Source organism: Lathamus discolor, chromosome 1 (genome assembly GCF_037157495.1).
Source record: "Lathamus discolor isolate bLatDis1 chromosome 1, bLatDis1.hap1, whole genome shotgun sequence".
NCBI classification, from domain to species: Eukaryota; Metazoa; Chordata; class Aves; order Psittaciformes; family Psittacidae; genus Lathamus; species Lathamus discolor.
This window is the reverse complement of record NC_088884.1, coordinates 77,039,052-77,111,140: the sequence shown is the minus strand read 5'-3', so window position 1 is coordinate 77,111,140 and position 72,089 is coordinate 77,039,052. Positions and strand designations below refer to the sequence as shown.

Genomic DNA, 72,089 nt, shown 5'->3' with positions numbered 1-72,089 from the left:
CAGCTGAGGCAGACAGTACCACTGGGAATACATTACTGCTGGAGAGACAAGGAATTGGCACCAGCATCCTGCAAGCACTTCTGTGAGGAAGGCCAGGGTCAGCTGGTGACAGGTTTCACCTGGTGACTTGACTGGAGATAGAGAACACCACACACAGCGTGAAAGCAGTGGAGCAAAGCCAGGAAGCTGTGAGGTGTGCTCTTGCCAAAGCCCCCTTCATGTGCTCAGCTGTAGCTCTCTGAGGGCTGCCTTCCCTTTTCTGGCCTTGCTGCATTTCTGTCCTCCTTTTGCGCACAAAAAAAGGCAGCAGGAGTATAGTGAGGAAGAAGCAGTTATCCCTGGAGAACTTAATCAAATACAGAGATATAAAGAACAGGCCTGAAAAAAAGGAGAAGAAAGAATGAACAGAGAAGGTTAAGAGTCTGGAGTGGAGGAAGAAATAAAACCACTTCAAAATCAAAAGTATCTGTTAAAGTGTACATCATAGTCTATCTATCTGTACATACCCAGCTCTCTCCCAGGAGGTACAAGGATATAATTCCTACTGCTGTCCTTGACAAATCACTTTATTTTGCTGTGTCTCTGTTTCCTATCTGGAGATGGCCACTGGCTTCTTTCATCATGTGATTTGATTTGCCGAGTCAAGCTGTAAAATTTTAGGTGCAGGGATATGGACATGTCGAGACAGGACAAGGGGGAATAGCTTTAAACTGAAAGAGGGGAGGCTGAGATGAGGTATGAGAGTGGTGAGGTGCTGGCACAGGTTCCCCTGAGAAGTGGCTGTCCCATCCCTGGCAGTGTTCAAAGCAAGGTTGGATGGGGCTTGATCAACCTGGTCTAGTGGAAGGGGTCCCTGCCTGTTGCAGGGGGATTGGAACTTCTTCCACTGTTTCTTTCAGGTCCCTTCCAACCCAAACCAGTCTGTGATTCTGCTCATGAACCATGTCTAGCAGTCAGGGCTTGTCTGGTTGCCTCCATGAGAACCCCCAGGAACTACTGTAACTAAGTCAGTGCATATGTTGTCCCCTTAGCAGCAGCAGCAAGTCCAGCATCTGTGGCAGTGTCATGTTGCTGAGGATTCTCTGGAGCTAGTAATATCAGAATAGAGGAGAAAAATATTTAGGGATAAATGAACTTTCGCCTTCACATGTTCTTAGCACAGAAGGAAGGAAGAAGAATGAACAAGCAGATCGACAGCAACTGAAGCGAATGGGGTAGTAAGATTGTCCAAGGACATGCAGATCTAGGCCCAGAAAAACATCTGGGGTACCAAAAAGTAACTTTGTGCTGTTCCCAGAGCAGACTTACTTCTGAACTAGGTGCCCAGATTTCTTGTACAGCCTCTGGGAGCTCAGTAGCTCTCTGTAATTCTTTTCTTTAACGCGCTATAAAGAGAAGATTATTGCCAGCTTACAGATGAAGAAACTGAGGCACAAGGAGGGATGTCCGGGTCAAATATGCAACTTGATCCAGCTACAAGCTTGTGCAAGCTGTTTCTATTCTTGTGTGCAAAGAAAGGAGAAAACAGTGCTGTTCAGGGCTAGACACACACAACCCAAACTCCCTTTAGTTGGTTCAGCAACAACAAAACCTGTAATGTCATCAGTACCACTAATCTTTTTGGAAAGATATTTTTATTTTGATGGAATGGGTAAAATGTTTTTTAAAATCAACTGAATGCATTAAGAAAGGAGATTAAAAAAAAAAAAAAACCGCAACAAAAACAAACAAAAAAACCAAACCTGGGACACAGAAATTTCCAACCAGGTCAGAGACAGGCAACTACTGCTTCTGCGTCATCTGAGAATGGGCAGAGAACAATCTTGAGATGAGATAGTCTTGCTACAATATTTAACAATTCCAAAAAGAAGTGAAACATAAGGAGTTTTCATTTTGTCCACATCAGCAATACTATGAACTTAGAAAGTCCCAAGCTTGTCCTATCTCCCCAAAGAGTTGTGACTTAGGCATAGAGAGTTTAGAGACAGGACTGCTTGGTGCAAACTGTTCTTTCACCAGACTCTGGGTGTTGCTGGTCTCTATAGTACTGGTTAGTTGGTTTCACCTGCCTCTCATCAGAAGGGCGTTACCTACTCTGGCAGTATATGCAGATGTATAAACAGGATTAGACCTTTTGAAAACAGTGTTGGCTTTTTTTCCCCCCTGTATGCAAGCTGAAAAATACAGACAGATTTCTGACTTCTAGTGCAAGTCAGCTGAATCAGAACTGGAGACAGGCTTTTGTTAGAACATTAACCTTCAAAAACACCATCATATCAATGTTTTACCATTACCCTAAGATATTTTACAGAATTACATTTGGTTTTGAAGTTATATGTGTGTGTGTGTATAGGTATATATATATACACACACAAGCACACACACTTTTTTTTCTTAGAAGGGGTTCACTGTCTATACACTGTATACATGCCAGGAAAAATGTTCATTGGTGAAGATGCAAATGCTGAAAAAATGAGTAGAAAATGGGGATGTGCTCCACTGCTTAAAGACAAGCTGGAATATCAGTATCCAGTTAATGCTAATGATGCAGAAGACCATTAGCATGGTGCAGAAGACCATTAGCATGGTGCAAAAGACCATGGTGAAAGGACTCCGGGGAGCAGCAGCAGTGAGTAGGGTAAAGGAGAGGCAGTGAGGTTGCCTCTTCTGAAACCTCTCAATCTAAATCACAATTGTTTTAATGCCTGTAACATATTCTGCCATCAGGACAGGAATGAATAACCTACTCACTCTTTACATCCCCTCAATGTACTAGTGCAAACAACTCATTTTAATGTGGTTTCGCCTGTAAATGCATAACCTTAGACCAGGATGTTACATACACAACATTACTCCCACAGAGAGGTGTTGTGATATTGACATGCTAATTCTGGTGCTAATGTCAATTAGCATTGACATGCTAATCTGGGAGATGCTGAATCCATTTTTTTGGAAAACAAAGGGAGAGGTAATTGCACAATATGCAAAGGCATTTGTAATTATCTTTAAAGGCTGAAGAATCCCCAGGGTTTTATTTAAGCAGGGAGACGATGGGCAAAGCCACTTGAAATGCCCAGAAGTATCGGTGCAGAACGGGAAATGAACTAACAGCAGCTATAGGTCAGTGAAGGTTGCAACAGAACTACAACAACAACAAAAAAAGCAAAGCCAGATAATTATCCTTTCTTTCCTAATTAACCCTTGATTTCAGTGTCTGCCCAGCTTTCCAGCCCTGAGGGAGAGCGTGTTTGTAAGATAGATGCCAGGTGACCCAGTTCAAGATGTCCCATTGCTCTTGAAGCACAAGCAAATTGCTTGAACTTGAGAATAAGCCGGCAACTACAGTGAAATCTGCTGTCACCTTGTTATTTTTAGATCATGGAACAAGATATGTGACCACAAAGGAAACCCCACCTGCACACTTCAGTTCTAAGGCTGAGGACACTTTTTTCTCTTTAAAAGGCGCCACTCCCTTATGTCAGATAATTTTGACAGGCTTTCAGAAAGTCAAGCTGCCCTCTGCAAGCCTGCACAAACTCTCTGAGTAATACTGAAACATAAATTTAGAAGCTAGTTCTTGCCAGTCTTCCTAAAAGACAACTTGTGGCACTGTGCTTTTCTAAGCTTTTTGACTTGCCTCTAATTTGATCTTTCCTTTAAATGGTCCTATCTAGCTGAATCACTGAGGTTTTTACCTACATGGAAGAGAAACTCTTGTCTGGCATTCTCCAAAAAACATCAGAACTTTCTGCAGAAAGAATAACAGGCGAATGTGACTCACAATTTACCAAATCTATGTTAGGGAGGAACGAGCTATCCTGCAGGAAAATAAGCAGTCATATGTTGATCTAATCCCCACTAATTCCAGTCAGTGCATAAAATCTTCCAGCGCCACCAGAGGCAGGTTCTGAATCAGGAGAAAAAATGGGTTTCATGTTGCACCCAGCCCCTGACTTCATAACAATGAAGTGATTCTTACATGTCACAGAACATCAGAAAGAACAGTTTGATTAGGACACGAAGCAGTTAATGCTATGTGCTCTTTATAGCGGTCTCCTTCTCAATCATTCCTCCGAAAGCTTCCTGGAAAAATTTAAACTTCTTTGCCATAGCTCAGACACGTATTTTACAGAGCAGAAAGAAGGATGGGAAAATTAAATCCACACATTAGACTAAAGTGTTTCCCTGCTCGAGAAAGATGTGTTATATCCACAGCAGAAGAAAAAGCAATTGATTACTGTGCGTCACAGGACAGGATGGAGCTGCTGAATTAGTATTGAGCTGGAGTGTTCCTTCTCCTGCTAGGAAGCAAAGCTGCATTTCACGGATGTCTTTTATAATGAAAGAAAAGATTTGTATTCATCTGCAGGTTAGGTCTTTAGTAAGATTCACTTTCCTGGTCTGTAAGTCACAATGAAAGGACTAGAGCTCTCCAGCAGCCAGAATATTAGGTACCCAGCCACATATCTTCCAAACATCGAATGCCAAGCGTCCAGCAAAGAACACTTTTGCTTTCCTTTATCATCACTGATTCACTTGGGATATGGCACATACTGCCACCCTCAGAGGCATGAAAAGTGTGGAAATCGTGACCAAAAAAGAGCTGCTGCAGAGCTGGGAGGCTGCCAGAGGGTCTGTGTCTGTAAAAAGTTCTCCATTTGCTCAAAATCTTCACTACAGAAATAAATGGTGTTAAAATGCTGTCCAAGGGAAAACCTTTCCTAACACTAAGTCCCATTTTGCAAGTAAGAGTGTGTTGCAAAAAAAAAGAAAAAAAAAAAAAGCTAAGAAGCATAAAAAGCAAAAAAAAAAAAAAAAAAAAAAAAAAAAGGAAAAAAAAAAGAAAAAAGCAAAAAAAAAAAAAAAAAAGAAACCCAACCCTAAACTAGATTATGTTGCTGTGGTTGTATGATCTAGTACAGGACTTTGTGTTGGTGAGCTGTTTTCCTAGTGCTCCAGACTCATTGTTTTAAGCAAAACTACAAAATAAAGCAATAGGGAGCTGATGTTGTGTTTAGGGGCTCTGAATGCACATCTAAATGTCACAACTGTTTGCTGAATCCAAGTATTGTCTCTAATCCATTCTTAGCCTGCAACCACTCTAAATAATAGCACTTAAATAATTAATTGCCCGCCTGCGCGGAGGTTTGACATGATCCATTTTGGAGGTGTCACCCAGAGCCACACAGTCCAACCTATTCCCTTGCAACAGCCCTGGTTTCTGGGCCATCAAGAGCCAACAGCATTGCCTGGCATCCTCCCCAAAATGTCAAGTGTTTTCACAGGCTCTGACACTCAGCAGCTACATAGTCCTCACCTCAATCTGTCACACCAGCACCAATGTCTGACCAGAGAAAAGAGCAGAACTGGACAACGTGGGGCAGGAAAAGGAGCAGATATAGTGGAGCCTTAAACAAGACTATTTAAATGTTTTTACCTTAGAAAGTTCTGCCTCTTTACATTTCAGCCTTTCATGGTGTATCCTGACGCTTCTAGTGGGACAAACCTAATACTGTATTGTAACTGATGACAATGGCTGCACTCATTTATTCACTATTACCTTTACCCACTATTTCAAAAAGCAAAGCAAGGAGACAGCAAACTGAAGCTGGTTAATTTTTAAATAACTCTTTTTCTTTTTTTTTTTTCCATAGCTCTTTGCTCCTCTGCTGTTTATTTCTAGCGTTGGCTGAAATAAGTGCTGAAATACATATGAAATAAGCTATGCTATTTCTAGCCAAGCCAAAAATACCTGGAAACCAAAGCTTACCAAGCAACACTGTTCTCAGTAAGTTCAGATGAAGATTAAAATGAGATTCAGCTTTCTGGATCCTTACTCAAATGAAATCTTCAAACCTGACAAAGTTTGCTTATTGTCAGGTATTCTACTCAAAACCACGGCAATGGTGAAACTTAATGAAAAGACAACCCACCTGACATAATATATGAATAATACCTGACGCTGCAAATATAGAGATTCGCCTCCAGATCAAAATCCCAGTTACTTTAAATGTAAGTTATTAATAGATCCCATATGGTTTTTCACATAGATAACAGAGTTGTAGTAATAAAGTAAAATCTTACAGTCAGTTTTTGTTTTCCTTACTTTGGTAACCATAGGTATGAAATCTCATGGACACTTTGGGAAGTAATCCAGACTTCTTTCACCTACAGGTATAGGAGCACCTGGAGAAATACTATTTTTAATAATAATAATAATAATGATAATGCCTTCAGTATTGTATCTTTTTAAAAGCAAGAAATCCTAAAGCTTTGAGGTATCTTAGGTTTCCTCTTGCCTTCTCCACCTCCCCTTACTTTATCAAAAATGTCCATTTCAGCAGGTAGGACAGTTTATCTTCCCCTAAAGCCCTTCAACCAAGTGAGCTTTCTGCCCTTTAAGGCATAAAAGGTCCCTTCTTCGGTTTCAGCCTTATTTGACATCTCTTAATACCCCCACAGAGGCCCTCTGCAAAAGCAAATTAAATGTGTCTTAGCCAACAGGAAGCAAAAAAAGCGTGTGATAAATGAGGTACAAATGGTACCTTTGAGATTTTCTTGTGTGTTTTTAAGAGGGCTCTCTAAAAAAGAAAAGGGCATATGTCATAACAGCTGAATCAGAACTTCCATTTGGAGCCATTTTAGACATTTAATATCACAGCATTAACTATGGAACAGTTCAACAAATAATTAAATAACTTCTCAAAGATATCAAACCCAGAAAAGAAACACTGTCTTACACAGGTTCACCACTGATTTACAAGTCTGCTCCTGATGGCCAAAATGCTCTCAGCTCACTGAAGACTGTATGTGTATATCTAGGCTTTCATAACACTTTTTCCCAGGGTATAAGAAACGGATTTCACTTTTTTCTCCAACCCCCCCCCCCCCCCATCTTTCCATTGATCCTCATCCCCTTTGTCAGCCTCAGACAGAAGAAGTCTGTAATAAACAGGACACTGAGAGCTAGGTGATTCAGATTATTTGCCGACAACTCAGATCATATCATGTGTGGCATGGAACATGTACACTAAAAAGCTGTGTTTTATCACATCAAGAGATACGGTTGTCACAGGCAAGTACAGCACAGAAGATGATTATTCTGGGAAGGAATATGTTACAGCAGTTACAAAGTTAAGTGTTAAAATAAGTGTCAACTGATAACACAGAAAACAAGTAAGTTGCGAAGATGCGTAAAATTAAGTACAGTTAAAAGCCTTGCAGAGTCAAAGCTATATCATGTTTCCAGGCATTCTTTAAAGCTATAATTATCTGTATTTCTCTTTTGTTACTTAAGAAGTATGGAAGAAAAAGCATGGATTTGTTCACAGCACAATAAATTTAAGAATTAACTGGTATTTTGTTGCAAGTACAGGATAAATAACCTTTCTGATTATTCACAGCTCACCTTTTTCTCCCTACTAATGTAGGAGTAGCTTAAGGAAGCCAACTTCATGGTTGATGTGCATATTCACAGAATCACAGAATCACAGAATCCCAAGGGTTGGAAGGGACCTAAAAAGATCATCTAGTCCAACCCCCCTGCAAGAGCAGGGTAACCTACAGTACATCACACAGGAACTTGTCCAGGCGGGCCTTGAATATCTCCAGTGTAGGAGACTCCACAACCCCCCTGGGCAGCCTGTTCCAGTGCTCTGTCACTCTTACAGTAAAGAAGTTCTTCCTGATGTTAACGTGGAACTTCCTATGTTCCAGTTTACACCCAATGCCCCTTGTCCTATCACTGGATATCACTGAAAAAAGCCTAGCTCCATCATCCTGACACCTACCCTTCACATATTTGTAAACATTGATGAGGTCACCCCTCAGTCTCCTCTTCTCCAAGCTAAAGAGACCCAGCTCCCTCAGGCTCTCCTCATAAGGGAGATGTTCCACTCCCTTAATCATCTTTGTGGCTCTGCGCTGGACTCCTTCAAGCAATTCCCTGTCCTTCTTGAACAGAGGGGCCCAGAACTGGACGCAATATTCCAGATGCGGCCTCACCAAGGCTGAGTAGAGGGGGAGGAGAACCTCTCTTGACCTACTAACCACTCCCTTTCTAATGCACCCTAAGATGCCATTTGCCTTCTTGGCCACAAGAGCACATTGCTGGCTCATGGTCATCCTCCTATCCACCAGGACCCCCAGGTCCCTTTCCCCTTCACTACTTTCCAGCAGGTCAACCCCCAACCTGTACTGGTACATGGGGTTGTTCTTCCCCAGATGCAAGACTCTACACTTGCCCTTGTTAAATTTCATCAAGTTTCTCCCCGCCCAACTCTCCAGCCTGTCCAGGTCTCGCTGAATGGCAGCACAGTCCTCTGGTGTGTCAGCCACTCCTCCCAGTTTTGTGTCATCAGCAAACTTGCTGAGGGTGCACTCAGTTCCCTCATCCAGGTCATTGATGAAAATATTAAACAGCACCGGTCCCAGCACCGACCATAATGTGCATATTCATATTGAAGCCCCTTAAGGGTATGATACTTATTTGTAACCTCTGCAAACAATTAGCAGCCCCAGTCTCTGAAGTGTGTGCACTGTATGTTGGATCTTCTCCAGGGAGTACCTGGACAACTAACACTAAAATAGAGTGGCCACATGCACCTTCCCATGCACCAGTGCAATGGTCTTGCAGTTACAGAAGTAGTCGTTGCACGTTATTGCACGCCTGTCCCAACTGAACTGTGTTTTCCTGAAGAAGTTTCAATAGATGATTCTGCAAGCCTCTTCTGCCTCTGTCTTTTCACCTCCTTTTGCATTTTTATGTGGGTCTTGGAATATAATCCTTTATAAGAAATCATATAACCCCCTAGACAAATCTCTGCTCACTCTACTGAATTAGGCAACTGACTTCAGCCAGTCAAAGCACTGTGGTTTGCAAAGCCCTGTTCAAGAGCTGAGCTATAGAAACAGACTACGGTCAGGGTCCTGGCCACTTGCAGTTGCCAAGTGCTGTTTAAAGTCATTGTAAAACAGACAACCTAGATTAAAACTAGAAGCACATGTCTGACTGACTCACTGAGCATGATTTGCAGCACTGTAGCCCATTCACAAAGGGCTGCTTTCTGAGCAGTAACAGTAGGATTGTTCACTAATCATCTGATTCCACTTGAAGACCTGAGAGGAAAGCATACCATCCTACAACACAGGAAGAAAAAACTAGCACAATCAGGAAGAATCTTAGGAATTATTTCTTTTCTGTGTGCATGAATTCAACCTACAAGCAGATGAAATGGTAGCATGCCCTCAAAATGCAACATATAAACTGAATTACCCTATGGGTAAAAGGGAGCTCAGGTGGTCTAGTTCAGTCTCCATGAGAAACTTCAAACTACAAGCTGATGCAGATGCAGCTTTACAACCAGGAGGGATGTGATGGGTGTACTGATACAAAGGATAGCTTTCTTATTGTAGCTGTATTCACACCTGCAGCATTTTTCTGGTATAGCACATTAGTAGTCCTGGTAATGTAGACATGTCCTGCAGATGAAATTATCACCTGATGTCACATCTGAAAAATGTAAAGTTTACATGCAGATTATGTTGGTTTTTCTTTTATTTGCTTATCATTTGTTATAAATAAAAAGACAGGAATATTGGATTTGGACCTTAAGCACAAACAGATAATAGAAGATAAATTATTCTGAAATTACATTTTGTGGAAGTGAAGGAACAATAGCCTCATAGCAGAGAGGTAAAATCTATTACAACCCAAATGCATTTGAGAGTAGTGTAGTCAATACCCCAAGCTATGTTATTTCAAATTAATGGGGCCTGTAAACACACTTTTCTTGACACATCTTATTTGTATCTGCTGAAGTCATATACAGCTGCAAAGCATCACCAGAAGTGGCACTTTGTAGAGAAATCTGATTAAGAAGATGAAGAATTTTCATAATTTCAATTAACTAAAATGAATGGGGGAAATCTCTAAATCCAGTTGACAAGCAGTTTGTTTTGTATAAATCCCACTTTCCTGGGAACAAAAATCCAATAATCAGAAATGCTACATCATGAAGAAAAATCTAAACTAAAATCAATAGTAATAATAAAAAAAGAGTAGCCCTATCTAGACTTGTACAATTACAGTAGCATACCCTTAGTACTGTGGATGCAGTTAAACGAAACTAGTGCAAAGGGGCTAGTGATAGCAGACATCATTTCTAAGTGGGAATAGAAATAAGCTGTACTACTATAAGCTATTTTCACACTAGAGTACTAATACAGCTAGTGTGAACACAACTACAAAAGAAGTATTACACCTCTAACTGAATTAATTACACCAGCCTGTAGCCTGTGCCTATGTAAGGCATCAGAATGGACTTTGATCAATTGAACAGCTTAGTGATTTTGACACTGTCCAACATGGCTCCCAGAGCCATTCTTTTTCTATTTTTCAGGCTGTTTGCAATCTCTTTTTCATATACTGAGCTGTCACAGCATCTCAGTAGGATTCTGCAAGGTAGTCAGTATTAGGATTAATACATAGAATTGCAAGGGATATGTCCTTGAAGAAAAGCAAAACAGAAAAAAACCCAAGATTTTTTATAATTATCTTTTTAGAATTTCAAGCCTTTTTTATTTTTCTTACCAAAGTCCATTATTTTTTCGTTTGTACAGAGTTGTACAGAGTTGTACAGAGAAGATGTCTTCAATGAGCACAATATCTGATGAAAACACCTCTGATGTACGCTGAATGGCTGCTGTGGAGGACACCAAATCCAAATTCATCCTTTAAAGCACCTGGAAAGACAGCCTAATCATTCTCAATATGATTAGACATTTTTAAATTCATGTAAATTACATAAGTATGTATTCTGTGTCTGCATTGTTCACTAGACATGTACTTTAATGTTTTGGGGTGGGGTTTTTTTTTAGGTATACCTATCTGTATTAAACATATATACCCCTCAAGTAGATGAGACTTCACAAAATTGCAGGCCTGGGAGCAGTTTTGAAAAAGTGATCTAGTCCTCACCTTGTCCCAGAGGTTTTCATGGGTAATTTCTAACAAAATAATTTTTCTTTACATCTGTTTTTAAAAGCATTTTGTGATGGAGACTCCATAGACTCTCTCGGAAATCAGTTTCAGAACCTCACTATATCTTGATCTCAGACTCCTCTCCACAGTTTACGCCCATTTTACCTTGCCCACTACAGTCACAGAAGAAGACAGCTTCCCTTCTTCTCTGCATGAGTGTTTTAGATATTGGAAGCTTTGTTACTGTGCCTGGTTTTTCAACCTTTGATCATTCTTGCTGCTCTCACCTGTGTGAAGAATGTTCAGTTTATCTTACTGAAATTCAGGACTTTTGATCTCTCAGAGCTATATGAAGTAGCAGTAGATGTAAAACATCAACTTGCTATAGTGCTTTTACCCGATTGCGTTATATCAGAGAAGATTATGCCAGTCTTTAACCAAGGTTTCTGGCTTTGCCATAATGCATTAAATAGGTTTGGTATCAGCAAGTTCCAGGACAGCTTCAGACTAAGAATTTGGAGACATGAATTTTTCTTCTATTTCTGACCTTGACCACCATGCTTTTGCCTCAAAGTGCCTGCTTCCTCTGTAAAAAAACCTCCCACTCGCAAAATGGTGCATAAATCCCATGCATTACTAATTACATTTTTAAGCTGCTTGCCCACGCTATCCTTGTATTGGAAACTCTGGAATAGATTGTACATTATTCAAAGTATTTGTTCAAATTCACAGAATGATGGTAGGTAATTGACATACAAGACAGGCTGATGGCTTGTCATAGGCTGTTTGAACTGTCAGGCTGCTGGCAAACCTTGGATTTTCAGTTGCAAAGGATTTCTGAACAACATTGCAGAGACACAAGTTCACTCCATTCCTGGGCCTCCATTATTAATGATCTGCCCAAACTCAGTTTAGATGGAGATGCTTTGAAGTTGCTTTAACGGTAGCTGGTAATTTGTTGTTTCTTACGAGAGGCAAGGTCAGGGAATTGATTAATTCATTCAGAAAAGGAATTGATTACCCCCCTAAGCATATGTTTACCCTTGTAAAGAAGGGTTTATAGAGTAGGGTGCTTCACAAGGACTTTGGGTTAAAATAGAACTTCTGGCTGGATTTTAATTGCCTGTCTATTCAGGTGTTTAGGTTGCTTGCAGACTCTGTTTCCTTTGAAGTTAAGAGTCCAGAGCCCCAAAGGACTAAAACTACAAAGTAATTACTGATTGTTAAGGGGCTATACTTTAAAAAAAAAATTGCCCAGATTGTATCCTCTCTATTCCCCCCACCACACACCCCCCAATATCCAACAGGTAGCAAATGTCTAAACTTCCCAGAGACTTTTTAAACCTCCTTCATGAGAAGCTATTGAAGAAAGCTAGCAAACAGCACAGGGAAAAGTCATGGCACAGTTTAAAGCCTGAGTGAGAATTAGACATAAGTAGCTATTTCTCACTGTTGACAGAGGTTAATACTAGAGTGACCTAGGGAGCAGCCTTAGCACTGGACATTCAACGCACGTATTAATGAACTGGAAGGGAAGGTGAGCAGCAAGGTGACTGTATCTCCTTGATTATTTTAGATTCTTGTAGCCAGTGAGTATTACAAGAAACTCTGGAAGGATTTAGCAAGCCAGGGATATGCGTCAGTTGCAGTGAATTCACAGATTGCTATATACAATTTTTCTCACTGCTGTAAATTAAGAAAGAAAAATTTGCTTGTCCCTAAAAACAGCTAATATATTGTCTCAGGGTTATCATTTTTGTTACTGCTGTTAGGCTGCGCTTTTTGCTGCTTCAGCTCTATTCAGAAAGAGGTGAGCATTAGTGATAATGCAGGAAAAGAGGCTGGGGGGTGAGACCGGGGGAATCTGCCTTTTCAGCATCCTTTGGTATCTTAACTCTTTCATCAAACTGCAGCATAAATTATTTGTCCAAAGACCAAAAAACACCTGTCACATTAGGAAATCAGCTCTCCTGAATCTGGAGACAGCCACTGAATCACTTGGAATGTCCTTCTCAGCACAGGAAAGCAATGAACACCAATATCCTCACTGGTTGTCCACTGTGTCTTTCTGTACTGTATCTGTAATTCTCCCACTACTGCTGCAATGACAGCAACACACTTGTAAAAACCATGACAGCTTACACCGCTGTTTCTCATATCAATTGCATAAGGATCCTTTACACCAGACCCCAAAACATTCCCTTTGAACAGAGATTTTCTTCCTCCTCCACTGCAGTTCATGGAAGCTCATCAACCCAAGCCTGCAAGATTATATACTAAAAAGATGTTTAACAGTGCTTAAAGCAAACCTAGAGGTGACAGCTGTGAAAAATGAAGTCATCTGCAGCCAACCTACACAGGCACTCCTGCCACTGCTAGCTAGAAGACCGGGAGCTGCCTCAAGGACAGGACCCTTGCAGACACTCCCAAAGCTTTGTCACACCAGATTACCTAACCTTCAGACAAATAGATTTGTACTTCACGTCTGTTGTGATTGCTTATTGCAAAGTGGGAAGAGTTTAGTACTTGTTTATTTTTGTTGAAATGTACATTTATCTTTGTTACTTCTGTATTAAGGATTACTGGATTGGGTGACTGGTTCTCAAATGTTTCTGTATAAGGACTCTAGATCAAAACAGAAGAAAGTTTCACAACTTTCAACCAGCTGTAAATAAATAAATGGAACTTAGTCATTCCCAATAAGATGAGAAATAGAACCTTGAAGTGTAGAAAGCCTGTGGAAAGTAGTGCTTAGTAACTGTCGTTCCTTTATAAACTGCCAATTTTAAACACCCTTTTGCATTTTAGTAGGGCTGATGTGTATGTCTATTTCAGGAATAAACATTACAACTGCTTTCCTGTGCTTTTTGCAACACTGTATTTCACAATGCCATTTCAACCCTGCAGAATAAACTGGTTTTACAGTTCAAGATTAAACAATAGCACTATTTAGAAAGTAAATATTAAGCCAAAGAACTTCAAAGCTGCAACATTTTGGCTTTCATGTATTTAAAAACATAACTAAAACAAAATCCACTAAATTAAATAGAATAATTCATTCATTTGAAAAGAGGTTCTAATTAATATCCTTAAGGCCAGACTTAAAAGTTTTGCTCTCTCCCAAATTACAGAATAAAAAGAAGCCCTCAAACCTTTTTCAACTCTCATCTTACTATACTGAACTAACGCTTTCCTGAGCAGAAACTACTGGGCTGTGCAAGCCTGAAGTTTATTAGCAAAAGCATTGCTACAGGCACTCACTGCTTTCCCTTCCTATAGACTAAAACTCTTACTGCTGCCCACGCCATCAAGAACGCTCTGCTGTAGGAATCATGGATATGAATGCTGGCCATATTTTGCCACTCTGTTTTTTTTTTCCCCACCTAAATGCTATTGCAGTATGTGCTTTGCATTATTTTTGCCCTTTATGTTGCCTGATAATTTCCTACATTCTCTTAATAACACAATTTCCTTCTTTGCCCCTCATGTAGTACCTTTAGAGATCTTCTCTGCAGCTGCCACTTTCCAATGTTATTTCCTCAAATCGTCAATTCATAATCAAGGAGAAATAAATGGTTTGGACCCTTTCCCCAAGACAGGATGACTATGATTATTTCTGTGTTCCCAGTTCTCATTGGTATGAGTTTCATTCAGATTCATTCAATCCTATATTTTCCTTCCTTGATTAGCATGTACAATGAATACAGCTGAATGACTGCAGTCCCGCTACAACCCTTAGTTCTGGAAGGACATTTACTCCCAGTGATGAAGAGTCACAAGTCATGAAAAAGTGGTATTCAGTCTAACCACCACCTACAAAGTGCATCTGCTTTGATGATACAGTCACACACACTGCATGCGATTCTGCATGCTTCTTCAGCTTCTTGGCTTGTGTTTGTTGAAAATTTCTCTCTGCCACTGGTTCCACTGTTTAACATTTCTTGGCATGCAAGCAGGAGAAATTCAGGATTCTCCAGTTTGGTAGCAATATCCTGGGCAGCTGTACTACACAGGTTAACACTCTTAAATGCATGAGTATTTCCTACTTTTGATCTTCTCTTTCCAGAGGGAAATCATAATGTTCCCAATGAGTAATTTGCTAAATAACCACGAAAATGAAGGAAGCACAAATTTGCTGGGAACTTATTGATATGTTGGAGAAGAAAAAAGATACAGAAAATTCTTCTTATTCCCTTATATACTTAGCTATGTTGTATCAACCAGAGTTCCTTTACTGCAAAAATAACTTCTTGTGGGAACAACACTCAAAGCTCAACTTCACTTTTACAAATAGGAACACCTCAGGTGAAAACAGTGGAACTATTCAACACTCACCCTAATATTTTCCCCTAATATTTCTGAATAAGGGGAAGCACTACATCTCACAGAAACGGAAAAGCTCAATGTCTCTGAGCAGACCCAGCCTTCTGGAGACACACGGCCTGGCTATCAGTTGAAACAAATGCCATATAGAAACATTTGCCTGAAGACACTGCAAAATGTTAGCAGATTTGCTAACATCTTTGAGGCTCAATATTTCATGTTTCTGTGGTGTAGTCATATAACTTTGGGGAAACTGGTTTTCAGATCCTGCCAGTACTGGCGCAGGTCTGGAGACGAGACCTTATGTATACTACTGTATCAAAACACAGATAAGAGGTTGACTAAATTGCAATTCTCAGCTTGGTGGACAAGACATTAATCTCCCAAATGCCTTAGGCAGGAACACAGACCTCATTTTTGCTGCTGGTTTTTGTTTTGTTTTGCTTTACTTGGAGAGCGATGTTATCTGTAGTTCTGTTTGTGGATTTCTGTTTTACCTTTGCAATGGAAGTGGAAGATTCCTATGGCTGTTTCCATACCTCTTCATCACCTGCCACTCAAAGCCAAAGTACATTCATTTAACTCCTCATTATAAAGAAAGTATTCGGATCAAATTGCACTGAATTCTTTAATTTTCAAGAGGAAATTCTTATATATTAGTATCAAAGTCCAGAAATCAGAGAAATTCTTACCACTTATTACCTGGTGATTACAGATCCACAAGTAAAATAAGTTACCCTCTTTCTTTATCTCTCTCTGAAATAAAGCAAAGTAACTGACAAAAAAAAAAAAAAATTCAACTTTATGCTAGCTGTTACTGTGCCTATTTACACACAGAAGTTTCCCCCAGGCTACAAGGGATTATTCTATTTTAATTTAAGAACATACAAAGCATACATCCCAACTTTAAAACAGAATAGGGAGAATAATCAATTAATCTATAATTACAGGCATATATGGATTTGTGAACACAGGGAAAAAGTTGACTGAATTTCTCATGATGACAAAAGAAATCCTGAAAGAAAAACAAAAAAAACCACCACCACCAACTGCCAACAACTTCATAAAATGACAATGTTCAACAAAATTGTAGAATGGTTTGGGTTGAAAGGGACTTTAGAGATCATCCAGTTCCAACCCCCTGCATGGGCAGGGACACCTTCCACTTAGACCAGGTTACTCAAAGACCCTTCCAGCCTAGCCTTGAACACTGCCAGGGATGGGGTAGTGACAGCTCCTCTGGGCAACCCGTGCCAGTGTCTCAGCACCCTTATAGGGAAGAATTTTTTCCTAATACCTAATCTAAATCTCCCCTCTTTTGACTTAAAGTGATTCCCACTTCTATCACTGCATGCCCTTGTAAAAAGTCCCTCTCTGTATTTCTTGTAGCCCCCTTTAGGTACTGGAAGGCTGCTCTAAAGTCTCACCAGAGCCTTCTCTTCTCCAGGCTGAAGAAGTCAAACTCTCTCAGCCTGTCTTCATAGGAAAGTCCAGCCCACTGAGCATCTTTGTGGCCTCCTCTGGCCTTGCCAATAGTTCCATGTCCCCCTTGTGCTGGGGGCCCCAGAGCAGAACACAGGACTGGAGATGGGGTCTCACAAGAGCAGAGCAGAGGGGGAGAATCACCTCTGGTCACCTGCTGGTCATGCATCTTTTGAAGCAGCCCAGTATATGGCTGGATTTCTGGGCTGCAAGCGCACGTTGCTGTGTCATGTTGACCTTCTTTTCAAACAACACCCCCAAGTCCTTCAAACTCAGGACTACTCTCAATCCAGTTTCCACCCAGCCTGTATTTGTTTATTACTCTTCATCTGTCAAAAAACAAGTTTAGTGCAATTTCAAAGCCTCTGTAAGACAAGCTTTATGCTTTTATTTAGTCAAATACTTTAATAGGTCAACTCCCTAATAAAGCTAATAGCCTTTATCACTGCTGTTTACACTAAATAAAACTTAAAAAGAAACTTGCTACCCTCTCAGTATGCATCCAGAGTCTAAATCATCAGTAAATGAGACGACTGACTGGTGGTGCATCCTAGCACACATACTTGCTACCTGGCAATTGTTTGAACATCATCTTGGGACAGGATCCAGTAGAATACAATGTTTTTCTGTAGAAGGTTGACACTAAACAAGTCAAACTCATGTTATCTCTTTCCAAATCTTCATCACTTCATCACTCTGGTAAGTTGTCACTACAGAAGAACAATAATCTTGCTGAAACCTGTTTTGATAGGTGACAGTTTTCTGCCTTAGGTGGCCATGAAATTGACACATTTTCACAGCCAGCAGTGGGAAAAATGCACTTGGATGTCCACAATGTATCACAGCTGCTCTCTGCAGCAAAAATGCTTGTGTTTGCAGCAGGCAGCTCTGCACCGAGATGGGCCTCCACTTCGTAGCAAAACTCCAGTTCAATACAGCAGCATTCATGAATACAGAAAAGTATTAACATTGTAAGTCAAAATATTGATAAGAAAAGCAAACAGGATTCAGTCAGTGGGATTATAAATTATATCTCAGAAACATGTACCCAAATCAATTAAAATACCAAATGCTTAGAAAAACAGGCTGGTAATACCTCTATTTGCCTTATCATCTCAACTACTGCCCTCTAGATCACCAGGCTGAAGCTCAGATGTTCATGAACTTGGCTTATAATTATTATTGAAAAGCAGTTTGTCTCCAATGGAAATTGTGAAGAAGTGAGGTCAAAATAGAAAATGGTCCATGAAAAACTACTCAGTCACTATGGGATCTTATATTTATAACCTTCACTTGCCTGCCTTGTCTGTTGGTGCAAAATTCTAGACTACTACAAAGCCTACTCCAGCTTTTCCCTGGCTGCTAGGTCTATCTCTTACTCTTTTGCATTACAGCTGGTCTTTTAAATCCTGATATTTACTATAGCAGCTTGTCTAGGTAATTAAGAATGTCTGTTGCTGACTCATCCTGCTATTAAAATGTTTATCTTGGAGGGGCGCATTTACCCAGGTATATTTTGAATTATGCTGTATCATAACTAAGAAGAAAATTGGAGTTGCAAGGCCACCTACACTGTAAAAAGCAACAGGATAACAAACATGGTATCTTCTATTTCTGCCAGAAGTATGATGTTCTAACCATCAAGTGTTTAGCAGGTAAACTAAATACCTTGCAGGTTGAAATTACCTTGCTCCAAAGTTTCAAACAATACAGTCATTTACATTCTTCCTACTGACCTGTACCATTGAAAGAAGGCAAAAGGGCATCTATTCATACAACACGACAGTTGTAATAGTCGTGTTACATCCATGATATTTCAGGGTAGCACAAAGAATCTGTGTCACCACACAGGAATATAACATTTAAAGTGCAGAACAAGCCTGCAGTAGCAGGGAGATAGGATGGAAGAAGTCTTTCATTTACTGGATTTCTTCAGTCTTTTGTCCTGTGATTTTAATTCATCCTTCCCTGTTATAGATGATAGACAGTCTTGAAGTATTTTCTAGAAGCATTGACAAACAAGTTCTCTGCCTACTTTCTAGGCACCTATTAAAAAGAGAAAGCTGTGCATTCAGGAAGGGCAGATAAAAGATGAGAGAATTGGAGCACATGCCACAGGTCAGCTCTGGCATGTGGACAATAAATGCAGTTGACAGAATCTTTAGAAACACTCAGGGAGATTTTGACATTATAGTACATTTCACTCTCTGTGAATCTCTCAATCTCACCTCTGACAGCAAAAAAATCCCCTTCAATACCAACCTCTGAGCTTTGCAAATTGGAAACAAGGGAATTTCCGTTCCCCCTCAACCTCTTCCCCCAAGGCAACCATCTGCTAAGGAAGTACCAATTTCCTTTTTTTTTTTTTTTTCCCTTTGAACAGAGAAGAAAGAATAACCAATATGTATTCAGCTGTTTATCCTGAGAACACAGCCTTTAGAAGCACCTCCTTAAGTATACAGGTTATGAAGCTTTACTGCTGTAGGCTGGGTCATTTTCTTTCAAGTCATTGCTTAATATGGCTTTGTAAATATTTAAGTTTATAACTACCTTCAGAAATTTCATTAATTTATAAAAGCTTGGGGCTTGTTCTTACATTTTAAGCCTCTGACACTAGAAATTTGTGCGCTTCCCATCTGTTTCACTCCTGTCTTTACATAAACTCTTCTGTGCTTTGGGGAAGGTTATTGACACAGACTGCAAAACACACAGAAAACCTTTAAGGTGTGTCAGTTCCTGAGAAATAATCCTTCAAACAGCTCACAGGATAAGTGCACACAAAGGAAAGGAAAGAAATTAGGTTTTCCTGTCAAGAAGTGAAATCCAGAAAGGCTTGTGCATAGACAAAAAAAAAAAAACCCAAACAAACCCAAAATTGTTGTTACAACTGGGATCAATACAAAACAATCTCATCCAATGCCTCAAAAAACCTTAACCATTTCTTCCATATTCTATTGATGCCTACTGTTCAGGATTTGTCTACATCTAAATACCAGTAGCAGATGTAGGACTAGCTTTTCATAACAGCTTGTATAGTTGGGAATTATCCTTCAACACAACTGTTCTTACATAAGGACACAGACAGTGAAAGACATCTGCACTCTGAACCTTAGCTAGGATTTCCTCCTATGGAAAAACTGTCCATAAAATAAACAAACAAAAAACCCCCACACAAATAACTAAAAAACCCAATAATATGCACACAGGAACAAGGCAACACACATCAGTTGCCACTGGCCATCAGACTATTTGAGCTGCTTTGGTCTTTATGATGGGCATATCCTTATCTCCAGTATTTCACTGAAAGGTTGTGCAGAAGTCTCTGTTTTCAGTTTAGCACAAAAGACAAATTAAGTTTCTTCTGAAATATTTGTCCATATTTCTAGTTTTCCCACTTTTACACAATGTCTCCCTGTACTTTTGCTTTAAAAGTGAATATTTAAAAATAAATAAAATCATAAAATCATACAATAGTTACATATTAAATAATTCAAGCAATTGGACTTAAATCTATACTTACAAGCAAAGTTAAAAAGGGAAAGTCTGAAAAAGTTACCATAGAGATGCAACAAGAACAATAATTATACATTTTTATTCAATTTTACTTATACTTCAACTGTGCTTTCCGTAAATAACCATTTAAATTTCTCTGAAAAAGTAAAGGAGAGAATAAATTACTTTGGTATTCACAGATAATGGGAGGAACATCCCTTTATCTACAGACTGTCTTTTAGAATTTAACATGAATAAGAGATCTTCAACATTATGCATTACCATTTAAGCAGGAAATGCAGACCACAAACCCACAGAATCAAAGTCTCTTTTAAACTGACGCAATTTAAAAACAACTTTTTATATTTAGTTCTCAAACTGTCTTTCATTCCACATTTAATTCTTATAAGTACGAGAACATTTTAATCAATGTACATGTAAAGCTGGAGATTAAATGCCTTCCAGGCAAATAAAAAGTTGTAGCTAGAGACTAATGGAAAGAAGAGCAGAAAGGCAAATAAAACTCTACATTCTCATATCGCACAATTCAAGTTTATTCCATTCATTCTTGCAACACAAACTGAAAAATACAGTATCATTTAGCATTCTGATGCCTATGAACCATGATAATGATGAACCTGTGTCAAAACAGTTAACAATAGTGAAAAGAGAAAGTTGAATATCAAAATGCACAGAGCACTAATCTTCTTCCGTCACTGCGCAGAAAGATGATTGTTTATCCATTTACAAATTATAATTAAGACAAGTTCATTTTGAAATTTTGCATGCAACACTGCAATTGCTTGACCTAGGACACTCCTTTCTTACCAGCCTCTTCTACAAATAATTCAATGAATAATCAAGGATAAAGTTCCATTTAACTATCATACTCCGTTTCCCATTTGCTCTCCCTTAAGAAGAAGGAGCAGAGAGTACAAAATCCAAAGTATACTTAATGTTATAACTTATTCAGCACAAATTTCAAAAGGAAAAGGTTTAAGAACAGAGTGGACTTCCAAGTATATCCTATTCCAGTATGACAAAATATTTAAATTCTGTTTATAGAATGTAAAATAATTTACAGTTTTTTATTTTCATCTAGTTAGGACCTACTCAAAGACAGAGGCAGCCATCCATTATTTTTTCCTCAATATAGCTAGCAAGAAGGGAACAAATGAACAAAGCCCTGTTTCTAGACAATGACAAAAGCACAAGCTTTTATTATTATTTTTAATCTTGGGCAAAATGATCAATCACCTCATGTAGTGCAAAATGCAAAAAAAGTATTTCTTCTGTATGAGCCAAACATTAAACACCATCTTTTAACTATATTGAAAGGCAGCTTGGGTATATATTACAGCCAAATTAACACTTGTCTCACTGAAGTTTGTTTGCATTGCCCTCTTTTCCTCCCCCCCCCCCCCCCCCCCCAAGTGAAGTAAGAAAAAATTAGGTGTCCACATAACTGTAGAAAAAGGAAGGCAAAATTGCCTCAGTGAATCACCAGTTAGTAGAAGAGTTAGTAGAAAGATGATGTTTCTTTACTATGAAAATGCTCACTTAAGTGAGAGCTGAAGGGAAGGACAGGAAAGGATACAGAGAGAAAAAAAAACCCACCAAAAAGAAAAAAGAAATAACCCCCCAAAACAAACAAACAAACAAAAAAAAAAAACAACCCTGACCCAAACAAAAAAAACCTCCAAAACTCTATGGCCAGACAACTTGACACTAATCAACACAAGAAACTTGAATAATCAGGTTTTTCGCATAAAACCAGATTGCGGTTTTCTAGACTAGTATTTTAGTAGCTAAGTATTTAATAGCACAATATGGAGGCAAATTTATACCAAAGATGCTTACTTTCATAGCTGAATAAAGAGTTAAATCTATAGTCTGTGTTCACACTACTACAACAACAAGACAATCCAGCACTGATCAGAGATAAGAGTTCTCTTTAAATAGCACTAAAAGCATTGTTCACCAAACACGCTTGTTCTTTTATCAGCAGCTCATCAATTGATTTAGCACTGATTTCCAACCCTTCTGCTCTTCCTTGCCACCCATCTCAAAGAAGCAAAGAGTAATTGCACTGTACAGTTTATGGCCAGAGTTGATTGTTTTCTCCATCTCTTATGGGATGTGGAAATGTAAATCAGTTTCTGCTCTCACGTTACAGTCAACACAAGGCTTTTTATAGCTGAGACATTAAATCATAATATGCAACATTATTCAAGTAAAACTAAGTCTCCATTAAATATGAGTGGTAGTCACCAGCCTACTTCTACATATCCTCTCAATTTCAACAGTGATATCAAAATGTTATCAGCTACTTTTGTTTAAGAATTCAGCACAAGACATTATATACACTTGTTTCTGTATTTTGTATGTTATCAGAAAGATTGAAATCTGTATTCCAAAAAAGAGGAAGATGTATAGTTTGTGGTATACGCTTTTCTGTTACAAAAACTGTTACGCAGTTTTGGGTGAATTAGCAGTGTAATGAAAATTTTCAAAATGAAAGCCAGAAGCTCAGACGTTCCTGAGGACCATAAAATGTGATGGGAATACTTAGAACATCATTAAATACCTTCCCATGAATTATCAAGGCTGTCACAGTACTGTCATAATTACTGGTATAGTACATCTTATCTAAAAGTCGATGGTTAATGTGGGAACTTTTCAGCCTCACACCTTAACTTCATTAAAAATTTAAGAGCTTCATTCAGCCAACAATGAAATACTGATTCAAAGATATGAACAATTAAAAGTTGGGTTTTTTCTCCTTCAGTAGTTAGAGCAAGTTAAGACTCCTACTTGTACATCTTCCTGTTCCTAACACCTGAACTTCGGAAGCTTAGATGCATTTTTAAAAGTTTACCAGATATATTTAGCAACAATTTCACCCAATATGTATGTCTAGATAGTTATTGTTTGTTTTCCACTTATGACTTGATTATCCATGTGTACCAAAGAGCTTATAGCTTTTACACCTGTCTATAAATTTTATGCTGACATGGTGAGTAAAGTAATTCCATCTTAGAATCCTTTTGGAAATAACTACAGTGACACTTTGAACTCTCTCAAAACCAGTTGCTTAAAACATCTGTCCTGGATCAGAAAAAACATGGGAAAGAAAAACCTCAAATTCAAGCACCCAAAAGTACCTTAGCATATATTCCGGAGTGTAACATCACCATGCCTCAACTGATCTTTCCTGATTTACTGAATAGGTCAGAAAAATATTAGTGTGACATCCAATTAGTCAATATAAAGAACAGGTCCAATAACTAGTATCAAAAGTCCTCAAAACTGCAACATAAGCTTTAGGCAGAAGAATAATAAAGCTAACCACAGAGAGAAAAGCAACCCAGCCACCTACATTACTACACTTCAGATTATAGCAGACACTAATAGCATGGGACTATTGTCTCCTTCACAATTAGTTTCAGGAACATAGCACAGTACTTCCATCTAAAGGAATCTTCAACAAAAATCTTAGTACTAACTAGGAGGTTTACAAGCATAAAATTCAAGATCATGGTCTGTCTTCCTTCTTCCATTTTCACTAGAAATGGGAAGAGATTGTGCACTGAAAAGAAGTCCTAGAGGGACACTGTTCATAATAGTTTAACCCCCTTCAAAGAGATTATCTTCAATACAAGCCCCTAACTAATCTGATTCAGAAATAATTTCCTTCCCCCCAAAGTATTTAGCTGAAGAAGCTTGAAGATGCAAAAGAGTGACAGACAGGCAGCAGTGTGAGGCCACAGGAGAGACAGTTAAGGTATCAGTCCATCCGTCACTGAAGAAGAGTTTTGATTGCCTGGTTGTCAGTGGCTTCAAAGGCAGTTAGTCCATCTGGGCCTTTCACAGTCTTATCAGCACCCTGTGAAGACATTAAGAAGGACTGTCAATTCATAAAGCCAGGCTGTATGTATTAAGTGTGTCACAACAGCTACTTACCTTGGATAGTTATATCAATTACATACAGCTTTTTAGTTCAGTTTTCATTTAGAAACCAGACAAGATTTATGTACAAAACTATTCAGCATGCAGCTCATCTAAGTATCAAAATTTATAGAAATCTACAGTATTTATAGTATATATTTCTATAAAATTTATAGAACTAGAAAAGAAAGTCATGTAATGTGTCAAGCAGCAAGTTACAAGATCAAAGTTATCAATCTTGGATGGAAATAGAAGGATTTTTCTTTCTTTGTTTCCAGCAACTACTCTTATGAAGAATTCAGTGTTACACACTGCTATGAAATCTATGGCTTTTCACATGCTAAATTAGACAAATAATGTCTGGAAGAGCTTACTTACTAATAAAGCGTACTATTTTCTTTCTATATCATAAGAGGCTACCTCCTTTTAGGATTGTGCTTCTCTCCCATTTTTAAAACAAAACCAACCCCCCCCCCATTTAACAGCTATTCAACAGTTATAATCTTTGCTATCCTGGGAGAAGAAAGGCAACAATAAAAGTAGTAAAGGCTTAATTTTGCAGGTGTTGATTATCTCTACTGTTTAGATGGTGCTCTCAGATGAGAATCTGCAGAAATCAGAAGGGCTTCAATGCTGTTCTTTGAAATTAAACTCAGAAAACCTGAAGGGATTTAGATTAGGAGAAAAATGGAACCATGCACTAAATTGCTTGTCAGTATTAGTCTTGAATCACAGTTTAAAGAACTTTAACTTATAAAACCCTCCATCACTGTATCAGCATTTAGGGTGTAAAATATTTAAAATTACTACAGTTAACAGTTACATTACATGAGAACTGCTAATTTAGACAGGAGTGCTTTCCACCCTTATGCACATTTGTCCTTCAGAAAAGTTACAAGATAAAGACTTGAATTTCTGAAACAGCTTTTCTGAATGCAGGATGAGAGGTTCATGACTACCTGAAGGAGGACACCATTTAATAAACTCAGTGTTAATAAATTAGGAGAACAGCCCCTTAGCTAGGCAGAAAGATTCTTACCTGCATTGTATAAAACGAGAAGGAAATAATAAAGTTCAGGTCAACAGGACTAATTTTCAGAAGTACAATGCTGCCTGGGAGCAAGTTGAATGAAGAGTTTATTAAAGTACAATGATTCCACAGTATTCTCTACTAACCCAAAGTAAAAAGCTACTAAAATTTTATGTTTGTGTTATGTTTATTTCTTAAAATACACACAAACACATACATAAACTCTCTTTCTTTGGCAGGGTAATAACAAAGAAGAACCATCTCCTTCAAGCAAGCCACTGGGCAAAGAACAAATGTTAAACATGCTCTGGAGCGGGGCGGCACGGGGAAGCAATGCAGAGCTGTCACAAAGCCCTGTGAAAGTGGTGTTGGGGGGGCACTTATTGAAGCTGGCAGAAGACTGATTTCAAGCATCAAGCAGAAAACTTTCAGAACAAGTTGGCAAATGAAGTTACAGAAGCAGATGACAGTCAGCTTGTTCAAAACAGATGTGAATGAGCTCATGGACAACAAAAGCCTGTAAACATTTCTTAAACAGGACAGATGTAGTTGTTATATTGGGGATTTTAGAGGTACACACGAATAAAGGGAATATGTAAGCATAAGAGGTCATACTCACAACTCTGGCCCAATGGCATCCTTTCTGCCAGAGGGGAAGAAAGGTGTCAAACTGCCTAACACAACTGGGTATTTCTTCTAACACATTTTTTGTAGAAAGCAGAGATTAAATTGCACTGGATATTTTTGAAGCAGCAGAACTATTTAAGGCTGAACAAATGGATTTGTTCCATCTTTCACTACCAACCTCATCCTCCATTAAAAGCATTCAAAATCCGTTCAGTTGTCCATTGTAACATTATGTTGTTTTTTCCTACATTACACCAAAACCAAGTATCTTTTTACATTACAAAATCAAATAGCAGGAAAAAAATGGAACAATTTGAATTTAATATATATTTCTGCTTTTCAAATAGATATCTTTTAAGTCCACTATCCCTAAAAAGAATAAAACCAAACTGAAATACAGCAACTGATGTTTCAGTCCAGCTCACTACTGTTCATTAGATATCTGTTATTTTGTTTTGTAGAAGGCTGATACATAACACGAGCAAAAAAGAATTCTGGTATTTTAGAAAACAATTCAGTTCTCTTGACAACAGCTACTAAAAGTTAATTTCCCCATAATAATAGAGTATCTCCCAATATGTTACTTAACATTAATAACAGGACTGAAAAGGCAGAAGAAAATTAACACACTTCTGCTTCATTATGAGGTCAGAACATGCTGTAAACAACTTTACTGTTTAAAATTACAAATACCTAGAAAAATATTTTAAGGTTAATAAAAAGGACTATATAGTTAACACACTAGCAAGACAAGAAGACCTACCTTTGAACTTTAAGCAGGAAGTGCTCTTTAGACCAAAGCTAATTACTTTCATGTATTACAGTAAATCAGGGCAAAACAACATTTGCAACTGAAACTCAGATGCTGATAGAGCAGTTCTAGGTATCACTCTGCAAGCCTCCATAGGTCTACTCTTTGGGATGTCTACAGTATGACATTCCACATATTTTCATAAACTTGAAAGATATACTAAGAAATCCCAAAACTATTTCTAGGTTATATACTGTATAACTAATCTTAGATAGTTTAAAAAGGAAGGATTATTTAAAAAGGGCAGTATTGTAGGAACAGGCAAAATGAATTCTTCAAAAGATCTGTTTTAAGGATACAATATTTTGACCTCTAGCTTGACCAACAAGCATTTATTACAAAAGCACATCTCAGCTCTGACCTAAAGGGTTTGCACTACTTCTGGTAGTTGCAACACATTAAGATTACACTCATTCTACTTTGGTAAATTCACCTATCCCTTGTTGAGGGCAGTAAAAACCATCTTCATCCATTGTTTCATTACTTGGAGCCTTTCAATTCTTGAGAATTAATACCATACTGTATTATTACCTACTGGCAACAGTAGGTTAATTAAGCTTTTTGGAAGCTGATCTGGCATACATGTAGCAGCTGTTTGTTAACCTAAACATCAAAATCTTGTGCCCAAATGGAAGGTAAAGTCTTTTTTAATGTATAGAAAAGTTTCAAATACAGAACTTCATATTTTAATTCTTCCCCACTTAAGTAACTTTTACAGTTTTATAACAAATTGGCAATTTCAGACTAACATTTGAGCTTTAATCCCTACAGGTCTGGAAGTAATTATACTACTTGAACATTTTAAACATGCCAACAAAAACTTTGGTTTTGATCTTAAAATTTAAATCGCCACATTATCAATGTTTTAAATCCATATTGGGCAGGCCTGCACCAGAGTGGTGCAGACCTGCCCAACTGCAGTCTGCAGACCATCAGACTATAACTCTAGTATGTTTAAAGCCATTTAATGAATCTAATCTATCAAAATCATGACAGTAACAGATTATGGCTGATCACATTTTTTTTAGCACAACAGCAGTGCTTGAAATCAAGCATTTGTATTCTCAACTTCTGAAGTTTTCAAACTGCATTTACGCTTCTTCTATTGCAAGAAATCAAACTGAGCACTGTCGGTTCCAAAACTAAAACATCCAATCAGCGCATCAGGAAATCCTCAATGAAATGCTAAATTCGGAAGAAAGTGTGCATCAAAGGCCCTTTTGAGAAACTATCTTTGGAAGAACATAATATATACCCTTTAAGTTATGTTAGGTGTCTATAAGTACTTATGAGAGCAAAGTCAAATAACTATTTCATTTAGTTTTAAACAATTAAAATTGTTTTATTTCTGAAAAATAACTACATTGGTATTCATTCAGATATAACCAATAAAAATTATGGTAATACATAAAGCTACAATTCAAAGTAAAACCTTATCCTTACTGTAAAACTGTAATTCAAAGTGTTTTTTCGCTATGCTTTATGAAAAGAAAAAATAGATAAAAACAAAATACTGGGGGTTAAATCTATGCAACCATTAAAATAGATGAAAACTTGGGAAAAAACCCTTAAAACATTGTCAGCAACTTCAATACCAAACAAAGGACTTACCAAAGAGTAAACACAGCACTGTTTGCTTTCTGAAGCTGCAAAATTACTGCTTAAAACTGCTGGAGTGCTCATTTGCAACCACTAATGAACACTAAACTCACATTCAAAATACTTTCCGTAAAACCCACCAGGAAATTCCACCAAGTGATTATTCACAGTACTCAATTCACCATTTCTGATCAATGTACCTTCCAAGGTCAAAGTAAAGACAGGTAATCCCATAACATTTAACAGAAGGTCACACTTTAAACACTCGCAGGGATTCTAAGATGAAATTTAGAGCTAAATCACTTGGTTTATAAACCTATGTATACCCATCCAAAGATAGCAATTTGAAAAGCTGGAATAAGCGTTACAATCCTCTGTGTTAAGGAAGGTGTCCTCTTGCAGCTGTTTGGTGTGGTTTTGGTTTTTTTTTTTTTTTCAATCACTCCAGTATTATTTTGTAGCCAAACGCTACAGGATCACCAAGTAGTTTATAAAATGTTAACTATGTCATAATTTGGAGCTGTGGTTGACTCAAGACAATTTAATACATTCTAAGGGGGACAGTCGGATGGTAGAAGCAGAAAATGAGGTCTATGAAATCTAAACTTTTCCAGAGTCAGTACATTCCAATTCCCTGAAGCTGCACAAGAAAGGCATAAAAACGCATTAATCCTTATCCCAGGTACCTGCTGTCAAATGATAACAGCTGGTGTTTCTTTAGCTTATCAGAACTAATAAAATCAAATCAGGTTTTCAAAATTATGATGATAAACAGGCTTGCAAAAAAGTACTTTCCTCATAGTTCTTCAAGAATAAACATGAAGTACGGTAATGGAGAAAAAGAGACCACTTGTGCCTTTACAACTAATAACGTAAGGCATGTGTCGATACAAGGGACACTAGAGGGCTAGCTGAAAAGACTTCAGCTTCATCGTTTCCATCTGTTCCACATCTCTTATTCCCAAACTTCTTCCACAATTCATCTATCCCTACAAAAGCAGTGCCACAACAGAGACAGCTGAGCAAGCATTTAGTAAGTGGCAACAAGCAAACACCATCTGCCATTTACAAAGAACACCACAGAGACTACTTTAAGCAGTAAAACAGAGAAATCAGGCTCTACTGTACACATCTATGAAAATGAATCAAACCCGGGAGACCACACTTTGGAACAGGGACGTCACACTGCAAAAGGACTGAAAAAACTCCCATGGCAGCAGCTGAAGTGAAACTGAAGATACCTCAGTTCTGTCTCTTGATTTGGCAGCAGTGTTTCTTCAATTCCAACTAAATCTGCAACAAAATCTGCAACAGAATTTTAATTTGGAGTCCTCAATTGGCAGGAAACTAACTAGACAAATTAACTTGCAGTAGGGAAAAATGAAGAGGGTAAATGCCAGGCCTATTGCAAGGAAGCAGTAGTAATATGCAGGTAAGAGTACTAAAACGTCGACCAGAATCTCCTGTTAAACTAACCTTTGCATTGGCTTAGCTGCAACATGTAACTGCAGTCTGATGTTGCTAGACAGCATGCTTATCTCACACTGAAGGAACAGTATGGCAAGAAAGCCTCTGTACAAGCACTCCTTCACTCGTGAGATTAAAACTGCTGCAGAACACCACAAATCAAGTTTCTGAGGACTACTCAAGTATCTGCTGGGCAAATTTAAACTTAACTGCACACTGGCGGTTTGTTAAAAAGCATCCAGCGGCAAAACTTGCTTAGTTAGGTCACTCCCAATGCCCACAGACACTTATCAATCCCAACAAGCATACCAACAAGGTTATTTTTTGTAAATCCTTGCTGGATTCCTCACCCATTTCCAAATGCTGCCACACAAAATCCATTTCAGGGAACTGAAACTCCTTATGCCATTGAATGTTTTATCTTGTCAAAAGCTACTGTGCCAAAGTCTCCTTTAATGCTGGAGTATTTCAAAATGCCCAAGGAAAGGTCCATTTATCGATCAAAAAAACACACTTCTTTGTTCCTTTAGAAAGCAGCTAAGCTTTTAGCTTTTAGCTTTTTAGCTTTTAGCAGCTAAGCTTTAGAAAGCTATTCAAGTTAAGAGTTAAGGTTAAGAGTTAAGGTAAAACCTTCTGGATTTTCAGAAAGGAGCTTATTTATGTATTTTTATTTACATTCAAGCTCCTGACAGCCACAAGACTTAGACATAAGGTATGCAACCCAACAACTCTCCCTGCAACAGTAATTTTATTCATAAGCTGACCAAACCTAGCCACAGGTAATACTTTCATAATGGTGGTGATGATACAACTTGACAAACAATGTACAGTTATATTCAGAGACCAGAAGACCAGCACAATGGAAAATTGCACCAAGGGAGGTTCATGAGGAAGACAAGATTTAGTGATGGACTTGGCAGTGTTAGATTAACAGCTGGGCTTGATAACTTTAGGGGTCTTTTCTAAACGATTCTACAGTTCTGTCAGTTCAGCTGTATATAGGCTGCCAGTGATTCCCAGATAAACCACAAGCCTTCACTATTCCAAAGTGTCATTTGTATTTTAGACAGTGTCACTACAGAATTCAACTTCCACATGTGACAAGCATTAGCTAAGAACTCCAAAATAGTCCTTCCTGAGCAATAACAAGTGTAACAAGACTGTGCTTTATCATAAGAAACCCTTGTTGAAAGTCAGCTGAAATTCCATGAAACAAATTGCTGCCATTCAAATCGTACCAAGTATAGAGATCAATACATTCTTACAAGCTGCATGAAAACTAGCTGGCTCAGGAAGGATGTTAACACCCCTGCTGACAGAGACTACAATTAATACACAACCTTTACTAGTCACCAGGCAACTTATGAAGTTTTGAGGCATCTTATTTATTATTTCAGCAACTTACTTAGAATGCAAAACACTTCAAAACAAAAAAAGAAATACAACATGGGATAAAGAATACCTTTCTTGTGACATGTATATAATGATCCTAAATAAAGGATCAGTCCTTATGACAAATTTAAGCAATTTGGATGCACCATCTGAATAATTTGCACCATCTAAATTCTAAATTAACAGTCACAGCATTTCTTCACAGGGAGGCATAACTAACATAAGACAGCATCTCAGAAGTCAAGAAAAGTTAACTGCCTCAATGCTGCATTAATTTAAGTAAAACTTTACCTTGAAAGTGCCATATGAAAACATTACACAGCATGAAATCCTTTGGCCAAATGATTTAAGTGGATTCATATACTGAAAATACACTGTTAACCTCCTCTTTTCAAAGTATGATATAACAAGAACAAGCACATACCGAGACAAAGCACTGCTTGAATTAACTGTATCTCCTTCATAATACGAATCAAAGGTAGAAGAGAAACAGACCAAGCTTATTCTCCCCAAGACAAAATTTACAAGCTCCATAACATAGAAAGCTTGTCTTCCTACTTTTACTTCCCTTCACTCTGCCAGCCCAGATGGGTTTTCAGTCATCTGGCAAAAGCAGAGGGAAACCACACCTCTGAGCAGCTTCACAGTGGAGATTCCATCACATAAAACACTTAAGCAGCTGCTAAAACTAAATCCCACTCCTCCCTGTCTGCTGAAGAAGTGCACATTTTTCTTGCCTGATTTGCTGTTAACTGCTCTCTAGCTGGAGCTTACAATACTGAATTGTCACTATTATTTTTTCTACACTGCAAAAGTCCTGGAACTTTCTCATTCAACTATTTTCTTCAGGAGCAGATTACCCTCTCTGGTTTAGCAACATAAACAGCATTTGTCTGATGTTCTGAACTTATCTGGAACATCATAATCTTACTGGGGAAATAATAAAAAATAATAAAAAAAAAAATCACAGCAACATACTTCGCTAATGAATAACTTCTTCTAAACATTTGCCTCACCTTTGACAGAAGCAATTTCACACAGGAAACATGGCCCTCATAGACTGCTGATAGGAGTGGTGTGATATTGTGTTTGTCTGGAGCCTGTAAATTGAGACAAAGTTATTTGAAACACAATTTTACACAGCATTAAAAGGCTTCACTTAAATCCCTACCTTCACACTACTGTTGACAAAACAAAATTAAGAAGTTAAAAATATTACCCAGAATTTTTTAATCTCCTTTTAAAAGGAAAAGCCATTGTTTAAAAAACAGGTAACAGCAAGATATTTATTCTGTAACACTTTTAAGGTATCCGAAGGTTTGCCTAAATTTTTAGGCCAATGACAGACATTGCAGGGTGTCAGCTGACAAGGTTTTCCGATTTTAAAACCACAACTCCTAATTCTCCCGTTTCCCAGTCAGCCTTACTTCGGAAACCAGTTTTGGCTGAAACATTGTTCAAGCTGTCTTCTCCTCTCTAAACTATAGTCCTGGAAAGAATAAGAAATGGAGCAACCAAAATATTCATATTTTTCCCTCCATTTTTACCTCCTCTCCCATTAGAGGAACTGAGGAAGAGACAGTCTTTCCAGAGACCAAGAAAAAAATCCAAGCAATTTTGTTGTTAAGGACCAAAGCTAAGATGTCTTCCTATACATTAACTTTCAAAGAATTATAGAACCATAGAATAGTTTGGGTTGGAAAGGACCTTAAGATCATCTAGTTCTAACCCCCCTGCCATGGGCAGGGACTCTTCACACTTCACCATGTCACCCAAGGCTCTGTCCAACCTGGCCTTGTACACTGCCAGGGACGCAGCATTCACAACCTCCCTGGGCAACCCATTCAAAAGGGTGTCTCACCACCCTTCAAGAGCTCCTTCCTTATATCCAATCTAAACTTACCCTGTTAAAGTTTTAACTCGTTACCCCTTGTCCTGTCACTACAGTCCCTCATGAAGAGTCCCTCCCCAGCATCCCTACAGGCCCCCTTCAGATACTGGAAGGCTGCTATGAGGTCTCCACGCAGCCTTCTCTTCTCCAGGCTGAACAGCCCCAACTTTCTCAGCCTATCTTCATACGGGAGGTGCTCCAGTTCCCTGATCATCCTCGTGGCCCTCCTCTGGACTTGTTCCAACAGTTTCATGTCCTTTTTATGTTGAGGACACCAGAACTGCACACAATACTCCAGGTGAGGTCTCACAAGAGCAGAGTAGAGGGGCAGGATCACCTCCAGCCCAGGATATGGTTGGCTTTCTGGGCTGCCAGTGCACATTGAAGCTGGCTCATGTCCATTTTCTCATCGACCAGCACCCCCAAGTACTTCTCTGCAGGGCTGCTCTGAATCTCTTCTCTGCCCAATCTGTAGCTGTGCCTGGGATTACTCCAACCCAGGTGTAGGATCCTGCATTTGGCACTCTTAAACTTCAGAAGGTTGGCACCTGCCCACCTCACAAGCTTGTCAAGGTCCCTCTGGATGGCATTCCTTCCCTCCAGCATATCAATCGAATTATTCTAAAGCACAGAGTTTGGGGTGCATCGGTAAAACATTTAGAAACTTCACTTCATGGAGAACTTCACTGTTTTGAAGTGCCAACACAGCCCAGCCCGGCCAAATCTTTTCCTGACAAAAGGCCATGCATATCAAGCTACAGTAAAATGTCTAAGTTTGTAGAAGTAAGAATGTCTCAAAAAGCAAAGCACACTAATTTAAACACAGTTGATCCTGCCCTGGACAAGCATGCATTGTACTGTCTTCTGAAGTCATTTCCAACAAATCTAATGTGTATTTCATGCAAACTTTATTTGGATGTGATCCCTGGATATATTTTTCTAATAATGGTCAAATTAAACTTTTTATAACTATAAATAACTTTTCCTAGTGTGTCCAAAAAGAATAAAAAGTTTTAATACATGTAATCTTAAGCTTCTAACCTGCAGGAAACCACCTCTCAAATATTTTTAAACAGAGCAAATTGCTCAGTTGTATTTAAGTCTTTCAGTAACCATTTAGGCCCTTATACCAATCCCTTGAGGAGGTGGAGGGAGGGACAGGAGTAGGAAGACCCTAACACTGCAACATCTGTTTGCAAATTGATGTACATACATTAATATCGGCTCCTTTCAATAGCAGAAACTCCAGAATCTCAAGCTGTCCACAGTCTGCTGCATAGTGAAGAGGCTTCCTCCCACCTTCAAGTGTCCGGTTGACATCTTCACCCTTCAATGTAAACATAATCTAATAAGCAAAATTTTAGAGCTAACACACCAAGACCAGCTTGAAAAAATGCAACACCTTCAAATATGCTGAAGAATGACCCAAATATTCAAGTCAATGCCTGAGAAAAACAAAACCTGAGTTGCTTAATTTCCTTTCCCATCTATACATTTAAGACTGTAATACAACCTTGGTCCCTCATGCCACATTGCATCTTAAGTGTATTAAGTATGCAAGTGCACTAGGTAGCTTATGATTAAAGAAAAATTAAAACATCATTAGAGCCTGTAAAACATGCTTCATTGGCTCATTTTGCTTTTCCTTCACCCCAGCTAGTGTTCTACTTATCTGGCTTAGTTACTTGACCTGCTTCTGTACATATTGATATTTTGCATACTGAAAAAAAAAAAGATGCATAGAAAAGTCAGCATCACAACTACTGGCAAATAAGTACAGTCCATCTATAACTTCAAACCCAATTATGAAACTGGACACTATTTTATAAATAGCACCTGCCAATTCTACAACGCAAAGTCTGAAGACAGTCAAACAAATCAGGACACGCTAAGTTGAATTCTAATGCCACGCATACTAGTGAATTGAGACATCTCTTAAGGTGTAAACAAAATTTAATTTAGTGAGTGCTTAAGCAGCTTTGTTTCCTCACCTTGGGTTGTGCAACTAGGATAAACTGATTCGCTGCACTTCTGTAATGACAAGAAGTTACTGGAAACCAAATACTGACAAACTGTGTGGTAACTTCTTGTTTGTATTTGCAAGTAATGTTAGCATTCAAGTAAGTGGCTAAATTTAGCATCATACATCAAGCCCTGCACCTCCATAGAAAAAACAAAAATTTCAGTTGCAGCACCAACTCATACTTCTCTACAGAACCCCTACAGTTCCCTTATTCCTACCCCAAGTCTCTAGGAAGAGCACAGAATAGAAGGCTTGACATGTATCTTTCAGACACTACCTCCCTTCTAAGAATGGAAGAGAACATTGTCAGAAGGAAAACCTGTTCTGTATTTGATATTCTATATTACCAGCCAACTAACAAGATGACTCTAGATTTCTCTTATCAATAGGCTATTCAATTCTTCTCATAATACACCATGCTGAAAGTCAAATCAATACAACAGTGTTTAACTGTTGTTTTCAATGATTAAACTGAAACACTGTACTTTCTGTGGTTTGAGGTCAGCACTTCATGCTATTGAAGGTTCTGGCTTCAAAAAGCATGAAGTGGCAGCAAGTAGCACAATTAAAAAAACCCCTCTGCCACCACTGTTAGTGACCCTGAAACACAGCTATGGCTTCTGACGCATGTTGGGAAAAAAAAAACCAACAACAAAACCTCTTTTATTTTATCTATGTTTTATTTTTATCTATGATGTGCAGAAAAGCAACAAATTATACTTCTAAACAAAGTCTACCACAGTTGTAGATATGTGGATTATCAACACTGCACAACAGTTCATAACGTAAAATGTAAAATTCCAGTGTGAGTAACTGAAGGTCTAATTCTTTGTTTACTAGTAAAGTTGTTGCAGATAGTCTTGTGATGTAATTTCTCTTGCTGAATTTCAGTATAAAAAGTTGGTGGGAATATGTTAAATGTGTCCCAATTAAAAAAAAAAATCATCCAGATCACATGACACTAACAGTACACCAATAGCCAATTATTGAAAATTATAGAAAGAAGCAGCATATACTTAACTCATTTAGAAAATTAAACTCTATCCATATTCTTACTTGCATCTTGATACTTCCCATCAATTTTAACACAGATGGCATTCAAATAGCACATGAGTTAGGAGACACATTAAGGATTGGGTTGCATACGCTTAGGAAGCCAACCATGTCGAAGCCATGCAATCAATGCCCCAAAACGGGCTCTAAAATACTCTGACGCATGCTAAGACACAGTAAGTAAGGGGGTAATGGAGAAGGACAAGCAAGTTAACCACTGGTACAGCACCCTGTAAAGCTATGAAGTTCACACTCAGAAAGAAATTTGGAGTCATATCTTAAGATTAAGACAGTACAGCAAAGCTCCCCCTTCCTTAAGCTTATAAACATTATTTGGCTCATTGGCTTACACTTACCACTGATCCCCTCATTCTCTCCTAAACTGGTTGTGGAATAAATTCCAGCTGGACAAGACAAATTTCAGAAGGATAAAACAACACCCAAGCAACAAATTTTCTAAGTTTCCCTTAAAGATGATGAAAGCCTGTTTATAGGGGAGTACCTAGCAAAAACTCCTCAAAGAAAGATGTCTCAAGGGCAGATCACATGGATTTGAATACTAGCACTCAGAAAATGTGCCAGCAGCATTCAAAGTCAAATCTAAGAATGTTTTAGTCCAAATTAACAGAAACAAGATATCCTATAAGTTACAAAAATAAAGCAAGTCCTCCTAGGCTCTGTAATAAACAAAGTCAAATACCCAGTTGTCTCATTTGTGTGAAAAAGGCACTGTAAAACAGACCACTGACCATTCTAAAACTTCATTCGGCCTTTCCTACTCCTAATCCAAGACATATAGAAGTAGGAAGGGAGATAAATCAATTTAATGTACAAGGATCAAACCTGGCCGTGAACATTTCCAGGGTCAGGTTGGACGGGGCTTTGAGCAACCTGGTCTAGTAGGAGGTGTCTCTGCCCATGGCAAGGGGGTTGGAACTAGATTATTTTTTAAAAGGTGTCTTCCAACCCAATCCATTTCATGATTCTATGAACGTAATTTATAAATAAATATGCAGATATGGGTGGTGCATGCTCAGTGGTTTGTTTTGCTTTCTGGGGCTTTTGTGGGGCTTTGTTGTTTTTTTTTTGGTGTTTTTTTTTTTTTTTTTTTTTCCCTCCTGATGGAGTGCATGATCAAAAAGATTTAGAGGCCATTTGTCTATAGCTGTATTGGTAACTCCAGAAACAACAAGTAAATTCTTTTTCAGAGAGTTTCATTCTGGAAGACTAAAAAGTTTCAGTGGAAATTTTATAGGTCAACTAAAAATAACCCTAAACCTTACCTCTAAACACAAATTAATCAGATTAAAGACCAACTGTTACAAAACTCAGAAGAATATCCTTACCGTTCCACTTTGGAAAGAGAAGGTGTCTTCAAACATGAAAATACTGACTTTGTATCTTTATTTGAAATTCTACTAAATGTTTCAATCTTTGCCTACACCAGCTGCTATTTATGTGCTTAAATAAGTCTCCAAGATACAAGTTCCATATAAAATCACCTATAAAATGAGAAAGTCAGAAAACTGCTAGAACCTTCATAATCCAAATTGGCAGTACACTGGTGCCAAAGACAGTAGCTACTGCAACTGCAACAATAAGCCTTTCAGTTTGCTACAGTGATATGAAATACATCTAACATCCTAGGTAAGGTTGCCAAAGATTATCTAAACAAGCTGCTGTTCTCCTTTAAGCGTAGGATGTACAGTCCTGTGGGTGTTGACTTTTGTCTTCACTGGATGCACACTCCAAGTTGGATTCTCTTGATTTTCCACAACATTCTGTTCAGCTACAGCAGGGAGAGATGTTGACTTAAGACAGTCGGGTACCCGGTTTTGACAGACTGACCAGCCATGACAGACCACATTTTGTATAGGAAACACATCTTCTGTATAACAAGACATCTAAAAAGTGATTGACTATGCACTAGAGAATTTAAAAGTTCACATTATCAAAGAAATTATATTTTGTAGTTATAGCAACAAGCACCAAATGCCAGTTCATATGATAAAAATCTAAGCCTAAGGTCAAGATTTAAGTCCCCTCTGAGATAAGGCATCTCTGGTGAAGGTGTGACTAATTATGTCCCCAGAACAAGACAAAGTGGTGCCTAAAGTCCTGTAACAGGCTGAGGCAGGAAACAGCACTGGATGATTCAAACAAACAAACAGACAAAGAAGTGTTATTGCTATGTAAAGTTTTTTTAAATTGTTGTGGTTCTGAACCCAGCCAAAGACATCATACTGAATGTTAAGAGCCTGGGTATCAGCAATCTCATCAGATGATGATTCTTCATACTGACATCCAAGACAGCTAAGCAACCAGTATCTTCGTAGGCCAAAGCTAAGACTGTACCAAATCACTGCTAAAGGTTTATTTTAGAAAAGACCATACTCAGCTCAGGCATATGGTCAAAACCCACATGAACTGCCAAAGAGCACAATTTTTCTTTTACACCTGCAGAAAAAAAAAAATCTTACATATATTACAAAATAATAATAAAAAAAAATTGGCAGAATAATTCTCCCAGGAAGTTTGATGGGATGTTTGCCATCTTCTGGAATCTAACACAACAGCAACAAGGTTAGCAATTATGAGGGTACAAGGAGACATAATGTAACCAGAACCAAAGAATCATATTAACTTCAAAATAAAACATACCCTTAGCCAAAGGCTACACCTCTTCTGAAAAAAGATTATTTAGTTTCACTTTCCAGAGTGGACCTACCAATTCACTAACAAATGTTTGAATGTTTATGCAAAACCTCAAAAAATAATTTGTCTTTGCAAAAGGAAAGACATAACCACCTCATTAATGACCTTCCAGAAGACACTGAGTTTACTTAGACATTTAAGGCTAAGTCTGGCATAAACCTCATCAGTAATGTTTTTCTTTGCAGATCAAAGACCAGCTATGTAACATTAAAATCCAGTTCAACACATAAAATATCAGAAACAGCAGTTAGCCAGTATCTGCTTTAATCCCCTCTATCAAGATCTGTTTATAGGTAAAGAAAAGTCTCCCTCTGTAAATCTCCAGTTACTAAACAAGACAGCATGAAAGATGTTTATAGTATGTTGATGTTATATCTTACTTACAGATGTCACATACATGGATAACAGTACAATACTGAATTAGAAGGACTTTAAGCATCGGCTTCAGTTGAAAGCAGGCTACCAAATTTTCACTGAAGAAAGTGAAAACACTTTCAGAATTTTCTCTGCTTTTTAAATAACTAATAGTAGGGCACATTGTAGCATCATCTAAAAGCAACTATCACCCACTTTCTGTAATGGAGCAATTCAATCCATAAAAACAGCTGTTCCAATTTCTTCAGTGAATACTGTCAAAATTAATTACTCTTGAACTTAATTCTTCTACTACCCTCTATCTCGCACATTTTCCTTGCTCTACCTTTTCTTGCCAACCTACCTACACAAACCCCCTGTTAGTATCTCATGTCCTTTTCCAGTTTAAGTCCACTCAAGGTCTGGCTGTCTTAGTTCTACTCCTGCACACCCTGGGAAAGCATTTACATTCTTTTTGGAAACCCACCCCTAATTTCACTTATCATGCTCCCCCCTTTTATATCTAAGCTCAGACAGGAGTTCCCTAACAGCAGAACTGCTCTCCTCTCAGAACAGCTGGAGTATCCCAGAGTTATCTGGAATATTCTGGACCTTAACAGCTACCTTGAATAAGTCTGCCCAATTTAATTTCTTGTTCTTTTGCAACCCTAGTTAAAAGAATGAATGATTTCACTGACTTTGCCCCTAATGCACATTACAACATCAGCTCTTTGAAAATGTTGAATGAGCATAGTCATAAGTTTAGTTATAAATTACAAGCTCATTATTTTCCAGGCAGATTACTTAACCACACAAAACCAATCCTGTCCTTGAACAGCCCTTACCTTTTCTGTAGACCTTATTACACAGACTGTAGTCCATGCCTCCTCTGGTCTAGCTTTATCTGCTAACTCACCCCTTCCCCAGTTCCTGACAGTTTCAAAAGCATTTAGGCAAATGAGTTAAACTAAACTCATTTAGTGTCGCTCCAGTATCCCTACAGCATACTCTGTGCGCTTCAATCACAAGCTTATTTTACAGTAGCACACCAACTGAAACCAAATCTGAACCACGCATCCATTCACTCAGGCATTGTGGTTTGCCAGTAGTGTTGCTCTAGAACATTAATGACATGATTAATGTCACGGCTTACCGATCAATTTAGAAGCCATTTACAGGAACTCCTAATCACAGTTTGATCCTTTGCACCCATGCATCAGAATTAGTGGCTGAATGATGAATCCAATGTGGGAACTAGTAAATCAGAGAATTAAATTGATAATTTTCTTCTTTCCAGCTGAATCTGTTCCTTTCATCTTATTTACCACCTGGCACCCGGTAACACCAGAAATAAGTAGCTGGGATTTACACTGCAGTTCTACTACAGGAATAGAAACTGAAAATTGTGACCTCATTAAAGCCTATTGCATAGGTTAACTGTATTAGTAGAGCAGCGTCTGTAATACTGGTGGCATTAAAATGCCTTTTTCAGATTTAGAAACTACTTCATATCCCCATATGTACTTATCCTGTCATGCAGATATAACTTAATTTCCCCATTTCCCCTTTATTTCCCCTTAATTTTCCCCATTTCCCTTTTATTCCAGTTTTAATGAAGGACACCATATCCCGTGCAGTCAGATGTCCTTAAAGTGCAGGGAAGCATCCTACAGGGTACTAGACAATTTCACTCTTATTCTGGAAAAAAGATTAAATTCACTGTACACTCTGTTGCATTACTTCCATCTCTTCACATACAAAGGATGTCTATTCTTATAGAGTATTAGGTAACTGACATTTTAAATATAGCAGTAACTTTACTGCTGTTGTCAGTGTGAAGGAGGAAGAGTGAAAAAAAATCCTCTTTCTATAAAGAAAAGTTAAGTCCTACAGATGAGATATTCCAACTATCTTACTGCATACTGAGGATACTACTTCCGAATTCCTCATATTTTACTATCTTCTACACAGGCCTTTGTTCATACTGGTTGCATTTATTTTTAAAATTTCAACAAAAGAGATTACATGAGGTAGTTCATCACAGATATTTCCAATCAATCTTATTGTACATATCTGTAGCAAAAGATGTTCAGAATTCAGTTCATGGAAAGCAAGAGCATCTCAGGCTTCAAGCATTTATATTCCTCAGATGTAGGAACAATAGACAAATATGTGCAGATGAAAGAAAAGTAAAATTTGGGTACTGTACCTTATTGTTTCATTGTCACATCACAGTTCATGGACTTTGCATCAGATGGATCACACATAATATTCCTTTACACAATATTCTTCACTTTAAAGTAAATTCTTTTACACCTCATAGCCCGAAAGAGTAAGCTTGTTGGTTTTTGGTGTAATATAGATAACCTGAGCCTTGAGAACACTTGTATGTCCTCAGCAATCCTGATGGCCCCCAAATTCTTCACTCCAAACGTGTTCCAGTATATCAATGCCTTTCTTGAACTAGGAAGCCCAGAACTGGTCACAGTACTCATATGCAGCCTCAGAAGTAGTAAGAAGGGAAAAATTTCTTTCAACATGCCAGCTGTTCTCTTGCTATTACAGCCAATACGCTGCTGGCCTTCAATAATATAAGGCCATGCTGCAGACTCATCTGCAGTTTGATGGTTAGACCAGGACACTGAAGTCCTTTTCTAAAAAGCTCCTACTTAGCCATGTGACTAATCAGGTCATATGAGGAACCTGGGCTCTTTGCACATAAGCCCATGGAATGTTTCAACAGTGAGAAAATTTCACTAGTGAGAAAACTGCCAGTTTTGAACCTCAACTGTACTTCAGCTGTCATACTGCCACCCCAACATTTCTGCAATTTCTACATTCTCTTCAGTTGACCATTTTGCTTTCACCTTCTGCGTAACTCTGTGTATCAATTACAGATTGCTGAAAATCTGTGACCAGGGAAGAAAGTTCTATGTCCAAATGACAGCCTTGAAAAAACACTCGACTCAACATTTCTCACACTGTCATGAGCAAGTCCCAGAATGCAAAAGCCCTCAAAGCATCTTAAACTTCACTTTAAATGAGCTGCCCTATCACCTCATCTGTATTCAAATAAAGAAAAAGAAAACAAACAAAAAATCTGATTTTCTACCACAGAAACAGAATTTTATAGCTCACCTCCCTTTAATTCTTTTTCCACTAATCAGTTGCTTAAGCACAGAACTGGAGCCTCAAATACCCTGTTCTACAATTAATTTTCTTTGAAGGCTTGAGAAGAACTAAAATTGCATGCTCTGAGTTCAAACACAAAAAAGCTCTCATTTTTCACTTTTGACAGCACAAAACCAAAATAAGTGGAGGTTTACCACTAAAAACTCAAGTACTACTATCTCAGTTTTCTTACTATTGAAATTTTTCTACTCTTGAAATATTCCTCAGGCTTATGTGCTGACAGCCTAGATTCCTTACAGTGACCTGACAGAGGGTTGTCATCCTCTCCAGTCTGCTTCTGGAGTGGTTCCATATGTATTCCATTCCATAACCCTAGTTCTCACCTTATGATTGCCAAAGAGCCGATTCACATACTGCTAACCTTAACTCCAAGCTGGATTTGTAGTTGTCTTCTTCCAATATATGTATTTCTGTAAAATGTTGGAAAAAATCAACAGGATTATAGAACACCACTTCTTAACAGAGATTACTGTATGAAAGTATTCACCTGGTGTGCACTTTAGGCCTTCAGTTCAACAATCCCACAATATTCTAACTCTTCTGAAGTAGTGGTTTAGTTCAACTGACTTTTTCCCCACTACAGAATAGTCCCAGCATCTAAAAAGCAGCACTAACTTTGAAGGAGTTTTAATTCCTGCCTAGATATAAACTAATCTAGCACTTTCACAGGTCCTTGGAGGTTACTGATAGAAATGCCCTTAAAACAAAATCAGTAATTCAGGCCTGATGGCTCTTCATAAAAAACCTATTTCTACTTTTCAAGTGTTAAAATTATCACAACTCAAAACACCTTCAAATAGCAGCAACAATAAATTAGTCTCTTCTCCCAAGTCGGTTATACAATCTTCTCTAGAAATTTTGTTATGGTAACCAAAATGGAGCACTAGCCTGAAGCAGTTCCTGTTGGGAAGAGCAGAGAGGGTAAATATCTGCATCCATCCATTACTGAAACTGACTCAAAACTGCTACAGTAAACTTACCTCAATATCTGCTTACCCTCAATATCTTAATACAAATATTAAGATAACTGAACCACTAGTCTAGTACTTTAACAAGGAAACCATTTTTGTAAGCTTCTAGGTATTCCATCATAACTGTAGACTAACATGCAATTTTCACGTTGCAGTCCGTTTTCATTAAATAGAAACAAGAATAGGAAATCTTAGTCATCCAGGAATTCTAGAAGTCATCATGGACTGGCCAGAGGGCAAAGATTTTGGAATGTCACCAGAGGAGGAGGTGATGCATGCTGAAGAGGCCCCACCATATAATAAACTATCAGAAAGTGAAAAGCAATATGCCTTGTTTACTGATGGGTCCTGCCATATTGTGTGAACACATCACAGATGGAAGACAACTGTATGGAGTCCCTGAAGACAAGTTGCAGAACCTGCTGAAGGAGAGGGTGAATCAAGTCAGTTTACCGAGGTGAAAACCATCCAGCTGGCCTTGGACATTGCTGAACAAGAAAACTGGCCAGTACTTAATCTCTATACTGACTCATGGATGGTGGCAAACGCCCTGTGGGAGTGGTTGCAGCAACGGAAGCAGAGCAACTGGCAATGCAGAGGTAAACTCATCTGGGCTGCTGCACTGTTGCAAGAGATTGATGCTTGCGTCGGGCTGGGTATCGGTCGGCAGGTGGTGAGCAGTTGTATTCTCTTGTCTTGTTATTTCCCTTATGATTATTATTGGTGGTAGCAGTAGCTGTTTGTGTTATACCTTAGTTACTGGACCGTTCTTATCTCAACCCATGGGAGTTACATTCCTTCAATTCTCCTCCCCATCCCTCCAGGAGTGGGGGGAGAAAGGTGTGGGGGGGGGAGTGAGCAAGCATCTGTGTGGTTCCAAGTTGCTGGCTGGTCTTAAATCATGACAGTTCTTCGTGTTTTTATTAAATAGAAACAAGAGTTCAAATGACCAGTCTGTAACACAACTTGCTGCATATTATTTAAACTTTTCTATTTTTTTTTTCCACTCCTGCAAGAGGAAAAAAACTCAACATACAATGCTTCCAGGACTGCAGAACTAATAATTTGGTCCAGCAAACAAAAAACAAATTCTACATTTCCACTCATCCTGATGCACTGAAACAACTATTCAGACAACACAGGAGGCCTAAGAAGCAGAAACATTCTACTCAGCAAGATTATTGAGTCTCAGGTTTTCTTGTCCTTATCTTCTGATTCACAAGCAAGATGTTGGAAAGTTATTGACCCTGCTGCCCTGGTCAGCATTCAAGCCTAAAAACAAGAGTAGAACACCGTGAAATACCTCAAAGGCTGGGTTAAGTCCAAAGAACAGAAAGGGAAGGAAGAAGACTGAGTGTTTACCTTGTGAATTGTTTACAATTTTGAAGCAGATTTCTTCAGTTAAAAACCAGCAGTAAGTTCCTGCCAAAGCTGAGAAGCCAATTAATTGTAATTGCAAGTATGCAGTTTCCCATGGCAACTGCAAGAGTTTTGTGCAGGATTCAACTTTCCACTTGAATCATTCAAGTTTCCACTTGAATCCTATATATTTTCAAAAATTACTTAGTTTCAATTGACTAAATAAATTAACATACCCCTGTCTCATTCAGCCTGCAACAGGGAGACTACTGCTGCTATTGGCTCAGTATCTGTTCCAGTGACAGCATGAGTCTCTCCAGTTGGCATTTTGCAGCAAGTTCTAAAACCAGAGCAGAGAGACACAGATGTCCATGTATGTTTAAAAAGGGTATCTACTTTGCAGTTCTCTATTTTGACAGAAGCCTTAGCTTGATAACACTACCATTGGTCTACACAAGTTAGGGGAATTAGTTAGGAACCTAATGCTGGATTTTGCCTGTCTTGAGGTGGCACTTGAAGTATGCTGAAAAGCTTTTATAAGCAACCCTACACTAACTTTGCCTTAAGCCAACAAAAAGGTACTTAACAAGCACACTTCTCAAGTTTTATTTGTTAGTGGTAAAATAGTATCCATCTTGTCCACTGTCATCGACTGTAACCTGAAGTCCTTTGTCAAAAGAATACAACTCCAGAAACAACTGTTAAATAAACTGAACTACTGAGCCATCTGTGCTTCAGTTGTATCAGCATTTTTAGAGACAAACCTGACACAGGAGTTGCTCTGTAGAACAGCAATGAACATACTATTTCCTAGATACAGCTTCTGGAAACACGTGCTACAATCCCAGCTTCAGAAATGTGTCAAATATGTGCATTATTGAAAACAGTTCCTCCCCTCCCTAAATCCTTAACCTAAGTCCTGAATGAGAAATAGTGGAAACCACTCATTATTCCATAGAATCATAGAATCATGGAACAGTTAGGGTTGGAAAGGACCTTAAGATCATCAAGTTCCAACCTCCTTGCCATGGGCAGGGACACCTCACACTAAACAATGTCACCCAAGGCTCTGTCCAACCTGGATGTGGAATACCACCAGGGATGGAGCGTTCACAACTTCCTTGGGTAACCCATTCCAGTGCCTCACCACTCTTACAGTAAAGAACTTCTTCCTCATATCCAATCTAAACTTCTCCTGTTTAAGTTTGAACCCGTTACTCCTTGTCCTATCACTACAGCCCCTAATGAAGAGTCCCTCCTTGCATTAGTAAGTGATGAAACAGGAATTAAGAGACCAGTTTTGTAGGTTCTCTTACCTTTTAAAAATTCCTATTTAAAAGTTTTGACCAAAAGCACTGTCTCTTAGTTAGGTAACAGCTCAGATTAATAGCAGCAACTAGTTCTGACAGAATAAACTGTTGCAGACATAGGTATTATCACTTCTACCAAGAGACTCTCTGTCCAGAGTACCGCTTTAACTGATTATGTTAGTGCATTAAATATTCCAGATCATGAACTGAAACAGCCAATGATCAGACACACTTTCTAAGCTATCTTTGCTTAGAAGAATTGTTAGGATTTGTTATTAAAGGAAAAAATGTTTTTTACAGCACCAGGGTTTGCCTATCAGACATGATACAGGGGACACTACCAGAAGTAAAACCAGTTAACCACTAATTCTTAAGGAATCACAGACAGATCTAATGCCATTATACCTTAATTTGATATGAACCTAGTATTCACTCCAGACAGCTACGCTGAATACTGTATCCACTGAACACAGAGCAGCATCCATTTTCACAGGCAACAATGAGCTAGCCTAAAAGGTTTTTTCCTCCAAAAGTGATTGGCCAGATTCCATGTTTTAATACTGCTGCATTTTGATCCAATTTGGATTATACACTCTAAGAGCATATTAAGCAGAAAATATTCCAGCCTACATGGGTGCTAAATGATTGCTGAACAGATAAACCATATTTAGATCAGAAATCAGGCGACGTCTTGGTAATTCAGTTCTATACCATCAGCAGACTGACAATAGATGACACTAAAAAGTAAAATCTACCTGTTCATGTAGCTTCACACAAACTCAATCGTAACATGTTGGATCATCTAGTCATGGAATTCTGAAAGCAAGTTTGGACAGATAAAAATGCCCTGTAACATGCTTCACTTCGCTGGTGCCACTAAGTTTGTATTAGAGTAAAATATTAAGTCCAAGGATAAAGCAATCCAAAGGTTTAGTAATAGGATTCAGGCTATTTCCATCATTAGATCATTGCTTCAAAAGATAACCAGCTGAGCAAAGAATAAAAGCCATTACCATCCAATCTGCACTTAGTTACCAGCTCTGAATTAAAGCATTTTCAATTACTGCAAGAGCTCCAACACCAACATTTGTATTAAAATCCTCAGGACACGTTGTCCAAAGAATGTGCAGGAAGTGACTGTTTTCCTTCTTGAGCAGTAAGCACCAGCTATTGCATTTCAGTTCCAATAGATGCCAGCTTGATAGTTTTACTTCTACACAGGATCGAAAGACCTGTGATAATAGAAAACACCCCTCACAATAATACTAATTCTCCAAGTTAAGGTTGTACTCCGTCATGAAGATAGGAGAGGATAAACAGGAAGATGAGTATATCTTCCAAAAAAATTACTGCTGTAGTTAAAAAACAAAACCCAAACAAACAACAACAACAACAACAACAACAACAAAAATCACACTGAAATTTAAATAAGTGAGGCTCAACATCATAAGCATGACTGACTTCTCCAGAATCTGAACACGGAATATTGTCCTACACAAGATCAAGTAAGTGTTCTGTCAAACCCAAAGCAGTGAAGCTTAACTTCTAAATAAGTTTTCATATTGAAATGGTTTAGTGTGAGGTGACCCTGCCCATGGCAGGGGGGTTGGAACTAGATGATCTTGAGGTCCTTTCCAGCCCTAACTATTCTATGAGTCTATACAAGATTAACAGGCATTATTTTCCAGTGCACATTGAGTTTACATCACCTTCATATAGCAATGCATAAAAAGTAGTATCAAAATTAGTATTGATGAGTTCCAGAAGTTTTGTGCCTTAACACAGATTTTTGATAACATGCTGAAGCAGTTCATGATTAGAATCATGCAAAAACAAACAAAAAAACCCCTTGATCAGAAGAGCTATTTTTAAGGTAATCAAATAAATGCTGCTTTCTAATTACTTAAAAAGACCCATTAACATCCACAGAATGGCTCTGTAAGCTAATTATATACACTCGCAGTATTCAGCTTCACTATATTACTTCCATTAAAACTTACTAATATTGATATTTCACTTTTACCACTTAAATAATCTACAAAAGCTATGCTATTTTCTCCAGAGTTTACCAGGAATTACTTTTGAAAAGGCTTTATTTAATACACTTAATGTATTAAATGTATTTATAATATAAATTTATAATGTAAATATATATAACTTAAAATATATAATATAAACTTATAATGTAAATTTAATACAAGAAGAGAACTAAAGAACTAAAGACTATTAGTATCTCCAAGATAAGTTTAAGCAATGGATAATAAATGCCTCAAGAAAGGCCAAATTCAAGTTTTTTAAACCATTCTAAGTAACTCTTCTTTGGCTAAATAGATGGATAGTACTGTTACTGGAGTTATTGAGGCAGCAATCCAAGAAATATAGATTCTCCCAAATGCTTCACGTGAAATACAAAGATTCCTGTGAAATTTTATACAGGGACATACACAAAAGCGCAGATCTCACCGCACAGGATCATTCTTTTTATGTAAGGACTTGAAACCACTTCCTCCCAATTGCACTACCTGAATCAAGTATTGGAAGTGTTTTGAACAAACAAAACTCCTTTTTAAACATTTCTTGCCTATGGTATTTGCATTCGTAGCATCATTAACAAATCAGTTTAGAAGAGGTTTTCTGATGGTAACTGTTCTATGGACAGCTCTTTTGTTTCAAATTACTTTCCAACTCATCTTTCCTCCTTGAAGCTAGTCTCTAATTTATACACCGCAAGTATATTAAAAAGCAAGTTCATAAATTACTGGAATTTGGGGAAAGAAAGTATCAGTCATTCAACAATAATTATCAAGATTTGATCTTAGCTCATAAGAGACTTTGGGCATATTGACTCCATAATTAGATATACTTTAGAATATTCTTTGAACTTTTGCTGCAAGCATGACAGACAAATCTGTAGAATATACCTTTCTAGCGGTGTTTTGGTCTGCTCAGCTTATTAGCCATTGCATGCAATTACTCTGATTTTCAGAGTGTAGCTGAAGGCTAAGTAAAAAGATTTCACTGTTTCCCTTTTGACCTGTAACCAGTGGGGAAGGCCACAATATATATAAATATAAGCAAGGACAAAAATCTAGACCATACTCTAATTCTTTTTGCAGCAAGGAAGTTATAAAATTCTTTTTTTCTTATTTTTTGAGAAATGCAATAACCCCTGGCTTATTATGTATCTGTGCTGAACTACATAATTACACTGCATACAAGAGACTAAAACAGACCATAAAAAACAGGCAAAGTGCTGAAAAGCACCAAAACCCAAGTCCCTCAAGCTACTCCAAAGCCATATGCATAATGAGTATACAAGACCATATTTCTGAGAATTAAGACAAGAATTTTAACTTATTCAATAGCACTTATTAATACTGACTGCTTTCCAAGCCAGAAAGCAGCACAGATACTAGTCCCTTAAGCTTTTAATGAAACTATTGTTTCCCTCTCCAACTATGGCATGTGATTGCAGAATTTGCCATTGGTGTTCACAATCAACATAGGCCTCAGCATCAATCTGCAGTAAAAAAAAAACAAAGCCAGTAGAATATCCAGCATCTAATAAATATTTCAAAGTCTTTTTAATGAGCTGTGTGGATTTCTACCTACCCCTCCTCATAACAAGCTAAAGCAGAAAAACATCTAATTGTTCAAAACTGCTGAAACCGCAACTTGGAAGAAAAACAACTGTTGTATAACTGACTGGTCAGTTATTGGCACTTACTAATCCCAGCTAATGCTTTTGTCCTAGTAATAGAAGATCTGTCTACGTAAATGACAACTGCCTCTTTCCACAGAATTGTATTGGCTCATAAATGCCACATTCAAGGTGTAGCTTTTGCAGGGGGCGAAATTAAGAGTAGCTTAACGCAAACCTTAAACTTCAGGAAGTGTGCAAATTACATAGGAAGAAGTAACTTTGTTCACACTTTTCTCCAGACACATATTCAGAAGTCCAAACAAACATTAACAAAGCCATTAAAAATAAATAAATAAGAAGAACACTTGGCCAGGGATGCCTATGAAAAAAAAAAAAAAATGAATGTGACTTAAGCAATACAATTTTATATACCCCCTCGCTTTTCGTATCTTTCCTAAATTTTCTCTTCTGACCTTTCATTTAAAAGGCCTTTCAACCTCATAAAAATATTTGGACTTGAGAACCCTGTATTTGAGTCCACTATGTTTTGCTTAAACTTGAACACAGTATTTGACCTGCAAGTCCTGGTATTTTAGCAGCTAAGAACATGCTCTGTCAGAACAAGCATACAGCCATTGTTTGTTGCATTGTGAACTGTTCAGGGAATTTCTCATTTATGAATTTTGACAGTGCTGCAAGATCCATTCATTCAGTATTTTTACTTATGGGGCCTGCATGACTCACCAATTCCACAGTACCCATCAACATTCAATGCATAACCTTCACAACTAACACTACTTTCCACATATTATTCCAAATGGAGGCACAATACAGACCACTGCAAAACTGTTCTCTTAAGGTATTTAGAAAGCATAGCTCATCTTCTCTATGCCCCCTTGCTGAAATAAAAAATCAACTAACTGAATCAGAAGACAAGAGCTAGGCTTGAAAAACATGGATTTAGTACAGATAAAACTTACACAAGAGGGAAAACTGAGATTAGAATAAGGGAAGGTGAGAAGAAAAGGAGCAGTGCTAGAAGTAAATGTTTTCCTCACACCACTGAATTATCTGGTTGTTATTCATAATCTGTTCCTAACTTTGTACTTGTCATACTTGGTAATGCATGTGCTAAAGACTACAAACTCAGACAAAACTGGATATATTCACAGAAGAGATAAAATTTACTTTCAATTTAGGGAACGGAATATGTTTGTAAGACTTCCTGCAACAACAAAAAAAAAAAAGAATTCCTATAAACTACTTAAATGTGCACAAAGTATTAATATTTTTAACAATTCTTTGCTACACATCCTCAGACTCTTCTAAGTCAGACTGGGGAAATTAATTTGTGATCCTGAAATGCTGGATTTCCATTAGCCTAATATTTCTTTTTGTGCCCACTACTAAAAAGTAGCTGCTGTGTTCTTCTGAAAGTTACTGTAGTACATTCATGTTAGAGTTACTCTTAAATAAAATGCCATGAATGTGGAATGTGCTAACAGCAGGTTACAGAAGCAAGCAACTGTTTTGTTTCACAAAAAGAAATGCTTAGGTCATCATGTTGAAACATGCAAAATGTATAGATACAAAATCAAAAACCGAGTTTAAGTAGAACTAAGCAGTAAGACAAAACTATCCTTAGCAGTCACACTCCAGCACACTCAACAGTAAGAAAGAGGAAAATAACAGAAAGCCTAGAATACTACAGATAAGGAAAAACCCACATGCTACAAGTACTGGTATAACACTGAAATATGCAAGGGGCTTCACAGGGGATAAAAGTCAGTCCAGCACCTCCAGGGTCACTGCTAACCCTGATACTCCCTGGACAAACTACTGAGGCATGCTTACACTGCACTGTAATCCATGCAAGCTTTCAGGTTTCACTTACAAGCAAGAAAACTATTTCCTAACCAGAGTCAACTCAGATATCAATGTAGTCATAATAATGTCATGCACTTCAGCATTCAATCTAATGAGACAAAGAGAATTTCAATGTATCCAAGGTATGGTTACTCCATAACTCAAGCAATCTACCCATATACAATGACTATTTCAGTGTTTATTTTCATTTAGTTTGTTCCTAAAGGAGTAGAAGTCATTCCACTCAAAATAACAGAAGTTACCCCTCAAAAGTTAAAAGCTATTTATTTCAACATTCTAACAATTCTTCTTGCAGAGTTAAGACTCTTCTCTTTTTCACAACACTATACCCCTGACTGCTAACTCTCTTTCAAAAAGGTATTTCTAAACAATGTGCTTGTGTTAGCCTCACCAATTAGTTTTGCAGTAGTCATGTTTTATGCATTTCTCAAGACATGCATTCAAGCATCATTATATCCCCAAGAACTGCAAGACTGTAGTATTACATTTGAGTGAAGGATATACAGATGCTGTTTTGTAGCCAAGTTATTGAAGGTCCTCTAGGGATTTAGTTTTGTTTCAGCTGTTTGTTTTATTATGTAAAAAACAAGACTTCACACCATAAATGTTTACTATGCGAGCAAAGCATACATATACACTAAAAAACACGTATGTCTTACAATCTACCATCACTCCAATCCCCCAGTCCTCTCAGCAAGAAAAACCCGGTGCTTCCAGTTTGGTTGATTGCCCTATCTTCTCAAAGTACTAGGCTAGCTGATTTACCAAACATCACTGTAAGCAGTAGTATGTTTAGGAAGCAATGGTGTAGGAGAATATAGCAGCTCATTAAGTGAGGAATTCCCAGTTAAGCTACGGGAGATGAAGTTACTTTAGAACAAACATTTACTGTAACCTCTTCCTTACAAATTCAAGTTTATCTTCTGCAAAACTTTGTGCCCAGTGACTGAATGTGAATTATACTTGGCCTGAGAAATCTACTGCTGACTGGAAACATTACATGTACATGTTGATAGAAAAATCTTTTAAGGCAATTGTACAGCTTATCTTTTTCCACTGAGGGAGGAGGATAAAGAAAAGGAAAAAGAGCAAACACCATTTGCATTAAGAAGTTCTAGGCTTAACATACCTCAATCTTCTTCCGACTAGTACATTTCAACCCCTATTCCCTCCCTTGAGTAAAGGAAATTTCTCTAATCCACATGGATCCTCCTCACCCATTTAACTGCACATCTGATTCATCTGTTCCCATGAAAGCTTCTCTTTTCTTTGGGAATTTTAAAAATGTGAGTGGATGTATGTGGGAAGACTGCAGAATTCCTTCAATTCCTGCAAAGGCACCTCCGAATCAACATATGCTCTCTGTGTTCAAAAGGAAGACATCAAAGGCAAACAGTAAAAGCTATTTTTTAATCTAGTCTTCATAAAAATAGATGACACCATACATAACTGCCAGCATAACACACTGACTACAGTACTTCTGTAGAAATTAATATTTACCACACAGAAAAAAGTGGCCTTTACATTTCTCTACTTAAAATCATGTCTAGCAAGATGTTTCTTACAAAAATCAAAGAAGTTTTACAGGATTATTCAAACTATAAAATAATCTTTCACACTTTTATCAAGTAGAAACCAACAGTATCTTCCAAATGCACAGTCCGGCAGGACTGGAATCTTCTGCTAAACAACAAAGCAGTATCATCTGGCATTTATCTGTTTCATTGCCACCCCTCAGAACTATGTTTCTGTGAAAGATTCTTTCTGAAGAAAGTATCTTAAGAGAATGCAAGATCTCTTTACGTAGAAATGTATGAAATGCAAGTGGAGACTTTTCCTTCTACCTCTGTATTCTTTCTTTGTCCAAGAACTGTTGATGTGGCAGAAACCTTCCCTATTTAAGGACAATAATCCTCTCTTTTCAGTGACATGGTTTTCACATTATAGGTTAAGTTTCACCTGCTGTTTAAATCAAAGTCTGACAGATACCTTCCTCTTGGTACTACTAACTAAATCCAAGATTTAAAAAAAGAAATAATAATGACTCCAAAGACAGAACCTCCACAGCTTATTACATGCAAGTGAAAAAAAGCAAAGACTGATTTTATAGCCTCACTGATGACATCCATGTATACTATTAAAGTGCCTCACATCATCTAGTTAGCATTTCAAGCCCTGCCATTCAGATACAAAACAAAATCAGAGGTCAAACCCTTTATCTTGTAATTGGCAGCAAAACTGCAAGATTATGGTTAAAAGCTGTATTGTGTCCAATCAACTAATGAGGAAACAAGACACAAAGCAAATGAGAAGCTGGAAACCAAGTTTCAGGAAGACAGACAAGAAAGAATTTTATGAAGATGAAGACTCCCACATCACAGGGAGAGGAAATTTCTACTACTGCAAAGTTTATATAAGTAAAATTCCTGAAGATTAAATCATACTTAGAACAGGAAAGCAGCAGGGAGCAGAAGCCATGTAACTGATAAGGAAGACAGTCAAAAAAGAACATGCAGCATGGAACAGACACTTTTCCGAGAACTGTAACTATCAAAACATGATTTGCCTTCAAATATTTTATTAATTTAGGAACCAGGAATGCAAGTTCTGAGGTTTCTCCTACAGTTAGGATTTATAGAGTTTTCTTGCCCCTTCTCAATGCATATTTCCTGTTGTGCAATAAAACATGAGTTCACTTTTGTACTCTTTTCTTTGCTTAAGGTACTTTCCTCTACTTCAGTACTTCTGCAAAACACCAGAATCTACCCATACCCCCATAAAGCTTAACAAAAATTAGCCAAAAAAATTTAACAAACTATTAGGAAGGAAGAGGGTCAGTCAAAACTTGCCCATATAAGCTTAGTTTCCACAGGAAACCAGGCTAAGTGTCTACTAGCCCACAATCTGTCAAGAAAACATAGTGGTCTGAAAAGAAAATACTAGAGTTCTTGCGCTACTGGCAAGTAGGATGATAGAAAGCACATTTGCAAGTGGGAGACCGAAGAATGAACAAGATCAGGTCACAGATGAGGAGAAAGTTCCCATAGTTCACTCACTTTCTACATTAGAAGCAGCTCTCAAATGTATATGTTGTTCAAGGATTCTAATGTTTAATTTACTGCAATTATCTAACCAGTGTCTCTCTTTTAAGGATTTCTACTTCATTAGTGAAGTTAGATGATGCCCTTCAGCCTCTTTACTATAGCATTATCCAGGCTGGCTCAAGCTTCTTTCAGCAGCAAACGGAACTAAGTATTTGACTTTGCACTGAAGTAGATGAAGAGTGATCAAATCCATTTGCTACAAGTTTCAGTATCACTCAGAAAGAGTGAGAAAGTAAAAAAAACTTTGTGATTAGCATTGCAGTTTATATCTTGCAGATATATATCTTGCAGATATATACTGACTCAGGATGGTTATTGCCAAAGTTTTTGCCTCAGCAACAGATACACAAGGATCCATTAATCACTAGTGTGCAGCAAGTTCTCTAGATATAAATGGAATTCCTGTAAAAGCTGTAATAAGAATCCAGATCTGCTGTTGAAACATTCTGGAGGCCCCCAAAGCTGAGAAGAAGTAAGACACGTCAATTCAGCATTCAACTTTATTACAGACATAGGTACAAGACCCTTAAACTGCTGAATTATTTCCAGTTGTTACTTCTAGCGCTTTAGAGACAGAGCAGAACACATGAGTGCGCAGCCACTGTGATGCAAAGTTCAGTAGTTTAGCTGAAACTGTCAGAAGACTACTCGAGCTAAGCTGCTGGACTTTGTACTAAAGCAGTGGAAGTACTTGCACATTTCTTTTTACCAAGAATGCTACAAGCTTGGGTAACTTTCAAAGTTGACAAGTGGAGTAGGAAGAACTTAAGTCACCACAGCAAGATGTCAGCACATGTCAAGCTCCCAAATACAGTAATTCGCTTGTTCAGAGATCCAAGTAATTATAGCTAAATTACATGTAAATCTCTGCTTTGATGTAACAGATTCTAGCTAATATTCCTGAACACTAAGAGTTCACTGAAGCAGAATCTTGGCCTTTCCCCGGAAATCTCACTGACAGCTGAAGGCAAACAAGGACAGAATCCAGCCTCCACATACAGTGTACCTCAAGACTTTTTAGCCATTACACAGGTGTCTACTGTTCCTGTAGCACTCAGCCTAACTAGATATCAAAATACTTAACAGAAGGTTAATGAAGTAAGCCTCAACACACCCAGTGGCTCAGCATCACCCTATTAAGGATGAGCCCTGAGGCACAGAGAGGAAGGATAACCAAACCGAGGCCACACATATGCATATACACATAGGATCAACGAGGCAGACTAGGATAAGGGCTGTCAGTCCAAAAAATTTCATGTACTAACATACAGCAACTTCTCCTGCATGCACAAGGGTTGACGTGGGGGCAGGAGGGGGGCAGGGCAATGAGTGAGAAAAGGAATCACAGAACATCAGGTTGGAAAGGACCTCAAGGATCATCTGGTCCAACCTTTCTAAGCAAAGCATGATGTAGAGTAGGCATCCCAGCACCCTGCCCAAGCAAACCTTAGAAATGCCCAAAAGGAAGAAGCCCAAAAACCGAGAAGGCAGCAAAGAGAGGGAGAGAAAGCACACCCAACCGCCTGGACACTCAGCACAGTGCAAAGCTCACAGATTGCCTACTCCCAATCAGGCTGGATGAGGCTACCACTCCGCAGCCCCATCCAGCCAGGTGCCGGCCGGAGGGCCGTGAGAACTCCCACCTACACATTCCTCCCTCCTCAGCCCACAGCGCGGCTCCTCAGCCCTTCAGCCGCCTGTTCCTACCTTGGCCACGTAGTCCTTCACCTCATCCAAGTCTCCGTTTTTGAGGGCCCACATGAACTCCTTGTCAGACATCGCGGTCGCCAGGCAGAGAAGAGAGCGGGAGGGCGGGCGAGGTGGCTAGGGGCCGGCGGCACCTCCAAGGAGCGAGGGCGGCGGCCGCTTACTCGCTGCCTGCCGGCGTTTGGACGCCACTGAGCACGGCGGGAACAAGGCGCGGGCAGCACGGGAACGGTCCGCCTGCCTCAGGACGGGAAAAGCGGTTTACTTGAGCGCAACGCTTCCGCTTCCGGTTACCATTCCGATCCCTCACCCACCCCACCAAAGCACCCGCGCACGAGAGAAAGGGACGTGGAGCGCATGCGCGGTCCGCAGGATGCCGCCGAGTCCGCTTTGCGCATGCGCCCTCTCCAAGCGTCCGTGCGTTACCGGGGATACGGCGGGGTTAGAGGGGCTGCAGCGCATGCACTCTGCCCTCCCGCGACCTCGCCCTCCCGGCGGCCCCGCCCCCTGCTGCGACGGGTTGCCATGGTGACGCGGCCTGCGCTGGGCGCCGCCAACCGGCTCCGCCGGAGAGGCCGCTAAGCCTGCCGCTGGCTGTGGGGAGATCCCGGCCCTACGCTCACCTCGCCCGGTGCCCGGCACCCTGCGCCAGACATTGCGTTTCTGCCCAGGGCGCTGCTGCATTCCGGGGGAGCAGCGGGCCGCGCTGGGCTTCGGGGGGGGCGGCAGAGCCGCTGGCTCCTGCCTGCAAACCGGTTGAGGAAGTGCGCGTTTAAGTATCTGTTCCCACTGAGGGAACCGAGCGTCTAAATAGCATTTGCAAACCCCGAGGCACTGAACATGCTGTACATAATTATCATAATGCTTCCAAAACATGAGCGGGGAGATATAAAAGGAAGTATATGGTAATTAATTGGTATGTTGGAACTTGGTGGTTGCATCTGTCTTTTGAAACCACGTGTTTTGCATACGGAACATGCAGCCTGTTGTGTGAGTCATGCTTGACTGCTAACAGGCAGCCGCTCTTCCTAACCCTGTCTGGCAAGCAGCACCCCAAACATCCTTCAAGCTAAAGCTGCTCTGCTATGGCTGTATGCAGTCTGGGAACAGCATGAAAATGTATGGAAACTGTTCAAGGGCAGCAATGCTCTTGCAAGAAGGAGGGGGAAGCCCATCACACAGGCCAAGAAAACTTTTAAGTGGGAGGGTGCTGTACAACTCGTGATTTTCCAGTGTTTTCTTTATATTTCTGAACCACAGAAATGTTAAATATGTAGGGCTTTGCAGATTTTTGTCAGGGATTAAATGGTATTTAACTGAAATAGCTACACTGTTCCTTGCAAGGAAATAAAAATCTATAACCTTTCAAGCTGGATTAGTTACTGATTTCACTTGTAAACTTAGACGTTCTGGAACGTGTGATACTGTCCTTGTTCCTTTTCCTAATGTCATAAAAGAAACCAAAATCTCTGTAAGACAACTGGCAGTGCCCTTGCATTGTTTTGTAAATGCTCCCAGCACATGCATACATCTGAATTTTTAAGTACTTAATTTTAATTAAATATGTGACCATATTAAAAAAAAAAAAAAAAAGAAGCCAGACAATTCTCTTGCTATATTTGTAGTCACTAGCCCATGAATCCAATCTTGTAATTTTACCAACAAATTGCCTATGTTATTCTTACTCCTCTGTCATCACTGAAGCAGAAAAGGTTTCACATTGCTCTCTTTCTCTTAGGTTCTGTTACCTAAAGTACATGTTGGAATCAGACATTTCTCCCGTTTTACCTGATACATCCCTGTTCTAGAGGTACACTCGTCAGTTATCTTCAGGCCCAAATTCTACATGGATTCTGTCTCCTCAGTGACTAACACTGGATGTCTCAGGCATGCATCCAGAAATAAAAATCCATAACTGATACCATTTTCTAACTGTGGAATGCTGTCATTCATGCCTTAAAAGCTGCATGCATTGCCTTAATCCTCTTTTACTTTTTTCCAGCTTAGTTCCACCTCCTAGAAATCTGTGTAAGAATTTTGGTTCTTAGACCAATTCTTAATCAGAAAAAAATGTGAAAGAAATGCAGTGAATAAACATTTAGCAAAGTAATTTCTTAAACATTTTTTTCTCTCTGGAAAGCACTATAGAGTTACAGATACTTGAAAAGAAATGCAGTACTAAACAAAATCTGTGAGACCTGGGCTTGATTATAATCCTTAAACTAGGAACTGCTTTTACACATCTTTCTGCTTACCTTGTCTGTCTTGTAAGCATTCATTTGTGGAAAGGATCTTCTCTTTGTACTGTCTTGAACCATGTTAGGCTGGCTGCCATTTTGATGTTTGGAGAACAAATCCGTCTTTGAGAGGGGGTCCTAATTGTTAACCATAGAGTTTACGCTGTCCTTTCAGATATAAGCCTTCACCAGGAGATGTTCCCCTCTTAGAAACAGTATTTTAGTCTCACCAGCACAAGTTTCAACACAACATGCAAATCACGCTCTGGAAGAGTTATGAAAGAGTCCCCCAAGCAAAGTGCCATTTGTGTGTCGATAGAGGTACAACCCAAATGCACTATAAGCAAGAACAAACATTATCATGGTCAGCAGAGAAGATCTCTGTATGTTCTCTATGAATTTGTGCTTCATTTTCTTCTTAAAACCTGTTAAATATTCAGCATCCTCGAAAATTTGAGAGGAAGTAGGAGGTGTATTGCCTCATCAGGAGACAGGAAGCATCATGAGTTACACATGAGTTAAAGGTGTAGGAAGACTGCTAGATCAAAGATCTGTGCCTTCTCTAGCCCAGTTTTTCCCACTGAAATGAAATTCCTCTATCTGCTTATTGGTGAAACCCCTTTTTTGAAGGCTTATGTAACTGCTAAAGTGTCCTAGAGACTCATCCTGCTTTGCTGACCATGGCTTCACTTCCCTAAGTGAATCTCACAGAACATAAACTTTTTTTTTGCATATATCTTCATATATTTGCTCATCTGCTTTTGCATATGAATGTGGTTTTTGCATTTATCTGTTTCAACAAAAAAAATGTAATTCATTGTTATATTCAGTTATACAATGTTACTGTTGTATAGTGCAAATGAAGAAATGCAGAACACAAAGTCTAGAATACAAGACAATCCAATGAGTTTAGATATCCAAATTTAAAAAAAAAAAAAACAAAAAACAAACAGCAACAACATAAAAGCCCAAGAAAGAGAATTGAATACACTGGTTTCCTTGTGGGTTTTATTTAAAAACCGTGTATTTTATCTCATATTTACTATATTCCCTTTGCCAGACAATTCATACACAACAGCTGTTAGTTCCCTAGCAATAGGCACAAAATATCGTCATATAAAACTCAATCTATTGAGGAGAAAATAATAAAGCTAACAAGTAGCAGACTAGATAAAGTTACAGACCTGACACAAGAGGTCCAGCAATGACAGGTAGAAATTCGATAATTGATCTAGCTACTGTTTATTAGTTGGTCATACTTACTCTATTTGATGCAGTTTGTTTGCTGTCATTACCAGAGAAGAAATGCTAATATCTTCCCCTTATTTTTTTTAATCCAGCAACAGTTTTTAATTCATCTTAGTAAAAAAAGTTTTGGGTTCTTTTTATGTGTCCTAAACCTTATTGTACAAGATATGAAAGACATGTATCTCCTGTCTCCCTGAGTTCTTTCTTTAGCTGTGTAAATCTTTGGTGAAATAGTTTAATATTTGCTGACATTACTGCAAATAAACTTCTTCTTAACCTTCAGAAAATCTGTGTAAATATTTGAAAAGTAAATATATATACAGGGCCAGGTTTGTATGTGATATGAAGAAGTGTTTGAAGGAAAAGGGAGTGGAAAGGAAAAGGAAATAAGAGTTATTTTTTTCTCTCCGAAGGTCAAGCATGGCTTGCAGACAAGGAAGCCCAACAATTGTTGACTGTAATTTTTGTGGTACTTGAAATAGCAGGGGAAGCAAAGTCAGACGTATAGCTCCAGTTTTGTGCTACTTGTTCACGAATCCCAGTGAGCCTGGATGTTAGAAAATAATGCAGTAACATGGGTGCCAGCCTTTGATAATGAGAAAGGGTGTCATTCTGTAGAAATGCATCTTCCCATGGAGTGGAAATGTCTTTTCCTTGGATGTTATTTAATAAACACGATCTAGCAGTCAGTTTAGCAATTGCTAAACAAGGGGCTGGCTCTGAAAACTGAAGCAAGGAGTGTATCAGTTTTGACGAGTACTCTCATCAAGATCAGAAGGTGAATAAGATTTGGAAGTCTGACCCATAAATAAGCAGGCTGGGCTTGTTTTTTAACACAGAGTACAAATCTCCTTTTGGCTGTAGGCCTTCTCTCTTTCAGTATCATTAGTAGATGCCAGTAGGTTTTTATAGTTTTATTTGTTTATTTCACATTTAAGAACTGCATCTTCTTTTATTTGCAAGAGTATGGGTATAAGCCATTATTACTGTCTTCATGACTAAAATGAGCTAAAATCTTTATGCTTCATGCCAGAGAAGATGCCTTTTTTCTGTATTTCTCTTTTCAGGGGTAGTTCATAGGAAATGGAAGTTCAAATAATTATCTCTTGATAATCTTAGTTATTTCTCTGAATTAACGTAATAAAATTATAAAAATAGAATAGTTTAGGTTGGAAGGAACCTCTGGAGGTCATCTGATCTAATCCTTGCTCAAAGCAGGCATAACTTAGATGAGGTTGCTCAGGGCTTTTTCCAGTCAAGTTCTCAGTATCTCAAAGTGTGATGAAACCACCAATTTTCCTCACAACTTCTTACAGTGTTTGACTGCTTTTGCAAGAGAAATGAACAAATAATCTGCATATCTAATAAAAATTTCTCTCCTGTAACTTTATATTTGTTATCTCTTATGCTATACCTACCTTTTCAAGAAGAGTTTGGCTCTGTCTTCTCTCTATATTTGCATGAGGTATGTGATGACTGCAGTAAGATCCCTCTCTCTCACCCTTAACTCTGTCATCTGAGGTTGAACAGCCAATTTCTCTCAGCTTTTTGACACTCGTTATGTGCTTACATCAGCTTATCACCTTGGCCATCTTCTGACAGACTCATTCCAGTATCTCAATGTCTTTTTTACTCTGGAGAGCCCAAAACTGGAAGCAGTACTCCCATCTGCAGCCTCACAAGTGGTGATTAGAGTGGATCAGACACTCCTTACTGATTATTTCTCTGAAGGCTGAAATTGCCTTCAAGTGAGCCATGATGTGATGAAGGGTTAAACACTGGGGAGCTCATGCTGGTGTGAGTGACGACAGGGTCTGTTCCAAAGCAAGGGACTGTGCAGCTGAGCATCACAACTGGGAGAACTTAGCCCAAAGCTTTGCTGATAGCGCAAGAGTCTGAATAGGTTGCAGTTTGCTTTTTCACAACAGTATGGGCTTTGCAGTGCTGACAAAGGTGAAATCTTTTGCTAGTAAGCAAATGAGTTGGGCGCATTAGGGACCAATACTAACAAAGAGGAACATACGCAACATCATTTTTCTCACAGTACTCATTGTTACAGTGATAAACAGCTGACTGCTAAAAGTGATACTGATGTGATTTTCTAGTTAAATGAAAATAGATGGGTATTGAACTTGCTCAGCTGCATAGAGATAATTCTAAATTATAATACTGTGGATGAAATTCTGGGATTTTAGGAAAAAGTCAGAAAACTGAAACTGCCTGGCTCTATATGGAACAATTGCAGCTCACAACATTCTGCCTCTTGTAGAAATGACAGCCACTGAGAAAAAAATTACATCTATTCATGCATTTTTACCTTAATTCAGAGATGTCTGTGTGAAAGCCACAGTTTGCAAAGTTGAGTGTAAACTGGTGTAATTTACATGTTGGGTAAACGAACTGCTGTAGAGGTTGGGTAATAACAGAAGTAGAACAACAAACAAAAGAATATTTAAGAGTTTCAAGGTAAGCCAGAAAGAAGCATTTTATATCTAAACCGTTCTTTGCTGCCCTTTGCATTTCCATCCAGATTAGTGCCTTGAGACAGTAAACAGTTGTGTGCAATCTTCCAGGGGTTTTTTTATTTGCATAATAGTCATAGGTCTGCTTTTAGTACAAAACAGCTCAAACTGAAAAACCTACAAAGATGCTGCTGATCCTTTGAGTTTATAGCAGAGAAAGCCATCTCTGGAGATTTGGTTGTTAGATCTGCAATTTTCCACTCATAGATTTTGTACTACATCATGTGTTAGGGTGTCTTTACACTTAGAAACGAAGAATTTCCTGGGACTCCTTTTTTTTTATGGTGGCAAGATTTTGCAACCAGGGATGACACTGACTGCTGGCTTCTAAATCTTGCTAATTTTGTAACACTTATATTATTTTTAGTGCTTTAAGCGCTGTTTGAGACTCTCCACTTCTTATCCAAATCACGAAGTTAACAACATTAGATCAGCATCCCAAATTACAAAATGAAACTTAAACATGAGCATTTATAATACCCATGTAAGAAAGCTGAAATATGCTGCATTTACGGTCTTTGAAAGTTTTATGGAAGAGTATTTATGGATCTAGAGGTAAGCAGTAGAAGCAGATGCAACTACCTGAGTATTGCACACAGATTTTTGTGTATGTAGTCTGTGTGTTTACTGTAAGCTATCATTGTTCTGGGAATTACATAGGTTGCGATTATGAAATATGGAATAAATCTTCTTTTGTTCTGGGAAGTACATAGGTTGCGATTATGAAATATGGAATAAATTTTCTTTATCAAAGAAGTTGTCAAGTTTAGATTGTCAGAATTGATCATACAACTTATACATAGAGAATACAGTGCCTGAACATTTGAAAACACTGATGAAACATATATGTTAATATTCTATTCAGTACCATAATAAAATCAGGACCACTAATTCTATTGTGAGGTGTACCATTTCAAACCAGTAGGGTTTTGGCTTCATGTAGGTTCTTTGCAGGTACACCTGTCCTGTGAGCATCAAAGGATAAACAATAGACCTTCAAAATGATATAGCAAATCTCAGTTCTGTATGTTTGTGCTTGTTTAAACACCCTAATACTTTGAGGAATGTTTTGTATATTTTAATGTGTTTGATAAACCAAGTGTCTGCTTACAAATATATGAAGACAATAACTTCCTTATTTGCTTGGGTTTTGTGTTGTTCACTAGTGATGTTTAACAAACAATAAGCAATAACAGTAACAGTCACAGTGCCACAGGGAGACACTGTTGTCCAGACCATAATTTCCTATGCCTTTGTTTTCCCATCCATAATCCAATCCCTTTCTACAATTGTGAAGAGCCTTGAGAATCGCGGATGAAGGATGCTATATCCATGAAAAGATATTATAAATACATGGTTGTATTCACAATCATATGCTCAGATTCAGGATAGATAAGTGTAAAGAATCAGTGGTGATTGTTACTGTTAATCTTGGAAGAATAATTAAAAAAAAGTGTTAGGATATTTTGTTGAAAGGTAGATTTTTTTTTCTTTTTTCCCCCACAAAAATGGGACATATCCAGATTCTGCAGACTATTTGTGTATAAAATAAATATGCTTGGAAAGAGATGTAGAAAAGGCTTTAGCTGCACTACATGTACTTGTGCCTGGTACAGCACTGGAAATGTTTTGTTTTCTATATTAACAAAACTGTTTTCCTTTCGCAGTAATTATCCGTACTGCAATCATGTCTCCACTTGTGTCTTTCTTATAAAAATATGGACAGGGTATATAAACTAAAAATAGAGTGCTTGGGACCTTTTTTCAGTGCTTTTCAGATATCCGTATGACTTAGTGTTCAGTTTTAATCAGCAACATTTTCCTTAGTTTGTAGCAACAAACAACATTTTTTTTTTCCGCTTTGTCCTTTTCATTATTGATTTCTTTCTTTCCTTTCATATTTTTCTCTTTCTCTTCTGCATTTGTTTTTTAATACATGGACTATTCCTTCATATTAACAGAGGCAGAACTGTGGCAATACTCTTACCATAATCTATTTATGTAACAGTTTGGGCTAGGTTCTCCTTCTGCAAAAGGGAATAGCTTCCTTGAGTGTGTGTATGTATGTCTCCTCTTGTTACATGGATAGTATGGATTATGAAACATTTTGCTCTCAATTTGGTATCTATAGGAGAGTACAGTCTGGAGCAGTGTTGTGTTGAAATGCTGCCCCTTCCATCCTCCCAAGGCATGTTTTTTTCTTATCAGGTGATAGGAGGAATAAATGACATCCTAACTTTAAACAGTTTAAGATTATATCTTTCACCTTAATAATGCAGTTACCGAAGGCCCTGGCAAGCCTGTAGCATGCATTATTCCAACACTGTATATGGAAATACTTCAGGAGCCTTACAATAGTCATGCTGGAATGAGTCCAACAGGTCAGCTAAATAATGCTCGGTGTATTCTGTCAGATTGCTTATGTCCTGCATATGTCATACTTCAGAAGCATACCTGCTAATGCTTGTGATTATGGGTACAGTGACATAGTATACAGCCATCATTACTGTTAATATGCTGTAGCTCTTCCGTTACTCATACACCCTTTACACATAAACATCTGCATTGTTCTTTCTCATCCTAGGAGATGCTTTGCTGGAGCAGTGGAACCAGCTCAGGTGCCTCTGTACTGTGCTATCCAGTGTATTTGTACCTTTGATTAGCTGTATGTGCTAATGAACACCTTAGTTTAATTTTCCTAGCAGATTCCTCAGATTATAAATTTGCAAATAATACAGAAAAGGAGAGGGAGAGTCCTATGCCCAGATTATTTCTGCAGCTACAGCTATTTATAAAGTTTTGTGCGCATTCACCATAAGTTTGCATAGCCATTTGTTAATCTGTGCTTTGCTCCAGTCAGTCAATATGCTTGGGAGCTCTGTCACTATTCCTGTGAAGATACCTACTCTGTTTCTGCCAAAGGGGATGGAGTAAAGAAGCAGCATTGTCAATATAGCTTCTCTGGATAAATTAGCACATACTGACCATTTACTGCCTCCTTCCATATCTGTCCTCTGTTTCTGGTATGGTCTTTGTTGGCTTGCAGAACCACACTTATTCAGTATTTAGAGTGGTTTCGTACAATTCCCAATGCAGATTTTATTGTGTACATGCTAACAATAAAGTTTGTACTGTCCTAAGCAAAGAGCTATGACATGTATTTTTCTCTCCACCCACCAGTTACTCCAATTCCTCACTGCTATGTGACATGAAATTCAGGGCCCTGAAGTGAAGATGGAAATAAAAAAGAGGGACAAACAGTGAATTTTCCTGTGTCTTTATATTTCCTTGTCCTTCTCCATAGAAACTGAGGAGTGCTTGGCCCTCTCTGGTTTTTGATGGGGTTTTTTTTGTGGCATCTAAGGAAGTGGAGGGATACATGGATATTTGCCTACGCAAGTGTGTAGACATTAAAACAATGCTGTCACATATTTAAAATATATAGGGAACACAGGAAGCAGAACAGACTTTTGTTCCACCTTTCAATTTATTTCTGTAGGCCCTATTCACAGCTGTGAGGTAGATCTCTCCTACTATAGAAGTATATGGCTCCTACTATAAGTAAGCAAGTCATTAGCCACAATTGCAGAAACAAGTTTGCGCTATTACACATAGCAATTAGACAGTAATTTTTGTTTGTTTATTCAGGTAGAAATCCAGAACAGAAGGGTTCCCACTTTTACCCACTTTGTGTGAGGCTAGTTTTGACATGGAAGCATCTGCAGAGTTGTAGGACTTATTTTTAAATATCTCTTAAAGGTAATACCAGCTGTTGTAGGAGGAAAAGGTTTATCAGAAATCAACAAGTATTAAAAGATTAGCAGATTCTCTTTTAATTAGTAACACATATTAGGCATGTTTTTCCTTTTTATTTCCTATCATATTGTGGCAATTTTTTTTTTTTTATCTCTTTTTGCCTAATACCACTAAGGACTTGTATACTGAAGACAACTATCTCACAGTCTGGTAGATTACAAGTACGGATTTTGGCTAACTTGAATAAAATTATTTTTTCTGGTGGATGTGCTTTTTTTAACAAAGATATCAGAGGCAAATATCTCTAAGTACCTATTTACAGATCTATAATGAATTAGGAATGTAGTAGGTACAATTAGATGTAAAGCTTAGTAAATGTTACTGAATTTTCAATCATTTCTTCACTCACTATGGTATTGGATAAAACATAGCTATTTGCAAGGAAGTAAGCAAACCAAAGCCACTGTAGCCTTTTTTGGATAATTGAGCCACTTTAATGCTGGTGTTGGTGGAATTATTTTAAATGCTGCCAAGAAAATAAACTTCCAAGAAATACAGAAGTACTGTTATAGCACTCAGCTGCAAATCATAGAATCACAGGATGGTTAGGGTTGGAAGCAGCCTTTAAGTTTATCTAAATACAACCCCCTGCCATAGGCAGGGACACCTTCCAGTAGACCAGGTTGCTCAAAGCCCTGTGCAACCTAGCCTTGAACACTGCCAGGGATGGGGCAGCCACAACTCCTCTGGACAACCTGTCCTGGTGTCTTACCACCCTCACAGGAAACAATTTCTTCCTAATATCCAATCTAAATCTCCCATCTTTCACTTTAAAGCCATTTCCCCTTGTCCTGTCACTACAAGCCCTTGTAAAAAGTATATCTCCTACTTTCTTGTAAGCCCTCTTTAGATACTGGAAGGCTGCTCTACCCAGAGTCATCTCTTCTTAAGGCTGAACGAGCCCAACTCTCTCAACCTCTCTCCATAGAAGAAGTGCTCCAGCCCTCGGATCATCTGTGGCCTCCTATGGACTCGGTCCAACAGGTCGACATCCCTCTTTTGTTGAGAGCCCCAGAGCTAAACACAGTACTTCAGGTGGGGTCTCACGAGAGCAGGCAGTATGAGGAGTGCACCAGGTACTCAGGTGGCAGGCATATGGGAAAAAGAAACGTTTGTTTGAGAAAATTCTTTAAAACATTTTCTGTGAAGTACAAAGCACCTAACCTTTGAGCTTACAGATTTATACAGGCTGCAAGGGAATATGAGCATGTATATTGCAGGGAAGATGCATTTTGAGCAGAAATAGCACTTTTGTGGACAGGAAAAGCCTGTGAGGCAAAGGAGGGGCTGGCAGCTACAGATCAGCTGTCCCACTGGATGGTGCTACCAGTTTTGTGACAAGAAGTGGTCATTTGTGCACCCACTGAGCTTAACTCTTCTATTTCCACCAAAAAAAAAACAGATGCCCCTGAGAAGCTCACTGAGATAGGCACAACTGAGTGGGTGATTCAGGGAAGTAGCTGCTAAACTATTTTTAACATTTCAGGACAATGTTCTGCATGCATTCCAAGGCTGGGACTGCATTTCTTATTCAGCCAAGAAAAATAGAGTATTACAGTGTTTTTCTACTTCATATTCTCCTCCTCTCACGCACCTTTGTGTAATGAAAGCAATGTAGAAAAAGTGCTTCAAGAGGCAACTGAAGATCTAGTAAACAAGCAAACTTTGGGTAGATTTGCACACTTGCTGACTGAGATGCTTACTGTGACCATCTTCTATTTATATGTAGTGCCCACTTACTGTGACCATCTTCTATTTATATGTAGTGCCCACTTTCAACTGCACACCTGTTTTCTATCTAATAAAACTATTTCCTCGTCATTACCTTCATACCAGTGCATGTGATCTGCCTTGAACATAGCAGTTTTCAAGAGCACAGTTTTGCTTTCTGACATGAAAAGTAGCGAGTATTTAAATCCTATTATGCCTGTGTCACTCTGGTCCCTCATTTCTCTTGCCAGCGGAGCTTAAAAAAATCTGCCGTTTCCTTGTGGCCATGAATTGCACCCTGCCTGACCTCTAGTGGTTATCTTCGTGAGTTCAGTCTCCTTCTGACTACGGAGGGAAAAAATTCTTACCTTTAGCAGTCACAAAAAGGGTGAGCACAGGTTTAAGAGTACATCAGGTTTAAGAAGGTGCAACACCAAGAAAAACTAAAGGGGATTTCAGGATCAGATCAGGCTGTTGAATAACGAATGGCATGCTTACTTGCGTGTGTTTAAAACTCTTAAGCTCATTGAATATCTTCTGCATGAGTTGAAAAAATACCTAGCCATCTTTATAAAGTGCCTTTTTTTCCTTTTTCTTTCTTTATATTGAGATGTATGGGTAAGTTTTTCATTACTTTTTTGACAGGCTGAGAAAACTGGGGCCATTCAGCCTGGAGAAGAGAAAGCTGCATAGAGACCTCATAGCAGCCTTCCAGTATCTGAAGGGGGCCTACAAGAATGATGGAGAGGGACTCTTCACTAGGGACTGTAGTAACAAGACAAGGAGTATTGGGTTAAAACTTAAAAGGGGAAGTTCAGGTTAGGTATAAGGAAAAAGTTCCTTACTGTGAGGGTGGTGAGGCACTGGTATGGGTTGCCCAAAGAAGTGGTAAATACTCTGTCTTTGGCATTGTTCAAGCCCAGGTTGGACAGGACCTTGGAAGAGATGGTCTAGGGTAATGCACCCCTACCTATGGCAGGGGCGTTGGAACTAGATGATCTTAAGGTCCTTTCTAACCCTAACCATTCAATGATTCTATGATTCTATGTCTTTAGGTAGACTTGATCTACCAGTGGAAAAGAGGTAGGGCCCAAAAGAGATGCTATGCTGTTATAAAGCAGCAACAGCATCTTAGGGATCTATATAAGGGTGTGTGTACTCTCAACGCATTGATCTGTACATATTCATCATATACCAGGACCTGTATACTCGAAGGTTATCTTTATTGCCTGCAAAACCAGGTAAAGACATCACTGTAATTATGTATCTTACATCTTTGCGGGTAATTGTAAAGCATGCCTATATGCATGCATGTACATGTAGGTTATGCAGATATGCGTGTGTTCATATTTCTGCATGCTGAATCTCCATGCAGATTTCTGTATGCTGTAATCCTATTTCAGTGAGTGCAAATCAGTCTGAACTCCCAAAACCTGTTTTTCCTTTGAGCATTACTCATGTTCTTATCTGTGCCTTTAAACATTTCATAGCTTACTTAACAATTGCTGTAACAAACTATGGATGAAACATAAATAATTCATATCACCAGAACAGACATGGAAGTAACCAACAGTTACCTGAGAAATGAATGGGCACATATTCACACCGCTGTTACAGTGACTTGTATCTCAGCAGATCATCTCCACCAAATTCCCAGATGCTGCTGCACTTTTCCATCCAGAATCTTTGTGGCTACATTTTCTGTGCTAACAGAAAAGCAATCTTGCTGTTAAATGTGTATCTGTTTCTAAAAAAATGATCCATCATGTATAGTTTTTCTCCTAGAGGAATGAATGTGTCTTTAGAATGTTTAATGTCAGTTCATACACCAGTTTCTCTTGTTAATGATTTTAACATAAGCAGTTCTGCTGCAAAATGTTGACATTATAGATTTTTTTTTTTAGCCTGATAATAATATTTCCTGTCTGCATGACAGATACTAAAATTAGTAGGAGAAACCTTCCTGTAATTGGGAAGGGGGTTGTGGCTAAAAGACCCACTAGACTGGGTAATGCTATAAAATCTTAGTGCACCGATATCTGAACACCTGAAAAGGAAGTAAGGTTTTCTATGCAAGTGGCAAGAGCAAATAGGAGAAAGTGTGGGAATGTAGTCTGAATAAGATAAACAGATTTATTCTTTCATTCCTTCTGGAGCCTGCCACTGTTGTACCTAATTACTGCTTCAACAGATGAAATTTTAAATTAAATTTGCTGTTATTGCACCTTGTGTGGTCAGTGAACCAGGCATGGTATTTGAAGCAATAACTTCATAAACTGCAGTTTTGGATCTGAACTGAAAATCCTGTGTAATATTCCACACTACCACCAGTGAGTAGCTGTTCCATTTGCTTATTGTTAGGGGAATTTTACTCTGTGATCATCTGACATAAAAAAAGAGCAATAGTTAGTATTTCAAGTCAGTATTATAGAATATCAACAGAATAGAATCTGAATTTAAACTCTATTTAAAAAACAATTAGTGGATTAATCATGAGATTGGAAGCAAGAAACTTCTTTAATCCATTGGCAGTTTTGATATTATCTACTTTCGTAGCCTTGAGCTAGTAATTTTAAACACATTCTGTCAAGATTTTCTGAATCAGGGAATTATGGAATTTAAGTATATAATATCTGTGCAGAGTTTTCGCCATGATAAGTAGGCTTTACCTGCTCAAGGTCATTATTAATGAAAGTAGACTAAGATTGCAAGGTCAAGCACTTCTAAATTAGGATGTACCAGACTGATTATTGTCCACTTTACCGTTATTAACTGGTGGCTAAAATTTAGCAAAACTAAGAGGAATTGGGATGATAAGCAGGCAGCCTTAATTATAAAATCACCATTCACAGCTCCTCTGAGAAAAATAATTAGATGAAGGAAAAAGGTAAACTCAGTTTTAATCTTGCTAGTGAGATAATTGTCCATACAGTTCAGTTGAATGGTACTATACATTCACTTCCTAAGAATCTTAAGAACTGGATTTAATCTGCACTGATGTTTTGGAATTATTACTTATCTTATTAGTGAATTTCAAATAAAACATTTTATTCCCTGCCCGTGATTCATTATGTATCTAAAAGATGCGGGGCATTTTATTTGAGAGTTATATATTTTCCACTGCTGTCCTTAAGAGACTGATTCCAATTAAAGGAAACAAAATTAATTTACAGATGTCAGCATAGAACCTGTAATGTTATGCAGATGGTAGAGTTTGCGCTGGTATCCTGCCTGTGTCATCTTCAAATAGGTAGAGTCAGTATTGCCTTCCTGTCAGAGTGGTTGGAGGCAGTGGTTAGCTCATGCTCCCAAGCTTAATGCAAGGTTGGAGTGTTAATTTTGGATGAGCCATCACTAGGAGAAATGCTTGGAGATCTTTTGGGGGAATGGCATAGTGATTTAGTACCTTTTTAAATAAGATGATGTTAGACTGAGTTTAGCTGGAAGCTGTTCTGCACAAGGGTGGGTAAGTGAGGGAAGAGAGGGACGGTGCAGGCTCCTGTCTGAAACACAGTGAGAAAGACGTAACAACAAAGTGCTTATTAAGATAACTGCTTTAATAAGACAGAATAGTAAGAAGAATATAGATAGTGAGTAAGCCTTACACCCCTTGAGATGCTAGGCACACTATGTTCACAGAGCACTGGATGGAGCCTGGATAGATTTTCCCACAGTGCACTGCACAAGGCAAAGCAAATCCTGCCTGTAGAGAAAAGCTCTCCCTTTTGGTCTTTCAAGCTAACATATAATTTCCTTACAAGAAAACAACTCTGTTCCTACAGGGTGTTCTCATGAGAACTTCTAGCTTTATTTTTAGATAAAGGCAAGGCCAGGCAGATGGTGCCAGCACCTTTACCAAGTGGGACCTGCCTGCAGGCCCCTCAGTTGCTATGATCTGGCTGAGATTATTCTGCAGCCAAGGGCGCTGTGCAGCACAACACAGGCCTGAGGGACATGCTGGACTTGAAGCACAGCACAGCACAGGCTTGAGCTTATGCAGGTTAGCTGTCAAGTGGAGCACTGACTCCTAAATATGCAGTGGTTTCTTGGTCAGGATCAATACAGAAAAAGGCAAAAAAGTAGGTTGAATAACTAGGCACCATACCTTCTAACTTGCACCCCTCTGCAGGGACAACAGAAAAATTAACATGGCTTTATGAAGAGTTTTGCTAGGACAAGTACTGAGTTCTCCCAA

General features: G+C 38.5%; 1 protein-coding gene across 1 annotated transcript; it reads right to left on the bottom strand.

The window, feature by feature from the left end:
* Positions 1-21,690: 21,690 nt before the first annotated feature.
* MTPN (myotrophin) lies at positions 21,691-56,691 on the bottom strand. Its single transcript, XM_065681508.1, has 4 exons — positions 56,362-56,691; positions 34,257-34,370; positions 32,169-32,252; positions 21,691-24,164 (listed from the first exon to the last, which is right to left on the bottom strand). Exons 1-4 carry the CDS (start codon positions 56,431-56,433, stop codon positions 24,078-24,080), a joined length of 357 nt encoding a protein of 118 aa, XP_065537580.1. The 5' UTR covers positions 56,434-56,691; the 3' UTR covers positions 21,691-24,077.
* Between the last annotated feature and the right edge of the window lie 15,398 nt (positions 56,692-72,089).

Excerpts from the sequence above, each read along its gene's own strand:
- MTPN (XM_065681508.1), bottom strand. The coding sequence starts at position 56,433 with ATGTCTGACAAGGAGTTCATGTGGGCCCTCAAAAACGGAGACTTGGAT. Across the intron at positions 34,371-56,361 it reads TGAAGGACTACGTGGCCAAG|GGTGAAGATGTCAACCGGAC; the intron begins GTAGGAACAGGC and ends TTTACATTGAAG. Across the intron at positions 24,165-32,168 it reads TGAAATTGCTTCTGTCAAAG|GGTGCTGATAAGACTGTGAA; the intron begins GTGAGGCAAATG and ends ATGTCTTCACAG.